The 52,835-nt window shown below is 42.2% G+C and overlaps 4 protein-coding genes across 7 annotated transcripts; 3 read left to right on the top strand and 1 right to left on the bottom strand.

Moving 5' to 3' along the window:
- Positions 1–4,432: 4,432 nt before the first annotated feature.
- On the bottom strand, positions 4,433–7,362 carry LOC141017269 (G-protein coupled receptor 35-like). Its single transcript, XM_073491926.1, has 2 exons — positions 7,327–7,362; positions 4,433–5,337 (listed from the first exon to the last, which is right to left on the bottom strand). Exons 1-2 carry the CDS (start codon positions 7,333–7,335, stop codon positions 4,438–4,440), a joined length of 909 nt encoding a protein of 302 aa, XP_073348027.1. The 5' UTR covers positions 7,336–7,362; the 3' UTR covers positions 4,433–4,437.
- A 13,185-nt stretch (positions 7,363–20,547) lies between these two features.
- On the top strand, positions 20,548–35,647 carry LOC141017290 (nuclear receptor ROR-beta-like). Of its 2 annotated transcripts, none has more exons than XM_073491959.1 (10): positions 20,548–20,985; positions 27,984–28,069; positions 28,178–28,319; positions 28,949–29,479; positions 30,024–30,145; positions 30,272–30,404; positions 30,935–31,042; positions 31,356–31,466; positions 32,889–33,001; positions 33,095–35,647. In XM_073491959.1, the coding sequence occupies exons 1-10, from the start codon at positions 20,979–20,981 to the stop codon at positions 33,254–33,256; spliced, it is 1,515 nt and encodes a 504-aa protein (XP_073348060.1). In that variant the 5' UTR covers positions 20,548–20,978; the 3' UTR covers positions 33,257–35,647. The 2 variants fall into 2 exon arrangements, with proteins under 2 accessions (XP_073348060.1, XP_073348059.1); XM_073491958.1 differs by lacking the exon at positions 20,548–20,985 and adding an exon at positions 21,955–22,035.
- Positions 35,648–37,001: 1,354 nt separating this feature from the next.
- On the top strand, positions 37,002–48,124 carry LOC141017292 (endophilin-A2-like). Of its 3 annotated transcripts, none has more exons than XM_073491962.1 (9): positions 37,002–37,193; positions 41,036–41,104; positions 41,236–41,452; positions 41,670–41,803; positions 42,042–42,200; positions 43,396–43,499; positions 43,900–43,954; positions 44,377–44,405; positions 45,286–45,616. In XM_073491962.1, exons 1-9 carry the CDS (start codon positions 37,149–37,151, stop codon positions 45,521–45,523), a joined length of 1,050 nt encoding a protein of 349 aa, XP_073348063.1. In that variant the 5' UTR covers positions 37,002–37,148; the 3' UTR covers positions 45,524–45,616. The 3 variants fall into 3 exon arrangements, with proteins under 3 accessions (XP_073348063.1, XP_073348061.1, XP_073348062.1); XM_073491960.1 differs by lacking the exon at positions 44,377–44,405 and adding an exon at positions 44,163–44,219 and having other exon boundaries at positions 43,900–44,033; positions 45,339–45,616; XM_073491961.1 differs by lacking the exon at positions 44,377–44,405 and having other exon boundaries at positions 43,900–44,033; positions 45,339–48,124.
- Positions 48,125–48,462: 338 nt separating this feature from the next.
- On the top strand, positions 48,463–52,351 carry stap2a (signal transducing adaptor family member 2a). The gene is made up of 11 exons (XM_073491777.1): positions 48,463–48,570; positions 49,354–49,425; positions 49,511–49,630; positions 49,709–49,765; positions 49,862–50,013; positions 50,105–50,236; positions 50,335–50,404; positions 51,091–51,193; positions 51,292–51,387; positions 51,468–51,596; positions 52,114–52,351. Exons 1-11 carry the CDS (start codon positions 48,463–48,465, stop codon positions 52,167–52,169), a joined length of 1,095 nt encoding a protein of 364 aa, XP_073347878.1. The 3' UTR covers positions 52,170–52,351.
- Positions 52,352–52,835: the final 484 nt, after the last annotated feature.

Below are 52,835 nucleotides of genomic sequence, written 5' to 3'. Positions count from 1 at the left end.
GAAAGAAAAGGAGGGAAGAAGGAGGGAGCGGAGAGGTTGTGGATGGAGACGTAGATGGACATGGCTCTTAGAGGCTACCTTCTCTGCGCAGATTAACTGAGGCTGCAGAGACAGTCGAACACTGCTGCAGGAGTGGGATGCTTCTCCCCTCTTGGATAACATTAACAAGACTGCCACCCATCTGTTCTCAACTATATTACCTGTTGGTCTGATTGCCAACAAGGTACTTGAAGTGAAATTGCAAATTTTGAACAGCATAAAAGTATGTGTCCCTGTAGGTGACTCATCAGACAAGTCGTTCCGACTGTAAACACAAATCTAAAAGATGACGAGGAAACACAAAACCCTTCTCTCTGTCCTCTTTTCCTCTCTCTACGGTGGATGCACACATGTTTCTGTACAGGTGACGGAGGGTATTTAGTATTCTGTGTGTACGAGAAGCGTGTGCCAAATGCCTCTAACCTGTCTCATAGGGATATGGGACCATAACTCACGTCTTCAGAGAGCAGAGTGCAGGACTGAAATGTCAGCATTATTTCTGCCAGCCGCACGCTCTCTATAATGACGGCATCCAAAGCCGTCCATCGCTCTCTATTCGTCTGCCTCCTTACGCTCCATGTGCTCTTTAGTGACCAATAACTCCACGTGGACGTCTGCACCAGAGCACTGGACCGACACTGCAGGACAGATAGAAAGAAGAAATGAATGTTTTACAAAAAGGCACTGCAATATATGATGAACACCTTGTCCTTCACTGTCACCTTAGGGTGTCCCCATACACACACACGTTCATTAATGCTGCATTATAGAACACAGTCTGGTTTTTATTGGGCAAAATTTCCCCCTTAAGCCAACAGTGGGTCAAGGTCCCGCAGACGTGATACAGAACAAAGTGGCAGTTACAGCGGTGATGATTTAAAACTCTGGTTTAACTCATAGCCAGTAGGGCTAATGGAAATGTTCCCAGCAGGCAAATGGGACTATATATTCAGCCCATCAAAGTGTCCGCTGCCGTGAAGCGCTCGGCGTTTAGATCAACACAACATGGTTTTGAGTGTGTTAGCGAGGAGGTGGAAGTGATAAAAAAGACAAGATAAAGAAGACAAGGAAGACCCGGTGAAATGAGGTGCAACAACAACAACAACAACGACAAGTGTGGAAAGTAGTGAGCAGACGACTTGATTTTTTGCTCTCAGTCAGGAGACGACGAATGAATGCTGGTTTGCGCTGACCTTGTAGTGAGCAGCAATATATGGTTTATCTGTACATAGTAAACTTTAATTTAGATAAAAATGATAATGTAAGACAAACACAAAAAAAATGATGTCAGGCACTAGCTTGCAAACAAAAATAAACATTTATCATGCCATTATAACTATCAGTGTATGAAAAATCTGTTTTCATATCAACCTGCTCCGAGACACTAAACATCACCAGTGTCTTTTCTTTTTTAAACATCTGTGTGCCAAAACCAAGTCATGAATGATTTCCTGATGCCTGATGATTACTGAAGCAAAAAAAAAAAACACCAACAACGGAGAGAAAACTTGTTTCAAAGTGCCATGACGACCATTTCAGTCAGCAGTGCGCCTCACACGCTGCGGCGACGGAGAGCTCACTTCTTGCAGTACACTTGTGACGTGTATGCCTTCGACACAACTTGCTGAATGTTCCATTTTTTTTACTTATGTGTCGGCTTGTACTGCTGATTTTTTTTTGTTTCATTTTCAGCTCCCGACAGTGTTTGAGGGTCTGTTTATAAACTCCTTGGACGCAACACGCCATGCTTATATACTGTAAATATGTAAGAATGAATACAGACACTTGGTCATGCCCTTTATGATTATACTGTAATGTATTCACTGATGCCATGACATGAACTGTGTTCTCATATGTAATAATAACGGTTTAAAGGCAGCTCATAAGCAAACCTTCAAATGGACTGCGATGCTACGAGAGGGGACACTGTGGATCATTTTCCGTCCTGATTCTGGACTCTGCGTCTTGTTTTTTGTAGTCTAGTGATCATCCGTCTGTCATTGCCAACCAACTGCCATACTTGAGGATCTTGAAGCTACTCGTCAGCCTCCTGAGTGAATGAATGTACTCATTCTTCTTTTTGTTTTATACTCATTATACTGTGCAGTAATAAGGAAAAGCACAAAGACTTTTCTCTCTTTTTTTTTTGGTTGCATTTTTGAAAAGGAGCTGTTCTGTATCATTTGTGAATAGTGTAAATAGTCATCCTGAAGGTATAGTGTATCAGTTTGGTTTCCGGGGGAGGGAGGGCGATGGTGGGGTGGGATCATTCATGCTCTTCTGAGGCAGGACTGTGTTTGAAATGTGAGGTTTCTTTTTCTTTTCTTTTTTTTTTCTTTTCTCGGTGACGATGCTGTGAATAAGATGTATGTACAGTATTTACGTGACTTTGGCTGACTGCTGAGCTCAGCAGATTCCTGTTATTAGAGTAGAGTCGCAGGCCCCGATCTCAGCCAGAACTGAGCCTTCTCATTTGACTGATGCCTGCTGAGTTTTTTTTTTTTTTTTTTTTTTTTTGCAGTTGCTAAGACACTGCTGTTATAATATCCATCAATCTTTGGAGTACTGCTATTAAATGGCATTATATAATTGACTGCTAATGTTGTCGCGTGTGGTTCTCAATGCACTCATTCACATAAATGCACGTACCCACTCGCATGCACACAGATACACACATTTACAACTCTACGGCGTCGCTGCACTCTGCATAATGGTTATTGCAGTTTATTTTCCGTAAATGAGACATATTTATCATCAGAATGACAGCTTGAAACTTCACAAGCACCCCTCCAGCAGAAAGGCAGCAGATGATCTGTCAAAGTATTCGCCTTTCTCGCCACAAGAGGGAGCTGGACACTGGCATTCATTCATCTGGAGCCTGTGTGAGAGGGCTTGAACTCCCATGGGTGCCCGGGCTATTGACTGGACATCGTCTGTCAGCTCGATACCGACTGTAGTTTGGTCCAGAGGTCTGGTGCAAAGATGAGAATAAACCTTGTGCTCCTGCTTTGATATAATGCTTTGAACATCACACACAGAGCAATAAGGTCAACAAAAGGTTGAGCTAGATGACAGTTATTTATACACACACACACACACACACACACACACACACACACACACACACGCCCATCGACAGCTGCAGAGTCCATACAGCAACTTGATGATTTAGGCCAAGCAACATTATGTAACTTTTTTCTTTTTTACCTTAAAATAACAGCTTCAGAAACATGTTGGTGGTATTTAAGACAGTTGTGTCGCTCGCACAAAATGCCAATTTCTATATAATGTTGCTTAAAATACTGACATATTTATCAATTCTGTAAAATTAAATACCACTATTAATAGATCAGCTGTGAAATTTAACAACTGGGGACTGAGGAGTCACAGGGAACCGTTTTTTACATTAACATCTTATATAAGCTAAAAAAAAATCCAACCAACGTCAAATAATATTCATTGCAAACAATCAGCTACCTCTAGGTGCTGTATCGTAGGCAACTGGACTGGTTTCAGTTTCTTGAAGACGTTTCACCTCTCGTCCAAGAGGCCTCTTCAGTTCTAACTAACTGGAGGGGAGTCGGCTGGCTTTTTAAACTGTGTGGGTGTGTTAACCGGCCTTCATGTGTGAAACGACACATGTGGCCCTAACGACTGGGTCCTTAACGACTCTGTGAGAACACACCCACACAAAGTCAGCCAACTCCTCCAGTTAGAAATGAAGAAGCCTCTTGGATGAGAGGTGAAAAGTCCAGCTGCTCATGATGCAGCACTTAGATTTACCATGACCTGGATGACTGAGAACCTTCATCAACGTCAAGATCTAGCCTACAATTCCCATAATGCAACTGCCTCCTAAATGTCAGACATTCAGTTTGTAATACAGGTTTATGTTAAAAAGCCAGAGTTATTATTATAGTTTTGTATTTTCCATCAGCTTTTATTTTAATTTCACTTTTAGTTTTCATTTCAGTTTAGTTCTCGTTAGTTCCCAGAGTGGGTTTGCACGTTTCAGTTTAGTTAAATAATTAGAAAATGTTTTGTTTTAGTTTAGATTGTATTAGTGTCAGAATACATTTTTAGTTTTTTATTATAACATGGGGGGATTTGTCAGTGGTAAGATTTAGGAGGTTAAGAATAGGCACAATATAAATACACATAAACGGCACTTTTATGACTCAAAGTCATGTCGACACGACATCCCGGTCTCATAAACATATGCACCAAAGCCTCCTAATGCTTGTTATGTTGACAAAATTGACCAAAAGACATTTCCTGTATATTTAAAGTGAGGGAAACCCCTTAACCAGTATCATTTGTTTTATACTGTGTAGGCTAAAATAATGGCACACAAATGCTGTTTTTAGAGACAGAGGAATTTATTGTGCTCCCATTGACTCATGAATAAAAACGTGTCAACAAAAAGTAATAGCTGATAGAATCAAAGCAGCAGTTTGTGGAAGCGATCCATTCAGCCACAAGTAAAAATGTATGTTCATGTAACAGTTTACGATTTTTCTGCCAATCAGGAGAAACAGAGGTGTAATAGTTGACAATGAAGCTAATATGGATCGGTGTGTAGCAGACGATGAACACAATCATGTTTGCTGTGACTATGCTGATGGTTCTTTTAAATTCCACCGACTTGTTATCCGACTTTTTCAGAATACTGATGATCTGACTGGAACAGAACACAATGATCAACAGTGGAACAAGGAAGCCCAGAAGTACCAGAGTTAAGACAAATTCTGATTTAAGAGGGAGATTTTTACATCTTTCATAACAAGTCCAGAGCTTCTCAGGGCTGTTATCAGATCCGAATGTCAAACACATTGTCACAATAAGTCCCCAAAGGACCAAACACACAGCAAAAGCCGTCTCTTTCTTCTTCCTCCATGATCTGGTCTGTATTGGGAACCTTATAGCCAGGTAGCGCTGGACACTGATGGCCACCGTGGTCATGATGCTGCCGTACATGTTGATGTAATGTATCATTATAAGGAAAGTACACAATTTAGACGGTTCCATGCAGATGAAGGCATCAAGGACCCTAAAGGGAATGAAGAGAACGAGGGCAAAATCAGCTATAGCCAGGTTGAACATGTAGACATGGGTGTCTGTCCAGCAGTCCCGTTTAGCAATGAAGGCACGCAGGGCAGCAGCATTGACGAGGAATCCCAGGACAAACAGAAGACCGTAACCAACACCCTGAAGTGGTTCCTTTATGCAAGTAGTGTTGTTGGTGATGGGGACGCAGGTGATGTTGGAGGTGTTGAAGGTGTTGTTACACATGCTTGTCTGTAAGAAGTGGCCATGAGTCAGAGTGAAAATCATCAGCATGTTAGTTTCGACAAAGGAGCAAACACTGAGATGCAACTCCAAACCGCCGAGTTAAAAAACTACACACAAACATATTGTTAGTGGCTATTCAATACAGCATGGAGGATCTTACTTTATTAAAGGACAGGGTCACAATATTGCAAGCCTACCTCAAAGGTCCTATATTATGCTCACTATCAGGTACATAATATTTGGGCTGTCTGCTAGAAAAACATGCTACAATGTTAGAAATAATAATGATAGTGACAAATTCTGAAGCACCTCGATTCACCCTCTGTCTGAACGTCTGTGTTAGTTCCTGTCTCTATAAGGCCCCCCTCCCCAAACTCTGCTCTGATCGGTCAGCGCTCACTAGCCTGAGCAGGCACCTCCCACCATGTTTTCGCACTGGCTCTGCCATTGTGTTTGCGCAACCACGGCCATGCTGGGGGCAGTGACTGCACAACCGGACACCACAACCTTACGGAAGTCCTGGCAGTTAGTTTGAAAATGCAATTTCTGAATAGAGGCTTTCACGGTATTTATAAAGCAACTTTTAGTGGTCTGTGCATCGATATAGTCATAATGACACATCCAATCCCAAATGTCTCTGTTCTAGGATCGATTTTCGTATTAAAAGATCGATATCTAAGCTCAATATTGGGGGAAATGTATTTTAAAATCAACAGGGACACAGCAGAAAGTAAGCAAACTAAATAATGCCCAGTTGACAGGAATTACTTCCCTTTCTGCCTGTCATGAGAAAACTGCAGTTCTATAAATTTGACAGACCTTATTATGCAACAAAATATGATGAAGTTATGCAGTTGGAGAAGAAAGTTGCTGCTAGGGCAAGACAGACTTCAATCAGAGTCGTTTGGGACTGGCAGGTGTTATCCAGGTACAAAGACAGAAAGAGGGCATAGCTAATGCCGACTATTATCACTGCTACTGACGTGGAAAGTGATCCACGTCCGTCTTTGCTTCAGTTTGTGAGCTGATGTTCAAACAACGAGAGTTCCCTGCATTCTTAAAACTACTGGATTTCATTAAGCTTTGGTACAAAGTATTGGTATCAGCGATACCAGCCAATCAGAAAACGATTATGGAAAATGGAAATCTCACTTTCTAAAATATGGTTTCATTAAAATAATGAAAGTTTTCCACTTTCCTCATTACCTGCTCTTAGCATAAGGCTAATTTGAGTGTATCTCAATGTGCAATGTAGAGATACCCACAAGATATCTGAAGAAATACAAGTTTTGACACTATGACTATCTACTAAAGTTAGCATGCTAACCAGCTGCGTGTAGAGAAAAAAGATAGACCAGCCATGTTAAAATAAAGGTGCGCATCATGATGTGGTCTTAGTAGCAGCTTCAGTTGATTATAACGGACAAACTCTCATGTTGTGTCCTTTCCCCAAGTAGGTATCTTCCAAAAGTACAGTCTTTTTGTACAAAAGCCTCCCTTTGTGTATCCCTTTTTCTACAGCTCAGCAAGGAAACACTGGTCAGAACTGTAACTTCATAAAATACCACTTTGATTTTGCTAAGTTAGTCTACCGAGGCCTCCCCGTCTCTTACACTGGAAACCAGTTAGGAAAGATGAATTTACAGCAACCAAAAATGGGTTCAGTGCACAAATGAGCAACGAGTATTGACGAGACCTGACAAAATGTGAACCTGTCCTTTAATTTCAAAAGTCCACTGTAGCTCTGTAATTCTATTAGTACATGTAAAACTGATTTCAAAAGTAGCAGATGTAGTTTTAGTGTTTACTTATCATACAACTGATAATTGCCTCCTTTTATTAAAAAAGTTATGTCTAAAGAAGAGATGAACATGCTGGCTCACCTAAATCTCAGTCTTTCTGTATTCAGAAACAACAGTAAAATAAACCCAGAATGAATCACTTCTTATTTCTTGATAACATCCATAAATATATACAGTTAAAAACACAACTTACCAACATCATGCTGTTCACCTGTGTGTAGATCTTAATTAAGTGTAAATCTTAGACAATAGATTATTGTTTAAGGCAGCAGCAGTGGCGGCAGCAGCAGCAGCAGCACTCGTGTGTCTCCTACAAACAGGTTAGCGTGATAAATTTTCTGCTTTATTTGCATCATTTCCTCTCTTCTTGGTAAATATGTCTGACAGTGTGGCTTAAAAGTTTCACAGCAAGAGGGCCAGAAGAGGAGCAGCACACCACAGACACAGTTCCTCCTCACGGTTTCATTTCAGCCTGAATTGCACATTAACGTGCTTGAGACGCATGTATGCATGCAGATAGGCGTCTAAAAATGTATGCAAAATGTTGAGAACTGAAACTGCAGCTTTGCAGTACTTGTGTAACCATGATGCACAAAGTAAGACATGTTTAAACACTTATAACCTGACAGCCATTAGCTTCCTGTTTGCCATTTTCAGTCACCACATTTTTGAGTCTAAAAATCTGCCACCAAAAACTGGCTTTGTCGATGCCGCTCATGTTCTGTGATCACCACTGTGATAATGTGACCTTGTTTTTTCCTCTTATTATTATTGCACACTATGCTAGAAAACATCGCTTTGCAAAAGACTTTTTGTAGAAGTGTGTTTACGGGTCTTGCGGAGTACTACTGCGGGGTACTACTACTCCCCCCCTAATTTCACACACCTCAATCAACCACGAATATCAGGCAGGGGAGGGGGGGTTGCTGTCATTTACAGAAATGATTTTAAATGTACTCGTATTTTATATAACAGATTTATATCGTTTGAACATCTTGCTTTTATTTTACACTCCGAAGTCCCAGTATTAATTCTAATAATCTACAGACCTTCAAAACCAAACAGTGTTTTTATCCAAGAGTTTGCTGAAATTGTATCCCATTTTATGTCAAAATATGACAAGATTCTTATTCTAGGTGATTTTAACATACATGTCTGCTGCCCTACCCAATCTCTTGTCACAGATTTTATGGAAACTTTTGAATCTTTTAACCTCACTCAGGGAGTACAAGGACCAACACACTCAAAGAGTCACACTCTTGACTTGGTTTTATACTGTGGTCTCAGCCCAGGAAACTTTGAGACAAAGGATATCTGTGTGTCTGATCACAAAGGAATTTTATTCAGTGTGGTTTTATCTCAGGTAGCTATTGAACGCACTACAGCAGCCCGACGTCGGGTTTTTAATTCCATGTCTGCTAGCAAATTTTCTGAGCTTTTTAATTCTGCTTTTTTAACTGCTTTTAAACCAAATTTTGAAAATGGAAGAAAACAGGACATACACAACTGCACATTTTTATGAAATCTGGAAAGAATCTATGAGGACTTCCTTCTTCTCAAATCTCATTTCATCCAATCACTCGAACCCCAAAATTTTATTCCAGGTCATAGACTCCATCATTACTCCCTCCAACAGCCATTTTAGTGGCGCCTCAGATGACACATGTGAGATGTTTTTAGACTTTTTTATCAACAAGGTCAATGATATCAAGCAGAAAATAACTCCTCCAGACCGCATCTTACATGTCAGTAGGGACGTCCACACACACTTTAGTAATTTTACACCTGTTTTTATGCCTCTTTTGTCTGAAATCATGACCAAGATGAAATCAACTACGTGCAGTCTTGATATTATTCCAACAAAATTTCTAAAAGACGTCATTGACATAGTTGGGCCTAGTATTTTATTGATTATTAACAGCTCTCTGGAAAATGGCATTTTTCCTTCCAGTTTTAAACATGCTGTGGTCCAACCTCTTTTAAAGAAAACAAACCTTGATCCGTCTGTTCTTAGTAATTTTAGGCCAATTTCTAGACTCCAGTTTTTATCCAAAGTTTTAGAAAAGGTGGTTTCCTCCTCAGGGTTACCAATGACCTGCTTTTAACAGTTGACAGAGGTGAAAGTGCAATTTTAATTCTTTTAGACCTCAGTGCCGCGTTTGACACTGTAGATCACGCCATTTTAATTGACCACCTCAAAACCTGGGTTGGCATCAAGGACACTGCGCTTAGTTGGTTTTATTCTTACCTTTTAGAGATAACCTTCGCGGTCACCATAGGTAATCATACATCATCTACAGCTCAAATTACCTGTGGTGTACCGCAAGGTTCAGTCTTAGGTCCAATTTTATTTTCTATTTACATGCTTCCACTAGGCCACATCATTCAACAACACAACATCTCTTTTCAATGTTATGCAGACAACACACAGATATACCTTCCGCTGAGACCGCATGACCCAAGAAGCCTAGCTGCTGTCTTAGACTGCCTCAATGATGTCAACTGAGTGACATCACTGGAGGCAGTTTATCAGATTACATGCAGCTTCCTCTGGAGCCACAAAAGGCTTCATACTACTTTTTTTCACATATGCAACAGTACAAGCCCTGTAAGCACACTTTAATGAGTAAAATTGGTGGAGTTACCCTTTAAAAACTCAAATAGTCAAATGTGTGATAAAAATGTTGAAGTCTTTTACAAAGTGATGTCTTCTAGCAGAGTGTTGAAGAGGAAAAAACAAGGTCACATTATCACAAGAGGTGAGAACAGGAGGTCAAGAGCGGCAACGACGAGAGTGGGAGAGGAAATTGCTAAATAAATCTTCGTGTTGTGCAATAGACGTGACTTGACAGCGCAACCCCTTCACTCTACAAACAGCTAGACTGTAAAGAGAAATGGCTCAATGAGTTTGTATTTTTTATTTTTCTTTGATAGCTGAAAGGATTAAACAGCACATTTCAACCAAAAGCAGCCTGACTTGAAGGTAAGGGGAGCTCTTTTGCCTGGAAAACGTGTGTCATTGTGTACACCCTGATTAGGGAAAAATGTTTCTCTCACAAATGATTTTCCATTGTCATACATCAATCGACCGGCAAAAATAGCCTGTAATTTCTCTCCAGCTTGTCGGCAACTGACAGTTCCAATAAAACAGCCACAGGCCTCTGTTTATAAAATCCTCTGTTTACAAAAGAAGTTTCTGGATTCAATGAGGAATCAAGACATCTGCAGGCCTTTCACTACCTTCATGCAGATCAGGCCAGACGTTTATTTGGTCAACATGTCCTCGTCAAATCAGACAGACAGGGGGGGAGAGAAGCCTGGACACATGCCGGCCTGCCTGCCGCACACACTAGCCAGACGCGGCGCAATGATGGCCCGCTTAATGGCCATTTAATTAGAAATGGAGCTGCACAAGGTTTCATAGCACCACTATGTGTCAGTTTGCACCACTCTTGTTGTTATGTTTTGCTTTGTTTTTCCTTACAGTAACTACGTCTCCATGCGCTTGTTTGTCTCCTGAGGTCTGATTCATTTGTTTGTGGCAGAGGGTGTGTGTTGGCCGGAGTGACTAAGCCGCTGAGTGTCACGTGACATGACTGAAATCCTGAACATCGACTGAACACAAAGTCAAAATCACTCCACTTTTGAATACAGTCCGTACTCTGCAAAGTTGATGAGTTTATGCTTCTGACAACATTTGAATGAATCGGGAGAAAATGAGTCAGATGATGCAACATTTCCTGAAATTGCTTTTCCCAACTGATCGTGAACGTTGACCAGATTTGAACGAGATTACACAGATGAGTCATCGGCTGCATCATAATCTTTTATACAGCTCCAGCGCTGTGCTTATATTTGAGTACTCAAGTACAGATAATGATGGGCAAAGGAGTTTGTAGGACACAGGCCTTCAGCCTGGGCAAAAGAGGTCATGGTTGTAAATAAAGAAAAAAACAAAAAACAAGTTGTTTTGAAAATGAAAAGAACATCGAAAAAGTTTTCCTGATTGCAGCTCAAGGCAACAAAGCCTACAATGGTTGTCTGTGTTGTGACCTTATGCGAGTAAAAGAGAAGGACAGCCTTGTTTGAGAGGAAGAAAGAAACTGTTTTGGTGACACAGATTTATCCTTGCTTTTCATGGCTCTCCGATAATCAAGGGGTTACTCAGGAGGTTGTCAGGTGAGCAAAGTGCAGAGATAAGAGGCACATCAGCCTATTCAGTTTGTCACTGACGACGAGGACTTCGGCAAAATGCGGAGCTGAGAGTTCATTCAATTCAACAAGGGAAATAAAAAGATTGACGGAAACAAACTCAGTGAACGACTGAGGGCCTTTTAAAGAGAAAAGGGAGGGGGGGAAGTGGAAATCTGAAAATGTGATCTGGAAAAAGGAAAAAGTTTTGGAGCGGCTGAGCGGAACAGTTGAGAATACACGACACAAAAACAGATGACGGAGCAGAAAGGTTTGCAGTATGAAGGTGCCCTTTTACTTGTTGTTTCATGTAGTTAAATCTATTTTTAGTGGCTACAGTTTGGTTTCGGGGAAAGCTTGGCGTGCCCCCTCAAGCCGAAAGAGCCGGGCCGCTCCGTTAGACTGCGACCTCCGTGCTGAAATGTGGACTATTTGAAGCCCGAGGGGGAAACAATCATGCTATCAGAGGAGAGACTGAGGGTTAGGTTTGGTGTTTAAATGAACAAAGGCCATTATTGTGAGAGTGACCAGGAGATGCAGTGGCTTCATTGTGAGAACTACTTATAACTAAAGGGTAACTCCACCAATTTAATGCATTAAAGTGTCTTTACAGGTCTTGGGGAGTAGCACTACATATGTGAAAAACAGAAGTATGAAGTCTTTTGTGCCTCCAGAGGAAGTTGCATGTAATCTGATAAATTGCCTCCAGGGATGTCACTCAGTGGCTAAGTTGCATTGTGGGTAATGTAGGCGCCAAGTTTTGAAAAGGAGGAACAATAAAGAAATTATTTATTTGTTGTTGTCCATAATGATGCTACTTTTTTCACTCCCTGAGACTTTTAAACACACTTTTATGCCTAAAATTAGTGGACTTACCCTTTGATGCAGTATGTTTACCTGTTAGAGGTATACTATGCAAGATCTTCCTAAAAAAAATAAAAAAATGTATAGCCTCAATCACCATTTGTGGTGGCGTTGGCACCTCTAAAGATGCTGTTTGTAAGAAAAGTAGATTTTTCTTACAAACAGCATCTTTAAACGGTGTCTTGTTTACAAATAGCAAACCACCAATCCTGCATGGTACGCCATTATTCCTAGTTACACAAAACTCCGTTTTCTACAACAAGAACCCTGATCAAGCACGGAAAATTGTTAGACTACATCCAGTTTATTAGGAATTACAAACTGTATTTGTGCAGTTATTGCATTTCTTAGCGACGCTCTGATTTCATTAAAAGCTGCTTTACGCTTCAAAGATGTTACTCTCTGGAAAATAAAGGCAGAAATCCAATATCGCACAGGATATGAAGGGGTTTCATATTTCGGATTGCTGTCTGTTGTTATCATTAATTTGTTTTAAATCCCTTTGGGCTTATCCTGTTTTCACAGAGATATTTCCCAGATCTACCCCAATCTGGTATATCACTGTGGATATATTTGTCTGCAACCCTCGGCCGATCTTGACTCTCGCCTTCCCCCCCTGCCAGTCTCTCCCCTCGCCGCTTGGCTGTCTCTCTTTTCCTGCCTCCCTGCGTTCATTCCTGTCTGTCTGGTACTGTTTGAAAGTGCCCTTTACACGTCAGTAGTGCAGCACAGCGGTGGATGGGTGAGGAAGGGCGTGTGTGCGTGTGTGTGTGTGGTGTTGGTGGAAGGGGGGGGGGGGTTTCCATCGCTCTAACTAGGTCAGTGAAGACACACCCCTCTCTCCCCTCGCCGTGCCCCTGCTCACCCCCCTCCTGTCTCTCCCTTTTCCTCTTCTCCCTCCTGCTGTGACGCAATGCAGACTTTCTGCACAGTCCTCCTGTTTCTCCATTATTACCTCCTGAGTCTGAAACACACCGTACGACAACACAAACTTCCACTTCACGAATGAGAGTCTTCTGCACTTAACATACAGCAAAACCTATCAGCTGCACAAAGCACTTATATAGAAGCCGGTCAAGTTTGATGAACCAGCCGCACCACATGGATCTGATCAGCGGCCAGAGTTTGAATGATTTGATCCAACTTTTTTGTTGTGATGACGGATTGCACAACAGATTGCATAATGTTTGTATGGGTTGTCAATCTGTGATCAGTTGTGACACATGGAGGGTCAGTCAACCGGAGCCATCAGAAAGTGTGTCACTGTTACTGTGCTTTTGCTTTGGAAACACACACTCTTATTTAACAAAAAAAAAAAAAAAAAACTCCTCTATTGTGCTGCTGTGTGCATAAGAGATGACAGAAAACAATCACTGCATTCATCTGCAGCTTTTGAACCCCATAAAAACACTTTACTTGTGTCTCGTCGTGTGTTTGTGCAGCCTGTCGACAATATGGACTGAAAATCATTAAAAATGCACGCCAAAGAGCAAAGTCCAAGTATTACATAAGCCCAGCGTGTTGCTCCACAATCCCAACACTAGATGTCTCTGTTCCCTCTGGCCGTGCTGTGATGACTCATCTGGGCGGTTATATATGAACTGAATTACAAAAATCTCACCCATGCCAGGGTTTCAAATGCAAACAGTGTTTGTCACAGTAAACAACAATGTTGGGTGAGATACGTTGACGCACCGTGCATTGTACGTGTTCAACAGATGGATTTAGAGAGAAAGAGGCCAAAGACTGGGCGGTGGATGTGAAAAAACCTGTTTGGAAACCAGACAAAAGAGTTATTTTTAGCTGATGTCATGTATAATTATGAGCAGATGATGTCAAATGATGATAATTTGAGAAAATTTAAAGGATTAAACGTTAAAAAGAGCTCTTGTTTGAAAATTTAAAAATAGGAATAGAGGATGTAAGGGAAATATAGGAAGGATAAGGAAGATTGTACACAGTAGATCGTGGAGGAAGCACCATGAGGCGAGGCGGAAGCAGGAATAATCACAGTTGAGGAACATGTGAAGGACACCGGAATAACTTTTTCCACCTCGCTGTGCACGCCGGCCTTCTTCACCACCGATAGAAACATCACAGTTTTGTCGGTGTCCATGTGTGATCCCATGTGTGATCCCATGTGTGTGTCCATGTGCATTCACACTCACTCGGGTGTAACTGGGTCAAACTCACATGGCAAAGCACGCCGATTCACACTGGAGATAGACACAGTTGCCGTGGCACATATTTGCATTTGCATCAGATTTATGTGTTCGTGTTGCCATGGACAAAAGCAGTTTTGTTTCTTCCACAAGCCCAGTCACTCATCTGTGATTATGACTAGGGTCTCATGACTGTCTTTTGTGTTTTATAACGTATTAGATGTTCAGTATAGAATGCATCAGCAGCTCAGAGGCTCTCCTTCTATTCAAGTGTCTCTGGGTGTGGATGTTGAGTCTGGAACAAAAGAGAGAGATGAGTGGAGACGGTGAGCGAGATATTTGGATGATTGTGTTTGTCAAGACAAGTCTGGACACACTGTAGAGATTTAAACATTGGTGCAACTGTGTGTGTGTGTGTGTGTGTGTGTGTGTGTGTGTGTGTGTGTGTGTGTGTGTGTGTGTGTGTGTGTGTCAGCATGCCTCTTATACACTCACACAACCACGAGGAAACATTTCCAGGCTGAATTAAGCAACGTGTTGGAGGGATACGTGGAGGTTTAGTGAAGTGGTCTCCTGGTCGGAGGGTTGCTAGTTTGATTCATGTGACTATTTGTACAGAGGAAACAGAGGAGAACAAACCTTCCTCTGTTCAGCGCTCTTGAACCGACGCTGAAGGTTCAGGTGCATTCATAGTAAAATGCCGCGGTTCCACTGTGCAAACAGGAGGAGTCGGTGACAGTAATTGTGTTTGCAGAAAGCAGCTTGGCTGAGATGAATATTTGATACATTATAATTAAAGTGAGGTGGTCTGTAAACACTGATGTGGAGCTGTTCAAGTAGAGGAGTCAAACATGAACTTAAAGGGGCAGTTCAACCCAATGTCAAAAATACATGTTTTAACTCTAACCTGTAGCGATACTTATCCATCTAGGTTGGGTTGGTGAGTTTTGGAGATATCTGCCGTAGAGATGTCTGCTTTCTCTCAAATGTAATAAAACTAGATGGCATTCCAGCTTTTGGCGCCAAAAAATACATTTGAAAAACTTTCCAAAAATCATGACACGGTCACTCAGGATAAATCACAAAGCTCAATGTGAGCAGTTTGATGCCGGAAATGATTTTTTTTTTCTCCATCGAACTATGCCCACCAATCATATTTCAATGCAGAAGGAAGCGTGCATCTACTCATGGATACGAGGTTTGGCTTGTGACAGCGCAGGATTGAACAATAAACAAATAAATCCACCCGAAAATGAAAATTCAGTTGTTATATACTGTCCCCCATGTTGATGGAAAGTCAGATAAAGTTTCAAAGTCCACAAAACTTTCCTGGAGCTTCACAGCAAAACTGCATTGCATTGATATGGAAAGAGAAAGAGTTTTTCAAATGTACTTTTTGTACAGAAATGTACAGAATCACAGGTAAGAGATAAAATGTAATTTTTTCTTTGTTTTGGGGTGAAACGTCCCTCACAAGGCCCAGAAAATAACACTAAACCTTGATGATTAAATAAGCTAATAAGTTTTAAAACATATTTAGTTGTTATTTATTAACAATTAAACTCAGCTAATCTCCTACATCAGGTTTGTGCAGGTGTGGTTTTGATTGACAGCAACCAAACAATCCACCAACTGTCATCAGATCTTAATCAAATGCTGGACTAAGGTTAAAAATATACATGAAAACAATATATTATTAATATGTTATGATGTCAAAATGATCAGCATTTGAAAAAGCTCCTCCTGTATAAGCTGCATCCAGTTTTTACTGTTGCTCGACCTCCCATACAGGTGTTGATGATCTCTGATGTTGTGTGATAAATGACATAAGACCTGTATCTAGACACTTCACAATAGCTCATTCTCAGCAGTGTAATTGAGTGTAAGGCAGGCCAAGGACACTGCAGTAATATATGTCTGTGCTCCTCCTGTAATGCCTGTGAGATGGGGGAGTGTGCGGCCGGCTGAGATGAATCTGCACCTAATGACCTGTGATTGAACTCATTCTGCTGCCTTTATCAAACTCCAGAGTTGTAAAATGAAACTGATAAGGAGCAACCGAGGGGCGAAAAAAGAAACATATGTGCTCGAGTGAGGAGCGGTAACAGGAGCCGGGAAGATAAATAGAAACGGGTGAATGAAAAATAGGAACGTTGAAGAAGGAGATGGGACGAGAATGTAAAGTGGAGTCGAGCAGAGGAGTTGACTGTGACTATCTGACACAGTGACCCAGTGACGCAGCAAAGCTCACAGCTCACAGATTACGGTGGGAGGGGAGGGGAGGGAGAGAGGGATTAGCCGTAACTCCAGAGAGGAGAAAACAGGGAGATTAACTGAATGAGGGAGCGAGGGATTACAGGAGCCAGAAATAATCCCAGCAAAACTGAGTCCAGTACATGTGTGTGTGCGCGCTTGTTGCCTCTTCGTGGTTTGCGACTTACAAATTAGTCCAAATTAGGAAGTGAAGGACACGGCGTGGTGAATGTTATCTACAGTACATGTAGCTCAAATTACCCCAGTTCCCTCATGCATGCATGCGAGCGATTTACAATACTGCGTGTGTGAGAAGATGGACTGGAATGTAAGGAGTCGGTGCTGCGAAGGCAGAGAGATTGGCCACGGGGCCCCACTGAAACCATGTGCAGCCAATCAGTTACAGTTGGTCCCTCATCCCTACAAAGACTCTTTGATGTGAGCGAGGCCTTTAAATTCAACCCTGGGGAGTCACAAGGCTGCACTGGCTTTGATCTGAGTCAGGAGAAACCTTCTGCTTTTCCTTCTGCACAACAACAAAACGTCGGCTTGTCTGACGTTGAAAGCGCTGGCGATGGTGACAGCAACAAGCATCACTCTTAACCTACTTTGGGTGCACCTCCCATCTTATATTTTCTGTTATCTCTTCTTTTAATTTCGCCCTTCAAAAATTCCCTCTTGTGCTGTGTGTTTTATCTCCCAGAGCCTAAAATACCCCTGGCAGGTGTGAGCTGTAAATACATAATGATGCCTCGCTGCTGACAGATCGCTCTTGCCCATCACAGCCTCCACAGGGCTGTCACTTTAAAACGACAGACTTGCTTAGCCTTGAAACGGCTCAAGGCAAAGTGGACATGGGCTGTTTCACCTGTCTGTGCTTGTTGTCGCACAATATCCGTCCATTTATGTATGATTCTTCCCCCATCTGCTCGATCATCCTGTTATGCTGCCATTGCTGGCAACCTCCCAAAATCCTCTCCAGCTTCTCCCGGCACTAAGCTCTCCTCCTTCTTCTTCTCCCTTCTCCTTCCTCACCTCTATCATCAGGCAACAAAATGTCTGCCACATACGAGCCAATGCCGAAGCCCTCCTCCTCCTCCTCCTCCCACTCCCTCTCTCTTTCTCTCTTTCTCCCTTCCTCTGCTGTCTAACCATAGAGCTGCACAGCGGTTACGTAAGACCGGAGGTCAAAGTGTCACTGCCGTTGTCAGGGGAGACATAGAACAGAGGGGCTTTAGAGGAGATTGTGCACAAGGGGGGGAGAGAGACGGAGGGAAAAACAGCACACATACAAACGGCTGGGAGGAAAGATTGTGCAGAAAAGGCGAGAAAAATAAGGATTTGAACATGTGTGCATGAATAAAAACATCAAGACGCTGGAGCACATTTCACCTGGGCTGTGACGAGGAAGCGTATAAATATACAAAAAAAAAAAAGATGAGCTGTTATGAAAAACAAGGAAGAGGGAAAGGGGTTCGGGAAAGAAAAAAACAGAAGAATGTGAGCGCCTGTGTCTCTGCGTGGGTGAGAGGCAGAAAAGGAATCTGTGATTGGTGCTCTGTGCCCGACTGCTCCACTAACCTAGTTTGAGTAATCTCTGCCTTCATGCTGTTTCATAACACTCCTGCCAGAGCATTGCATCATAAGGCCACCCGCTACAGCAACCCCCCCCCACCACCACCACCACCACCACAGCACCCACCCACCTCTTCATCACAGTCACACACGTTACATCAGAATCAAACAGCACAAACTGTCCGAAGAAAATGATTCAGACGAGCACAAAAAAAAACCCAACACATTTGTTGCCGTCGTGCATGAATATCACATGAGATACAAATAAGTCAAATGCATGAGACGTTCGCAGGCGTGTTCATGTGACATGTTCATGCGTATCCAGCGCAGAAATACGAAGTAGAAACAGGAACCAGACTGCTGTGAATCACGAAATGTTTGACGAGGTCACTGGGTGTAAACTCAGAGTTGCTCCACAGAGGACAAATTGAATGGCGGTGAGCAATCATTGGGAGAGAAGCCAGGGATTCTTTTTTTTGTTTTGTTTTTATGATACTCAATGAACACAGCTTAGCAACAAAGCTCATTTCAAAACAACAGCTCAGATGAATACACTCATGAGTACTCATACTCATCTAAGTCCACAAAATGAGTCTCGAAGTCGCTGCACGCAGCAACTCCAGACTGTGCGTCTAATCACATCCTTCTTTCTTATTACTTTTGGAACAGAAGTGTTAATTTTCATATATATCACAAGCGTTATTAAAGGTGGCAGCTGAATATAAAGTGAAACAGTGGCATTCTACAGTTAAGAAACACAGTCTTACCTCCACCAAGGAGGTTAGGTTTGTGTCTGTTGGTTGGTTTGTCAGCCGGTTTACACAAAAACTACTGAACGGATTTCAAAGAAACTTGGATGGAGGACGGGTCTCAGGCCCGAATAGACCCCAATGACTTCTGGTGCAGATCTGGATAAAAGCGACAGATCCAGGAAGTTCTCCTCATGTTGCGAGATACGATACAATACGATATGATGTACTTTATCGTCCCCTCAGGACCTCGTGTTGCTGCATTGGACAGTTTTCAAACAACGACTGACATTTAATTACAACATACTTACATTGTATGTGCGTGCAATAAAAGAAAAACAAACCACATATTGCACCTGGGAACATGACGCACTGTAGAGCAGTATTGCACAAAACAACATATTGCATTGTACAGTAGCATTGCACAAGTATTGCATTAGAGAAACAGCTAATTGTTGACACTGACAAAAGATCGATGCTATTTAATTGTTCTATAGAGGTTATTTGGCCATTTTGTTGAAAGTAACTAAAAAGGAGTGTAATATAGTTATTTATTACTCTATGCAAACAGTAATACTGCAACGTAATATATTTCTTTAAAATGAAGGTAACTAGTAATATGTAATATATTGCATTTTGAAAGTAACTTGCCCAACACTGGCTCTTAATGCATGGATCTTGATGAACAAAATCAGCTGTATTTGGGTGGCTGAACAGGTGAATTTGCTTAACAAATAGGATTAATTGATAGTTTATTGTCATAAAGGTGTAAAGAAACAGGAAAATAGTCACAAATAATAAGCTGGAATCAGAGAATTTGGACTTTTTTCTCTTAAAAAGTTAATGTGGATCGATGCAGCTCATTTCTCCTCTCTGGATTCTGCTACTTTTTCTGCAACACTTTTCAGGCTTTTATTGGAAGCAGATGTTCACATTACATCTGCGCGACATGGCCTTAAAAAACCACATCTCAATACTTTTCGGCTATGTTTTGAAATCCCTCCAGAAGCTCTTCATAAATGCTTGGACTGGGTGAGAAAAAATCAAATATCGTGACATTTGCTACCAAATACCTCGATATGGATATTGTAAACAATATTGATGGCTATCGGTATTTTCACAACATATTAGAATAGTTAGATTTATGATAAAAGATCAGTGTTAATGACTGGGAAAAGCATTTAAAAAGGAAAAAGACAACACTTTTACTTTAACAGGATGTGCAGATATCCAAAATCTCAGATGACTGACCAGCCCTTGTTACATAATGTCGTGTCGGCTCTCTGGCAGAAGTGGGAACTTGTTTGAAAGCTTCTGGCTGTGTATCATTTAACAACACCTAATTAGACAGGTATGAATCACACACTGTTACTGTAACTGCTGTAAATGATATGAAATCAGGCAGGAAGCGGAGGGTTTGGGTCTAATTATCTTCTTATTATCTCCTGGAAATGATGATGAGCTTAACAATAACGTCTCCCTGCAGGAAGAAAAACGAGCGCTGCTAAATTACTCTCTCAGCCACCTTAAAACTCGCTCCCGACTGCGCGCCCCCGCGAGTGCTGCGAGAGGAGCTGACGGCAGTGAGATCATGGGAGAGTCCACGCTCGGAGAAAGTAGGTTAGCAGGGTAGACTGAGAGGAAAGCAAACGGAGAGTCAGAGCAGAGGGGGGGTTGCCGAACACCTCTCGTTCACCGTGGGACTATTCTGTCAGAAAAAAAAAAAAAAGTTCAGCCGAACCTTTTCTCCGAGACGATGCGATCCAAAGCGACTTTCTTCACTCTTTTATTTCGCTTGGACTTGATCGAGCGATAGAGGAGAGGAGTTTCGGGTAGTTTTTTCTTTCTCCCGTCTTGAAAGTTGGTCGTGCTTTTTTTTTTTTTTTACGAGAGCTGTCTGCAGCCGGGACGAAGTTAATATTTACAGATCTGGCTCACTGCGCTTCTTTTTATTATCATTATTATTATTATTCTCCTTCATCCTGTCACCTACATTAAACCACATGTAGCCGAGTTTCTTATCGTCCAGCCTTCACAAAGAAAACATCAAAATGAGAGGTAAGTTGATTTTTTTTTTTAAATGTCACAATAAATGCGGGTTTGAACTTGGTTTGAAGGATCACACTGTGTGTGGGGGGGTTTCGGTACGACCACATGTGTGCGCACGGGGGTCGGACCTGTTTTCCTCCCAGTGCGCACTAATCCCTCATGACTGGATTATCCGTGCACAGATCCAGAGGCTGCATGCTCCATTCTGAAGTTCAGCAATGCAATGATCAGAAAAAAGCTCCTCAAACACGAGAATGTGCTTAACCAGATAAATGATGCTTTTTTTTGTTTAATCACCGCTCAGGTCTTGTTTATGTTGGACTCGGTCCTCAGTTGGACACATGCGTGGTTACGCAGTATGGTTCGTAACTGTGCCAAATGGGTCTGTTTTCTCAAAGAAATGTGAGTCATTTGTATCAGCAGGGAGTCCTTCTGTAAATTTTGTCTGGGGATCCATGTTAAGAGTTATGCAATGAGGAGAGGGAGGGGCCATGAGAGGAGGCTGTTGTTAACCAAAACCAGAATTATGTAATCGAGATTATCAGGTTTCGGATCAGGTGAATCCAGAACTGCAATGTTGGACCTTTTTTTAAATACATTTCCTTCAAAGAACAGATAGTTTATGATTATATTTTTCTGGCATTTGTTGTAAAATTATAAAAAAATTTAATTTCCGCTTTTTTGAAAAATAAAGCAGTCCTGCTGATTCTTGCAAACTTTTAGTCACAGTAGCTATTTTTTCACTTTGCAGAATGAATTGGCGTAGTTGTGATGTTGTTGTGATGTGATGGCTGTGCCAGCATGGCCGACAGTGTGAGAGGAAGAGGGGCCTGGCTGTTCCACTGACCTGGTTATGTCACCCAACATTATACAGCGCACGCAGCGGAGGGAGGAGGGGCGGCTGTGGGAAGCGCCAGCCGCCGGGCCGTGCAGCGCCATGTGCGGTTACAGGCGCGCAGTGTCGCCCGGCCTTCAACGTGTCTCTCCCTGACACAGGCTGACCTTGAACTTGGGGGCTGTGGGAAGGAGGAGGGGGGCAGATGATTATTAACATGGAAGGTTTGTTTTAAACAGCAACATAACATCTGAATGTTTCAATCAAAATAGGCCAGTGATTAAATTAAAAAAAAATGTTTATTAGCATTTTCATGCAGATCACACTTTAAATCATCCTGTCTAAACAAGAATAATGACCTAATGTTTGGCTCTGTTCTAATGTTGCATTTCTGTGTTTTTATCTCTGAGCTTCAAATCTTTTCTTGTGCAGGACAGGAGATAAGGCTGCAAGGGGTTTTTTGAGGGGGAGGAAAGAGATGATTTTTTTGCACTCAAAAGGGTGAGGGAGGGAGGGAGGGAGGCGAGGGGAGGGGAGGAAGAAGCAGAGGGGGCCTCTGGTGGAGGGAGGTTCCACTTCTGGCAGGATATCCAAATGTAAACAAACTGCGGCCCACTCTTAGCTCACTGCGCTGCCTCCAAATGTAGGTTAGTCGCCCAACCTGCCGCTCCCTCGCTGGTAAAGCATGTCAGCAGTTTTATTCCAGTTCCAACATGCATCTGCATTAGAAATCGTCTTACTCTTAAAAATTGTTTAGTCACTGCAGCAAGCTCTGGCACGGTGACAGTCTTTTTTAGGGGGCTGGTCGTGTTGTCTGGAGCTCCGACACTTCCTCATGCATGTGTGCAGAATGTATTTATCGCAGTGAAATACTTGTAAGATTCATGACAGCCAGCAGAAGAGGCCTATGGAAATTCTTCGCTCTGTTGTAATCCCCCCTCTGTGGGCCCCTAGCTTAGCCTCCACTGGTATTTGCATCTTTTAAAATAGAGCCTCTTGATTTGAATGCAGCAACAGCCACACAGCCTGATTGTGCGTATACATGCATTTTGATTTTAGTCTCATCTGTTTCGTTGAGAGTAAAGTGCTGATATTCTGTGAGAGCTAGAGAACGGGGATGCGTGCTACAAGGTGATAAGTGGCGTGAAAAACATGTTTTCGTGTCAGTGAACGTATCTGGGTTTCCTTGGGTTTATCTCTGCAGGCCTTGAGGCTTTTGCGAGCTCCTCGTCTCACAGAAACATAGTAACGTGGAGAACACTCCCGCACTCTAACGCGATTTGAAAAGAGGAAGGACGACCACGGTGGGTTATTGTGATACAGCTCAGTGCTGTGCAGTAAGCCTACACCCGGCAGTGTGAAGCATGACACAACAGTCACTTCAGCTTGATCCCAATATGTATAGAGCTCAGGTATAAGGCCCTCCACCTTCTATTGTGCGTGTCTCCTCATTCTGTCAGTCGTATGAAGAGGTCAGGGAAAGAATCAGCAGCTCCTATACAGCCTTTAGTCAATCTGTGGCTCAAGGGCATCTGGCAGTGTGCATATTATGGAAATTTGCATAATGAGAAAACAAGAACATTGTGTGCGCGCATGAAAAGAGGTTGTTACATTATGAAATCGAGAAGTGATCGGTGTGAGCATGTCTGCACGTACTCCGAGCATGTGGAGGGTCAAAATACAGCTTTTATTTTTTTCTTTATCAAATTACTGACACACTGACACACTGAACAAAAGGCTAATTCAGTAGGTGTGTAAAACGATCAGATAACATTGTTACACACACAAACTGATAAACGACTTTCAAAGTGTCAGTTCCCAGTTTTATTTTGTGCAAAGGCTTGGGTGTGCCATGCTAATATGCAAACACCAGTCTGTGTTTGCCTTTTTGCACAAGTTCAATCCGTGTATCATTCGTTCATTCGTTTTTCAAAATAAAACCAAAAATAAGAAAACGAAAAAACAATTCCTTTTCTCAGTATTCGTTTCCTAAACTAAAATGAAAAAACGGATAACGACTCGTTTTTTTCAGTTTTCGATTTTATGCTCAAATGAATAATGGAAAAAACGGATAACGAGCGTTTCCCGTTTCATGTTTTATCCCATTTTGATCTGAAAAAAGTTCAATGAGCCGGAAGCGGAAGTGACCGTCTCTGTCTCTGTACTGCGAGGGCGCGCAAAACAAAAATAATGGCAGGACTTGAGGATCATGCAGATATAATTGGACAGCTTTTTGAGGATGGTAAAACGCATGCCGAGATTTCTACCACGCTCTGGTAACGTCAGAGAATTGACTGGCTCTGCTAACGTTAGCTTTGCTCCAGGCCACTTCCGGGTGACGGTAATTTCCGGTGTAGGTACCAAATGCTTGCAACATGAAACGGGAAACGCTCGTTATCCGTTTTTTCCATTATTCATTTGAGCATAAAATCGAAAACTGAAAAAAACGAGTCGTTATCCGTTTTTCATTTTAGTTTAGGAAACGAATACTGAGAAAAGGAATTGTTTTTTCGTTTTCTTATTTTTGGTTTTATTTTGAAAAACGAATGAACGAATGATACACGGATTAAGTTCCCCTTATTTGTTGCATTTTTGTGTGACTTGGTTAATGTGTTGTGCACGCAGCCTTCATGCATCATGTTAGCAAAGAGGCAGGATTGGTATTGATGTTCTCAGAATGCTGTCTCTCCCTGGAGAGCGAAAGGTCAGATGTCTGAGACCTGTGTTTTAGCACAGGTCAACACTGATATTCAGGATTAAAGGTTAAACATTGCTTTAACAGTGTGGCGACTGCTGCTGTCTCTCCATCAGCTTTCTTAGACAGTTCAATCTGTCATATCGGTTAAGTAAGCTTTTTTTTCCTCTGAGTGGCTTCACCTAATAACTGTGTGGTGTTGGAGAAGAAATAATGATTATTCAGTCAATCAGTAGGTAGATAGGAAGGAAATGATTCAGCAACTATTGTTCAAGTCACTTTTGTGTTTTTGGACAGTTAGTCCAAAGTTGGAATATGTCAGCTTTAGCTCCAGAACATTATAAAGGGCATTTTTCGCCGTTTTGTGAACGAATAATTGATTAATCCAGAAAATAATGGATACGATTGGATGAATCCATCTGTAAATCTTTCTGTACCATCTGTTTGTCGTTCAACTTCCCGTCATTTACCAGCTTACGGACAAAACAGTCTCATTACATAAGATAACATTAAGGAGATGTTAGGGCGACAACTAAAGACTACGTTCGTGATCAATTTATCAGCTAGTCAAAAAAGAACTTGTAAAAAGTGTTCATTACATTTTCCCAGAGCCCAAAATAATGTCCTCAAATAGCTTTTTTTATCCAACCAACAGTCAAAAACCCAAAGACTCTTCACTTATTGTCATAAATGACAAAGAACAACAGAAAATCCTCACATTTAAGAAGCAGGAACCAGCAAATGTTTGACATTTTTGCTTGAAAAGTGTCAAAATTGTCAGCGATTCATTTTCTTTTGACTGACATATCTATTGGATATTGGAGATGGATATTTCCCTGTGTCTGGGTTGTGCCCATATATCTGCAGAGAGTCAGAGGAGAGGAGTGAGAAGGCATGTATGTGTGTGGTTGTAGCAACAGGGGTGGGTGGCTGGGCATCTGGGTAATTCTGGCTCTCAGCACAGGACGAGAATAGAAACAGGTTGAAGCAGAGGCTCAATGTCAAACACCGGGGAGAGGGGTGCCTGCTGAATGGCTGACATTCAAGTTCACAGTTAGTCTGCGTTGTTTGGACTGTAGCCAGGTACAGTATGGGCTGTTACAGTTAAAAATCAAATATGGTTTCTCATTAATAAAACAGCGCAGAGATCGATAATTGTGTAGAAATCAGTCCATACAGAAGCAGAGTTCAGTGAAGTCTGTGTTGGGCATGAACTGATCTGACTTTGTTTTGTTTTTTGAGGCCCGCTGCCTCTGTAGGTTAATTTCAGTGTTATGTCACTAGCCAGTTTTACTGATGCAAGCTACGAGCCTTTAGGGAAATGTTTCAGAGGGAAGTGTGAGCATTGTTCAGCTCCACCTTAAAACTGGTCTGCGGAGAGCAGGGAGCGCGCACGCCTCCCTCCTCCCTCTCCCCCTGCAGTGGGAAAGTGTGTCAGTAGGACAGAATGTCCACATGGGCTGACAGGCTACAGCGTTCGAGCGAAGGATGACTCAGCCAATACCGAGGAGGCTGCGAACGCCGCTCAGCCAGTGGGAGAGACGGAGTCTGAGGAGGGCGGGTTGTTGGTGTTGCTAGAGTGAGCCTGCTGAATGAGTGTTGTGAGGAATGCTCACAGACGAGAGTTATATAACTGCGAGCCGAGGGAGGGGTGGAGGGGGAACCTGAGAGAAAGAGAGGAAGGGAAGGAGGGAGGGAGAAGGAGGAGGGAGATATTTTTCCATTGCATGCCTGCAGCTGCCCTGATCAGTTGGAGTATTTTAGTCAACTGTTTTAGAGAAGAGACAGCCGACTGTGTCATTACAGGGGAAAAGAAGTGGAAAGTTGTGTTTTCCAGTACCTAAGAGTGCAACAATCCCTCCTCAATCACACAGTCGACCTAAGTAGTTTTCCATACACCGTCCGCACAAGCAGTTCACAAGATTTTTGTACAAAAGATTGTATAGACAGCAAAGTATCTAATGATATAGCTGCTGTATGTTGTTTATCTCCACGGTCAAGAAAGAAGGAGTCTCTTTGTGGCTGAGGCATGTGATTCCCTATCTGTTTGTGTACTCTGTTCCCTCATGGGGGCCACACGCAGGGTGCAGACACACAGTTCAAGGCAACTTATCTTCTCCTCTATAGTATGTGCTTACTGTAGGACAGTTTCTCTTATTGTAATAGGTTTTTATCTTTCATTATTAGGTGCAAAGTACAGGACGTGTCTGATTCAGTTTCGTGTTAATGATTTCTTAATAATAATAATAAACAATGATATATTGCTTTTGAGTCAAACAAAACAAAGGGAAGTGCAGCGGTTATAAAGAATCATAAAAGATAGAAGATATGAGATCAATAAAAGACAAAACATGGAAGTAATAAGTTGTTTTTTGTGGGTATTAAAGACTTCAAAATCTGAATCTCAAGGGCTCCCGAGAAAGGCAGGGAAGGACAGTGTGAGGTGTAATATAAGATCACAATGAAACAGAAAAAGCCTCACAGCTGCATTTCGTATCAGCTGGAGGCAGGAGATGGCCTTCTTCTAAAAGAGCTCAGAGTAGACAGCGGTCTCACTGTGAGGAGATAAAAAGGCATGAGCGACCTTTTCAAGGTCTACAGAAGATACAAAAGACCTAATTCTGGCCGAGAAAATAACATGATAACACAACACGAATGACCAGCGAAGGGGAGAGAAAGAAATCATGCCTGCCCTGAAATATGGCTGCGTTGTACTATAGTGATGGAGAAGCTTTTGTGTCATTAAGCAGGAAGACATTGGCATTTTGTAAGGTTGAAGTGGAACCAACTGTTTAGCTGTATATCATTAGCACATCATTGGAAATTACTAATAAGCTCACACACAATATGCTCAAAGAGCTACGCATGAATGGAGTTGTATAACATACTACTTGGTGACAGCAGAAGAGACAGAGGCCGAGGAGAAAGGTGCTTTTCCAAATACAACATGAAAAACTTCACTGTAAATCTCAAAATCTAACCAAGTTTGTTTGTTTAACTTCTATCAAGACACAATTATCTAGAAAGTAGCATTTCACTGAGATATAGGAAACTTATTTTTAGACAATTCTCACTTGTTTTTTTGCCTGTTTTCTTTCTTTGTCACCCTTTTTAACTTATATTCATTTCCCCCAGTGTTGAACTAGTGAGATAGTGTAGAGCTGTACAGAGCACAGACGTCTTTACAGTGTCTTGGACTTTGTTTTCAGTCGGTGTAAAAGCATTCTACACTGGTGCTGAGTTTATGGCAAAGTTTGTTATGATTGGATGGATGTTTAATGTTATTTTAGGTTGTGTAAGTGTTTAGATAACAGTTTTTGGCAACAGTCTCTAGTATGACTCAAAAAGGGGTCAAACAAGCCAAAGATGTAACTGCTGCACTTCACTAAGCCGATCGAGCTCACCCTCTATGTAAATTCGATTATGCAGCGGCAATATTCTGACCTCTCTCGTCTTTTTTTTTCTTGTGTCTTGCAGCTCAGATCGAGGTCATCCCCTGTAAGATCTGCGGGGACAAGTCCTCAGGAATCCACTATGGAGTCATCACCTGCGAAGGCTGCAAGGTGAGGAGGAAAAACACAGAGTAAAACCAGGCGTTCTGAACTTAACTCCAACCAAACTGTTCAAATGTGCGTGTTGTTGACAGTGTTTGTTTGTGTGTTTGTGTCTAGGGTTTCTTCCGTCGCAGCCAGCAAAACAATGCTATGTACTCATGTTCCCGCCAGAGGAACTGTCTGATCGACCGAACCAACCGGAACCGCTGCCAGCACTGCCGCCTACAGAAGTGTCTGGCCCTGGGCATGAGCAGAGATGGTAAACACACAAAGAACACACTGTGCTATCTTTACACACTACCTTTAACCATGAAATTCAGCAGTAAATTTATCACAACTGACTTTTATTAAACTTAAATCTGTCACGCAAAAAGGGAAAAGGTCAGTAGATGTGTTTCTCTGGTGAATCCCAGTGCGTCTGTTCCTTTAATTTAAAGCTGATACCAGGAGAATTTGAAACCCCTCAGCTGTAAGGTTTCACATCAGCTGTCACCCTCTTCATCAGGGTGCAAGGAGAAAACAAATACAGTAAACAGACTTAAGAGGGGACGAGCTGTCATCGAGCAGACTGGATATAGGGACTGGAACATACAGTTCTTATGGATAAGGTGGAAGAAGTGGGCCAGAAATATCTTACAATTAGGTTTAGATTACAGCTTTGGAGAACAAGTGTGAAAATGATTGTTTCAGTAAAAATCTCTGCAATAGGGGGAAAAAATGAATCAAAATGTTTATATTTTCCTCTTACCTGTAGTGCTTTTTATCCATCTAGATTGTTTTGTATTTTTAATGTTGAGGTGAACTGTCCCTTTAAGTATTCACAATTCTTTGTAAGATGTCTGTGAATTGTTTTATTTGTCGCCTAATCATGAAATTTTCTTTCTGCAGCCGTCAAGTTCGGTCGCATGTCCAAGAAGCAGCGCGACAGCCTCTACGCTGAGGTCCAAAAACACCAAAAGTCCCAGGAGTGTGTGGGCTCCGGAGGAGGTGGCTCCACCACCCTGTCCTTACCCAAGGAAGACGGCATTTGTGGCGGTGGCGGGGAGGACATGGAGGAAGGTTTGAGCCGGTCCTACAGCACCGGGGGCTCCAGCTCCACCCTCAGCGACCTGGACGACATCGCGGCGCTGCCTGACCTGTTTGACCTGCCACTGACCCCCGAGGAGGCCAGCGAGTACTGCAGCCTGGATCTGCTCGGCGGAGGAGGAGCCAGCGCCGGCAACACCTCCAACTCGTCGTCCTCTTCTTCCACTTCCTCATCCTTGTCCAATCAGAATTCCCCGCAGCAGACTGCACTAGACGGGGTGGACGGCAACGGGATCCAGCTCCTGCATACACACTCTCACACACATCCGCTGCTGGGACACATACATGCACTGCTGGACCAACTGCCTGATGACTGCTCAATAACAGACCTCGGTGAGAACTGATGATCATAATTAACAAATGATTTCTTTGCTCATTTACTCATTAGCTACGCAAACACTGAGTGGAAACTATCGATTCAAAGACGGGCTTGAAAACAGGGACAAAGAAAGGCATGATGGTGTAGTGGTATTTATAGAGGTGAGGAAGCACAGGCATTTTTTAGAGAAGTGTCTATAGAGACCTGGAGGAAGAATAAATTTGTATTTTATTTTACGGTTGGAGGCTTTGAATGGGACTCTGGGGACGTTTTAAGGAAACAATGAGTAAATATTGTGACTGGAGGATATTATGAGTGCAGGAAGTGTCCTCACGTCTGCAAAGATCAGATAAGTAGATAAGCCACTGGCACTCAGTTTTGTCGAGGGCAGAAGTGGCAAACGTAGCAGCGGAGTGCTTCAAAGCATCTGGTTATTCAAGGTCACGCTGTCATAATGTGGACACATAAACAACATCACTGTTGCACTCTGCTACACTCTCTCTGTGTCAACCTAAGCGACAGAAACACTCATGTTTATATGCTTATTTGTTTTTACAGAGCGCATCACTCAGAGTATTGTCAAGTCTCACTTGGAGACGTGTCAGTACAGCGCTGAAGACATGAAGAGATTCACCTGGATTCAATACACACCTGAGGAAACACGCACTTTTCAAAACAAGGTACGTACTAGATCAGAATAACAGGTCAGCATCATAAAATCAGACCTCAAAAGAATGTGCTGAATTATGCTGAAGTGATGTCAGTGGATTTATTAATGTAACATGTTGTCTGTTTCACTCTTTCAGTCAGCTGAGTGGATGTGGCAGCAGTGCGCACACCACATCACCAATGCCATTCAGTACGTGGTGGAGTTTGCCAAACGCATTGCTGGCTTCATGGACCTTTGCCAGAATGATCAGATTATACTGCTGAAAGCAGGTCAGTGCCCAGTCTAAAAATACACACCTCTCAAATATTTCATGCACAGTGTGAAACCCTTCTAAAGTAAACAGAACCTGAAACTTGCTAACTTTAGTTCCTTCCTGTTTTTTTTGTCTCCAACTCTCTATCTTTGCCTTATTTACTCTCCGTTGATGTGTTTGAATAAATGGCACACCCCTGGTTCGAACATAACAAAATCTGTTATCCATCCCACAAATATATATCCATATCTGCATAAATATATGTATATATGTGACATAAAACGCATTTATTCGACTATGCATTTACTTTATGTAAATCTTTTGAACTTTACAAAAAAATCTTTGTGGATATTCATGCTATCCTGTTGATTTTTAAAATGTTCAAAAATGTCTTATATATGCTGTGCGCCAATCTGGGTCAAAATTATTTACATTTTTGTTGTGTTGTTTTGTGCATGTTGGAGTATCTTTGCCCCCCTCTGTCCACCCCTCTCCCTTCCTCTTCTTTCCCCATTTCTATGCCTCTATCTGTGGCTACCCTTTCAGGCTGCCTGGAAGTCCTGCTGATACGTATGTGCCGAGCCTTCAACGTCAACAACAGCACCATTTTCTTCAATGGAAAGTTTGCCCCGGCTCACTTCTTCAAAGCACTTGGTGAGGATGAGACGAGAATGTAGTTGAGAAGTAATTGAAAGTCTGCCGCTGGATGTTGATTTCCCTTTTCTGAAGCATGGTCTTGCCTCTCAAACACATCGTAACAGTGCTAACACAGCAGTAAACATTTGCCACGTTGTGTCAAGTAAAAAGATATATTATGTCAGTCAGTACAACTTTATTTCTCTGTGAAAGACTGAGATCCTATGACAGTCACTTTACTTTAGGAATATTAAAGTCTTCAAGCTACTATTTTTTAGTAGTAGTTAATAACTAATAATTAGTAATTGATCCATTTCCTGTGTGTTTACAGGTTGTGACGACCTGGTCAGTGCAGTGTTTGACCTGGGAAAAGGACTCTGCCGCCTGCAGCTGTCTGACGAAGAGATGGCTCTGTTCAGCGCTGCCGTCCTTCTATCTCCTGGTGATTATTTTGTTTTTCCTCCTCTTTCTATTTGTCTTTCTCGCTCACATATGCATACATAACCAAAACAAGTTCAAGTTCAGATATAGCAGTCTTTTCAATGCTGTTCTGTCCTTGGTAAAGAAAGCCACACTGATACAAGAGTAACTGTAGGATGTCCATTTTCAATATACTCATGCAACACAACGCATTATTTTGAAGATGTCTCACATATGTATTTTTTTAGTATTTTATTGGAGCTTATTTAGCTAACATGTAAAACATGTAATTATAAATGTGGTCATTATTCCCCATTTGGCTACGTATCAACTGTTGGCTTACATTTAGTGGTTAGTACATGACATCATTGCTTAAATGATGCTGAACATGTTTAGTTAAAAGCAGCCTGCCATTCCTCTCACCTTCTGTTTAAACTCACTGAGAGAGATCCGAAAGTATACAATCGTAGAAATACATCAGGCTGAATCTCGGGGAAATGACGTATAAATGATGAGTGAGACTTTCCATTTTATTGAACAGTGTGGGCGTAAAAAAAAAAAAAACAGCATCTTGGATTTGAATATTCACCTAGACATTTGAATAACCCTAAAGCTATTTTTTTTTAAAATACAAGGCTTCCTTCATTATATTCTGGACAGGTGTTTGCTTCAGAGTCGAGTGAACATTTTTATACTTTCGTACAAATTAAATTAGTATATAAGAGAAAATAATTAGGAGACAGAAACTCAATCAAACAAAAAATTAAAAATGAAATAACAACTGCCTGTTGGCCTTTTTCATGTCTTTGTCACGTGCTTCATGGCTGTCACAAGCAATATGTTAAAGAGATGTCAGCTAATGTTATCTTTATACCCATTATATTTTCTAATTTCAAAGGTTCTTTTAGTCAAAAATATACTTTAGGGTTTACTCAACCTCTTCCAGCAATGGGATCAGTATAAGACACATGAAAAATGTGTGTCGTGGTTGCTAATGCTGCAATGAGTTGCAAGTTGAGAGTCGATATTTCCGAGCCTGTAGTCCCAATTTAGGATCTAAATGCATTCAAGTGCATCTGCTTGGGAAAAACATGGACGCCTGCAGCAAACGGATGTTTGTATTGCAATTCTCTGAACTTCACAAGCAGCTGATTGAACAGATTAGCACACTGAAAGAGATGAGAGGTGAAGGCTCACGCTGCATGCTGGCAAAGATTTCTATCAACCGCAAAATAAATAAAAATGGCAACTACAAAGATGTTAAAGCACATTTCACAATATAAACACTGCAGGAAGTAAAAGATGATGGAAAGGTGAAAGGTAGTTCACTGTGTGTGCTGTGATACTGCTGTGTTGCCATGTGTGTTGATGTTGGCTCACCTTAGAGCTATTTAAGGAGAAACAAGACTGTGTGTTAAGAGGTGATGTTTTTCTATCCTGACAGATCGACCCTGGCTAACAGAAGGCCAAAAGGTTCAGAAACTGCAGGAGAAAGTCTACCTGGCTCTGCAGCACAGTCTACATAAGAGCGGCGCTTCTGATGAGAAACTGGACAAGGTAAAGACAAGCCGCCAGGACTCTTCATAAACAAATACACGCATAAAGATTCACATGCATAACCTTACCTTTCAACATCTTCTGTCCCTGCAGATGGTGTCCAAGCTGCCCACAATGAAGTCTATCTGTAACCTCCACATCGACAAGCTTGAGTTTTTCCGTCTGGTCCACCCAGAGACCGCCTACAGTTTCCCACCACTGTACCGGGAAGTGTTTGGCAGCGAGATGTCTCTGCCGGACTCCAGCGACAGCTAGACGGATAGACAGACGAAAATGAGAGACATGAAGAGAGTGTATAAAGAGGTAGGGAAGCAAAAGGAGAGACAGAGTAGGATAGAGATGTTGAAGTTCAACAACCAGCAGTTAAAGAGACAATCCAGGACTTTAAATACTCGTCTCCCATGATCCCAAAGTAGTCCTCCACTTTCCCAGCAGGCAAAAGCACCTTACACTACAGACCACACATGCTCATGGTCCTCTGCACATTGTAGCATCAACAACAAGCGATTGGGCGCCGTAAGAATAACACAGCGGCCCACTAAGCACAGGACGGCTCTGAGCTCTAACACTTGTTGAACATCCGATCCACTGTGGATCGCCCAACCAGTTATGAATGTACCTCATCGATAAGCACCAGTGCACAAGTCAGAACCTTACAGTGAATGTAAAACCCTGCCACCAGGCAGAAGTTTAGACGTAGTATTTGAATGATCAACAGGTCTCACTATTAATACAGTTCTCGGTCAACATTTCTCTCTACATTAATACATCTCAGTATGATACGCATGGGTACTCATACAGACAATATCTGTGTACTGACCATCACTTAGGGACCAAGATCATGACTCATATTCTCCGATAAATGAAAAGATTCACACAGACTCACATCTTAGGCTTAATCAGCTGAGAATCAGTCTCACGCACATGTAGACAGTGTTCGGTGCTGCCTCTTTGCAGGCTCTTGTAATGCAATGAGAAACCTCAGTCCCACACACCCCTTTCCTTGTAAATGCCACTTAGAGACAGGACAAGATGAAATTATCTTTAATTTATATACACATTTATAAACAAATATTTTAAATAAGAATGTAAATAGATGAATATATAAGTATATGGAGAGAGTTAGAATGTGTGTGAGAGAGAGAGAAAGAGAGCGAGGGAGAGAAGAGTGGATAGTAAGATGTGGAGAGAGGGCGGAGAAAAAAGATGGATACTTCGACGAAGGCGGATCTTTTTCTGGACTATTTCCTCTCTTGACAGTACTCTCAGGTTTCCGTGGCAACAAGCCCCTCTTGCTCCCTGACGGCACGACCGAACCCAGCTGGGTTAGGTGCGGTCATCACGCAAGCGACGGGGTTGGACACTTGTTGCAGATGCAACACAGCAGGGGAGGCAGCGTACCCAAACAAAGGCGAGGTGACATTGCCTTTGTCCTGCATTTAAACTGAAAGCGTTCAGACTGTGCTGCTGCTGCCTTCCCCCTCCCCGCCTAAAGAGACAAGAGGACACTAAAGAGAAGAGAAATCAAGGCAAAAGATGACTTCATGAACTGTAAAATATAAGGGGATACACATACAGGGTCCCCCACCTGTTTCTAACCAGCAGTCAGTAAAGTAGGTGTGGTATATTTGTCTTTCACTCATAATGTTTCAGTTGGCCGGAACGACGACGATCCATAATATGTATCATAAACCCTCCTCGCTGGTTGGAGCAACTGTATTATTTTGTACATTTGCTGTTCCTCTCCTTTAGCCCTGAACCCAACACTTGTCTGAGGCACTTATACTTTCCTCTTTCTCACTGGGCACTAGTCTAAGGCCACACAGAGCTACCAGCTGCCCCCCTGAGTTGGGCCTCAATGCCAGTAAGACGTCATAGTTTTCAATCCGTTTTATTATCTTTGTTTTGTTTCTCGCTCGCATCTTTCATGTGCATACATAACCTGCTTTCTGAAGGTTGTTATAGCATTGAGGGGATGATGATGAAATGATGATGACGATGTCTTACCTGGGGTGCTGTGAAGTTTCTGAGCAGAGTCCGAGGATCTGCCGCCTGCCGCTCAGGGAGCTAGCTGTGATCTCTTGTCCCTTTATTTCCAGTGTCGTCTTTTAGCCTTGTGCTCCTCACACACCTTTGCACCTAAGATGAGACCCATAACAATAATCACTGTGGACGTAAGTTCTATTTTTGTGAATGTTACTCACAAAGTGTCAAAGCCCTTCCTGTTTGTCCTAATATTGTAACATTTAAAATTTTACGAGACATAGGAATTTTAAAAAAAAAACATAAATAAATCACTTAGAGTTCAAGATGAATTTCATTATTGGGGTTTAATGTTTCTTTTGCTGTGATTTTCATTTATTTGTCAGTCTTTTATCCACCTTTTTTCTTTACGTGTCTCCACTTCTGTCTTGTAAAGTCAGTGATCTATTTTTTTTTTTTTTTATTGAAGAAAGATTAGGAAAAGTACAAACACAAAAGAATAGTTTGTCTCCCTTCTCTTTCCCTGTATGACAAAATGTACAAGAGGTATATTACTAGTCCAAGAGTAACTGAGTCACACAGCGCGATATACATTGTTGTCCGATGGGATACATTATATGTGGTTTTAAGAATGTAATAAATGGTTTCTTTTTCTTTTGAGAAGTTTCATTGAGTCTTATTTAAACTTGAAGTTGGTTTTCGTGTCCTTATGAATGAATGAATGAATATTTTATCCCTCGTGAATTATTCAGATACATTAACTTACAGCAAATCATCATCTAGGAGCACAAACCATCAGCATCTGAACACATCCACCTCAAAAGACCTCCCCCAAGTAAAGATAGTACAGATATACAAACACAGGCATATTGGTGACTGATTAGTCTCTAAAAATCACAAATCATTGATATTATAAGCTTACAAATATAAAAGGCCAATTACCACTCTAATGTTTTGAATCGCAGACTAGCATTTGTGTTGTGTGCTTACTGTATCCCTTCCATGCAATTAACCTAGAACTGCAACGGATAGTCTATTAAATCAATTGACGGAAAAATAATAATTTGGTAACAATTTTGAATGACTTATTATCTCATCAGTCAAAACACCTAACCAATCCCTGTTTGCAGCTTCTCCAATATAAATCTGTATAACTTTTAAATTTGAGTGTGAAAAGTTCCTTCTTCATCTTGAAACAACAAGTATCACCCAAAGGTCTACTGGCGGGGCTTCTTGCCCAAGAGATGGATCTTGCTTGGACCGAGGAGCTTGTGTTGAGACTTCACCTTTGGCTATCTTGTGTGTGGCCTGCCCTCCTCCAGGTCACCGTGGTGGAGAGGAGGTCGTGTGGCCCGGGCACCACGTCCTCCTGGATCCACACACCTTACATATATTATATAATTTGTATCAGATCAGTATCATGCAACTTGTAAACTGTGATTGTGTTGTTCTGGTCTGTACATGCGACATCTACTGCATGTCTGTCCGTCCTGGGAGAGGCTCTTCCTGTGGGTTTCTTCCATCTTTTTCATTTTCCCCTTTAAAAGTTGTTTTTTTCCCCAATATGGCAAGTTTTTCCTCGCTCGAATCGAGGATCTAAGGACAGAGGGTGTCGTTGCACAGATCGTAAAGCCCACTGAGGCAATGTGATTGTGATTTTGGGCTACACAAATAAAATTGATGTGATTTGATTTGATGAAATCAATCAGTAGTTTATCATAGTAAACCAAATAATTGGTTATAAGCCAAAATGAGGCAGCAGCAGTTGTGTTTAATGGAGGTTAATGGATTTTTTTTTTGTGTGTGTGTGTGTGTGTCAGCTAAAGTCAAAGTCAGCAATTTATTCATTGTGACATTTTGCTGAGAAAGAAGGATGTTTGGATGCATGAATAATGTGTGTGTGTGTGTGTGTGTGTGTCTGTGTGTGTGTCTGTGTGTGTGTGTGTCTGTGTGTGTGCTCTGACCCACTTTATCCAGCAGGATGGAGCCTCCCACATGAAGCTGAGTCCAGGAAACTGTGGTTGCCTAGCAAGTTTCACATCTACGGTGAAAAGTTTGTAGACGTGTTTGTCCGGCTTGCTGTAAAGTGCAAAAACCCACAACAACTACTTCCCAGCTATTTTTCCCCCCATCGAGGTCCAGGTGGTAACGCTGACGGTGCAAGATGTCCGTCGCAGGATTAAAGAAGCAGTTTTACAAAGCGAGTCAGGTAAGTGTTTTTCTTCTCTGTCGCGTTAGCCGGTTAGCTTAGCTGAGCTAACTTAGCTAAGTCTACCGATACTTTTTTATTTACGCTAGCTTCGTGCTAGCTCAGTGGGAAAACTTTTACGGGTAATGATTTAAAAAAAAAACGCGCGGTCTAGGTTAAATACTAACGTTGTGTGAAGTGTTTAACTTGTTTTTTAAATAAAGTATACGACCAAAGTTAGCTGTGCTGTCATTAAAGTCACCGACTGTCAAATGTGTTGCAGGTAACGTCAACCTAATGTCAAATTAGCTAAATGCTAATTAGCAGGTTAACGTAACTTTGTTAACTAGCGTTAGCTTGGCTGCTGGAGCACTAACTTTCCTTTAGGTTAATTAAGTTAATTAAGTAGATGGGAGGTTACTGTGGCTTGTTAAGTTTTGTGTCTACGTGGAGTGTGAGAGCCTTTGAGTTGTCACTAAATTGACATTGATGTACACGATCGACGCTAATTTGTCGACACAGAAACGAGGCATTGACAGGATGAGTTTCTGGTGTGAAGGAGATACTGGATGTATGTTATTATGGGCGGTGTTTGGTTTCGTTGTGTTTGTTGGCACGATAAACAGCAGGTAGATGCATTGCTCAAGGCTCATAACCCCCGTGCTAAAGTGGTGTTTGTCTTTGTTATCTGTAAGATGATGGATTACACAACATAACACAACACACGACACATGTTTGTGCCCATGAGTCATAAAAATAGTCATTTCTCAGCTTTAAATATCAACTATGAGCATCTCCATTAAAGAAAAGTCATCTTATATAAAGGATCCATAATGTGAAACAGGTGCTGAGATTGTGATTTTACCTCAACAACCTCTCACAAAATGCCCACAGCGCTATCTGACTGGTAAATTGTCACAATTGATACCCTATAAACACAACAACAACAAAATCTGAATCTGAAAAGTAACTAGTAACAAATAACTGTAGTGGAGAGGAGAAAGAAAAGGAGCAGAAAATGGAAATACTCAAGTAAAGTACCTCAAAAATTGCACTTAAGAACAATACTTGAGTAAATTGTAGTTTATTAAGTTTATTTCATCACTGGTTGTTTGAAGTTTTGACACAAAGAGCTTCATTTTTACTGAATCTGTCCCAATTATCAGTTTTCAGTCTCCTTGATTTCTGATAATTGGTATTGGGACTGAAAATGCCGTATCGCTTAAACCCAAGAAGCATTAATGGACAAACTTAAACCACAAATTTAAGCTGAAACCAGATTGATCTGGAAGTTTTGAGAGGCATGTCAATTATTCAAACAAATGCAAGTGTTTATTTAGCAAAGGATTGTTTTGTGATTCAAAAATTCAGATAGCATTCATTTGTCTTAAAGGTTAAACCCCCTCAGCACAAACATGAAGCTCAACAAGACATGGCCTGCAAAACCTGTGGTCTGAGTTTTGTTGACACCTGTCTCACTTCTTGCTTTGGCAAATGGGTGTGTATAGGAATCCTAGTAATGTGAATACTCTGCCCAAACCACCTTGTTCAGTAAACCAGTATATTAAGTCAGAACATTGACAATACATCAATTGTAACAAACCAAAAGTCTTATATTCTGTAAGCTTTTGCTAAACTTGAGCAGTGCAGGTGGATTTCTAACACCGCAGTATAGTGGTACGGGCCAACAACCACTGAGAAAGCCTAAACTATTGGGACGTACTGTATAGCGAGTAAAATATATGTCCTTTATTTAACATCCTCTATAATACCAGCAAGTGTTACATCATGACATTCAGGCTTTGAAAAGGCGTGGAGGAGGGTAATCACTGTTGTATGTTGCCTTCCAAGGTCCACATCATACTGTCATAAAATACACTTGATTAAATCAATGATTGAACATTAACCGGGGAAGTGATTGTCATTGATCATCTCGTAACAATGCAATGATCTAGGATTGAAACTAATGATTATTTTCATTGTCAATGAATCTATTGATTATTTTCTTGATGTATCGTTTAGTTGTTTAGTCTTTGAAATGTCAGATAATGTTAAAAATGACTGATCAGGTTCTCCCAAAGCCCAAGATGACTTCCTGAAATGTCTTGCTTTGTCTACAGCCCAAAAACATTCAGGTTACTGTCATAAGGAAGAATATTGACTTTTAACTTTTTATTAAAAAATACTCCTACTAAAGTGAAGATAAGACTTTATTGATCCATCACTGGGGAAATTCACTTGTTACAGCAGCTCAAGAGTTGGAGCACAGGGGGGAAAACAATGATTACTTGCTGATTTGGATTCTGATCTGGGGAGACTGGAGGCCAGTTTAACCCCTTGGGCTCTCCGTTGTGCTCGTTTTGCCGATGCTGAGCAGTTCTTGCGGTGTGGTTGGTCTGTAACAGTGTTTAGCTGGCTGGTAGGTGTCCAGTAATATCCACACGTATGCCAGGACCCAAGGTTTCACAGAAGAACAGAGCATTGTAACAAGATCACCAACCCTAACTTCACCTGTCAGTGGTTTCAATGTTGCCACTGATAAGGCTGATATTGTGCACATGGTGTTTGTTATTGTGGACCCACTGTTTCATTTTAGTCCACATTTTGTTCCACATTGACCAAAACAACTCAATCCAAGACCCCCAACTCCACCTCCACAAAGAATCCGAAACTTGTGTTAAATCTTTCAATCTTTTTAAGTAACAAAATGTAAAGATAATGTGAAGCTAAATATCATATAAGTACAACTAAAACTCAAGTTTTTCTGGATAGATTACATGCCGTAGTCAGACTGGGATGGGCAGGTCATAGAGGACAAAAATCTGGTGATGCCAGATGGAGCGCTGGAAGAGTGTTGGTGTTTTGATTTCACACATCTACTTGCCACAACTTCACATCTGGTACCAAGAGATTCATTAATTGTGATTTGAAATGGTTTGTGTATTCAACTTTGTAATTCTAAACATGTGGGGCAGAGTTGTTTCCCAGTAACCAGTTGGCAGTCTGTGCTTCAGGCCTGTTCAGAGACACCAAATGTTTCCCACAGAGTAACTTTGCCAGTCCTGTGTATTACATAAATTAGCGAGATTGATTGATCCATCTGGTCATAGAGTTATGTGCAGTGTGGTGCAGACAGCTGCACTGAGTTACGCACACAGACACACAATGAGTCTCTGTTTGGCCTGCCAGCCAACTGCACAGGACTTTAGAGTTTGTTACTGTGGATGAGAAATGGTGAATGTATGTGCCGTGTGTGAGGATATGAAAAAGTGAGCGAGAGCAAGATGAAGTTAGCATGTGTATTTAGTAAAAGTATCCATGCAGTGGCTCTACTGTAGGAAACTGCAATGAATGTGCTGACCTGATGGAAAAAAGGAAAGCCCTCGGTATAATTCCTGATGGAATAGAGACTCTCAGCAGAGAGGAAAGTCCAGTTTTAACTCCTTCACGCAGACTTGAGGAGGTTCCTCCACTAACGGAAAACATTGGCACGTCTTGGAATTTGAAAATTGTTTTAACAAGGCCCGGGGAAAACAGAACAGTGTGGTTGTGAGCGTCTGATTCAAGCTTATTTGACAACAGGTTCTGTTGTTGAGCAAAGCCTCTGATCCCCTATCAGCTCCAGAAATTTCGCTCTGTAGTTGACCTCCGTCTGGAGGTGAAGTGGAGAGCGCTTAACAAAAATATTCACAATATTATCGATACATGTTTTATCATTACACAGGACTCAGTCCTTTATTTTCTCTCAAGATCATGTGTACATTTTCTCTGAGCGAAAAATCTTATAAGCAATCATCCATGAGAGACCAGGGAATACACGGACTAAGGTCGGCTTCATTGCTGGGATTACTCTGTGTTCACAGATGGTGAGTGAGAAGGTTGGAGGAGCAGAGGGAACCAAACTAGATGAAGACTTCAAGGACCTTGAGAGGGTAACATACATACATTTTAAGAAAAAATCTATACAGAAAATGTGGAACATCAATATGTCCTTTTGGTTTACTGAAAGGATACACACAGGTACATGTATCATTTTGTGTTTCTCTCTGACCTGTACCGCCAGAGAGCAGATGTTACCAGCAAAGCAGTGGTGGAAATCATCAATAAAACATCAGAGTACCTCCAACCCAACCCGGCAACGAGAGCCAAGCTTTCCATGCTCAACACAGTGTCCAAAATCCGTGGGCAGGGGAATAGTCCGGGCTACCCCCAGCCTGAGGGCCTGCTGGGAGAGTGCATGGTTAAGTATGGACACGATATGGGCGCTGCCAACAACTTTGGTAAGAACAGCATTGAACAGTTAAAGAATGAGATACTGGGTGGAAGAGATGTATGCTTGGAGACCATGAAAAGAGCAAAATATACAGTAATAGGCGAGTGTGTGTGATTGTATTTGGGCGCCGGTGAATCTGCTTTTATTTTTTTTATATTTTAACCCTCCTCACAATTTCCCACACTCCCCAATGCTGCTTTTTTGAATGTGCTTGTACTCTTCAGGTGCAGCTCTACTAGACTTCGGGGAGACAATGAAGATGATGGCAGAGGTCAAGGACTCTCTGGATATTGATGTGAAGCAGAACTTTCTCGACCCGCTGCAGGCAGTCGCTGACAAGGACATCAAAGACATTCAGGTACAATCAGAGAGGTAGAATGCTTCTGCATGTACAGGCCAGGCATTGACTAATGAGCTCTGCTTTCTGTGAGTCAGTGTCAATAGAATAAGAAGTATTTAAAGTCCAGATGCATGGTAGTGCAATTTCAGGCAAATTGTTTCAATCTCAAAACAATCACAAATAAGTAAAATGACGTATTTGTGTAATATCATCTGAAACATCATCCTCCTAATCCTAACTCTTTTCATCCCCTCAGCACCACCTGAAGAAGCTGGAGGGTCGCCGTCTGGACTACGATTATAAAAAGAAACGTCAAGGCAAAATCCCAGACGAAGAGATCAGGCAGTCCCTGGAGAAGTTCCACGAGTCTTTAGAGATGGCAGAAGGCTCCATGCACAACCTGCTGGAGACAGACGTGAGTAGCCTGTAGACTAAACTTGATTCACTTTGCGTTGCAGATGGCACGCTAAACTCTGCTGGTCTTGTTTTGTTAATAAAACGCGTTTATAACGACGTGTCAGTTCCAATTTTACCTCCCGTTGATTGACAACTGCTGTGTTACCTTGTGTGGGAACAGAACCTTGAATTCGATCGAGAGTTATAGTGTTATTTTTCTGTTTCATTCAAATATGTAGTTGTCTTTTATTTCTCAGAATCCATCTTGTTGGACTGCTGTAAGAATGAAACCATGCACAAATCCTGTTGGCAGTGAAGTAGGCTGAGTGATGTCAGCATGTTCAAAGTCAACGATGATATAATTGACTATAATAGGCTCAAAGTAATAAATAAGCAATCTGATTCAGTCAGTGCCAGTGGAAATACAGCATCGCCTGATTATGTGTGCACACAAGGTAGACGTTTTATAATCCTGTCTAGTTTTCTTTATGGAGCCAAGATGTATCAGTACTTTAGTACTTGCAGATTTTGGGGAAGATGTGAAAATGTCATGCTTGTCAGGACATGTTTTCTGTGCCTAGTGCCTAGGCTGTGAGATGCAAGTCCAGCAACATAAGTTTTCAGTATAGTGACAAGGGAAATAGTTTTAATACAATCTGATACAATTTTGTGATTTAATTAAAGCAAATGTAGCCAAAGCAGATAGAGCTGAATTAATGGTCTATTAATGCAACAAACTAGTCAGACCCAGACAAACATCTGACCACAGTTAAACACCATTAAAGCTGTATGAAGCATCGTAGCTAAACAAACTAAAAGAATCTTGTTAATCAGCCTTAGAAAAACTGATAATATCGTTTCTGGCTTGTATATCTGTTTCTGCATGCATTGGAAATGCATTTTGCTTGCTGTTCACAGCTTCTCAGCTAGTAAGCCCCATGTTGCTTCTTCAAGAACAGTATGTCTTTTTTTTTTCTTTCCACAGTGACTTGCGGTAGCGTGAGCTTGTCAAACCCGTTCTGTTTGGTATTTACCGTTTTTGTAGCTGCCATATGTAATGCGTCAGAGCTGTTTGAGTTAAGTCATTGTGACAAACAATACTGATGTAATGGTGAGAGACAGAAATGCAAACGGTTAACTCATAAAGAATGCTCTGAAGGGCCTCTGCTGTTTGATCTCATTCTAAAATAATTTTTGTTTGTATGTGTGCGTAGGTGGAGCAGGTGAGTCAGCTGTCTTCTTTTGTGGAGTCTCTGGTGCAGTACCACAGACAGGCCTCGCAGATCCTGGAGGATCTTTCTGAAAAACTGAAACTAAGGTCAGTGCTGTGACTATTTGTGGAAGATGGCATGCCTTTTGTGTGTTAAGGCTGTGTCCTCTCATTCTGGTTCATGACGATGGATGATTCAGCTGCACCATTGTTTTCCCATCTGATTACGAGTAGGGAACGTCAAGGCAAAGCTAACGATGAGATCAAATCACTTATTTTTGCAACAAAATGGACTTTGATAAGTATCTTTGGTTTTGAAGGCACAGATGATATTGTAATCTGTTTTTTCCTTTTTATTTCTTTTTTTATAATTTACTTATAGCTGTAGTTATTTGATTATAGCGCCCCCCCCCCCATGTCTTTCTTCAGCCTGCCTGTGTTTGTATTGGTAAATCCCTTACTTGTGAACTCGGAGAGGTGACATTTTCTGTTCTGAATTTGTGTGCAGGGTAGCTGAAGCTCAGTCTCGTCCGAGGCGTGAATTCACACCCAAACCCAGGCCGGTTTATGACATTGGAGATGTAGAAAACTCAAACGGAGGATACTCGCCAGCTGCAACGAACCCTCCAGCTTACTCTGCCGGTAAACTCTCATATGTATATTTTGCGATAGCTGTGTGAGTGTGTGCAAGGCCTACTCCCAAGAAGGCATGTGTGCTAGTCAATCTCATTCTCAAGACTGATGTGTTTTTCCTTGTGCGACATCACCCAGCCCCAGTACAATATCCAGCTCCATCCTTCCAAAGAACCTCCATCAAGAGCAGACGGCGTGAGTGAGACGGATGAAGATAACGTGTCACTTACACAGAACTAGAAAGTTTCACTACTTTCACTCACTCTGTCGCACATCTGTGCAGCAGAGAGGTGCATGCATGTCCGTGTGATGGTAAAGTATTTGACTAACACTGTTAAATGGTGTCTGTCAGGTTCCCAGAACAAGACGGGGCTTGTCAGGGTGTGAGTTTAACTCTGTCTGATGAAGGCTGCAGATATATAGAATTGTCAGCAAAGCAGTGACTGTGGAGTTTTAATCAAAGTTGTCAACCAGGGGCCTCATTACTTAAAACTGTCCTAACTACTTGTCCTATCATAAGTTTCAAAAGGCTAATACCATTGCTAACCACCAGCAGGCTAACATCAATTTTAGTTTCTCAAACAGGCTATCATCATCGATGTTAGCTTCTGTAACAGGCTACATTGATGTTAGCTTCTCCAGCAGTAATTTCTTTCCTAATTACAGTTAGAAAACATGTTTCTGTATTACCAAGAAGTCTAAATGTCTTCCTGGACTGAGAGGAGATAGGATTTCATGCTTAGGAGGTGTCTGTAGTGAAGCCCCAGACCGTAAGTTTTAACACACTTAATACTTAATGAAACTGCAGTCATGGTTTTCTGAATTGTATGTATCTCACAGCCAGTAATGTGCATCGACTGATGAATCTTCTGAACCTCAAGAAAAAAAATCATTCCCTGCCACATAATCCATTTTACAGATGTATTATTATTCAACTCTTGAGTCAAACACAAGAGAAATTCAATATGAAAATTCTCAAGCCTTAAACCTGACCATGATCATCATAGTTGGAATAAAAACAGCTTCATTATGTAAAATGTCAGCACATTGATTTTGATCTTGAACTTCAGAAAGAGCTTCCCTTACCACACTGATGACTAATTTAAACAACGTGTCCTGTTTATTGACTTTCCTTTTACGGTCTAGTCCAGAGTCGTGTCGGAAAACATGCTGGTGACGCACTTTCTCTGATGATGTTCTTTCAAAATGTACTAATCTTGTCAGAGGGAAACTGTCCAGTAATCTTTTTACAAAATGACAGTATTTGTTCTTCCTCCCTCCTCCATCTCTCCACTGTTTTGTGTCTTCTTACAGCTGAGCCTTGCTGTAAAGCCCTCTATGACTTTGAGCCAGAGAACGAAGGCGAGCTGGGCTTCCACGAGGGCGACATCATCACCTTGGTTAGTCGAATCGATGAAAACTGGCTCGAGGGAAGCATTCGAGGCAGATCAGGATATTTCCCCAACAACTATGTTGAAGAGGTGGTGCCTCTGCCATGAAAACAGCCAGGAAATAGAGGGGCAGCAAGATGGAGAGGAAGAACATGGGGGATGATGGAGGATTATCTCTCAATAATCGCAAGATATCTTTTCTTTATTGTAATTAAAGGGTAAACATCTCAAGACAGGGACCTACTTTTTGTATCTAGTAGTTATGTGAGTAAAGAGCTTTTTTTTAATTGTCAGATTATGTCAAGGTTTAATGGATTTTTGGTTTAATGGACCCGGGGGAAGTTTAATCAGAAAAATGACAGCTTAATATTTGGGTGCATTTACCATATTGTGAGTCCTCACATTCATTCTCTATGCACCTGTGCACTTTGTACACTACACCTCCATCACCGGGACTGATGAAGAAAGACCAAGAGAGCGTGTCATCTGTAATGACATGTCCAGCAGTATGCTCAAACACTAAGAAGTGCAACTACTTCATTCGTAACCTATTTTATACTCACAAGAGGACATTTCTTGTTCTATGTACTGTTCATATTGGTACTGCACACATGCATGTATACACATGCTTGCCTGTAAGAACTCTTCTACACTCCCAGTTTTACTCCTGTGCCTTCAGTTTTCAGTACTGTTGTCCTCATGGACTAGAGTCAACATGGAGGAAGGGCTGCCTTTCATCAATGTTTGATACTATCCTCCACTGCCATCTGGTGGTACTTGAGATCATTCTGAGTCATTAATTTAAGTGGTACTCTCATGAGGTCTCTTTTATCTCTTAACAAAATCCCTGTTGTGTGGCTCGTCTTATGTTTTAGTGTAGAAACTGTGAGGCAGTTTAACTGATATTAGCTACGTTTATTCAAGAGAAAAAAGTTGTTTAATAGTTGTTTTCTAAAGAGCTACAGTCGCCCATAAATATGCTTAATATTCTAATCTTTATCACACTTAATTGTTAGGAAATTGTCAATGGTTTGATTTACTTACAGCACTTTCTCATTGCACTCCACTCTCTTAGTGCTGATGCCAAAGAAAGGCTGCACAAATTCCCAGATTGGACAAGCCTGCTGTTTGACATTAAGACTAAACGTTTTCCAATGCTATGAAACGAAGTATTTTAGAGATTATATGCAAACATCTGGTTTTTGCCTTTTTATTTGCTTCATACTTTAAAGATGAAAAGCAGACGTTCGTTCCCATCTCTGTGTAACCCACAACAATGTAACATGATTCACCCCCCCACCCCAAACATTTTGCAGCACCACACCAAAGCCATAAGCTTACATCCTTTCGGCTCCTCTATTTTCTCAGGCTCTATTGATATTGCTGGCAGTGTCACTCACAATGTTTTGTGGGCTTTTAGCCGACTGTTTGTCAATGAATTTTCAGCCTGTGATTTGTTGTCTCCACACAGCAGTGGGGTGAGCTTGGTTTTTGTCCTCTAACCTCTCCAATTTGGAGCATGGAAATTAATCTGATGTGCGACTGGGTGTGTTTGTACCTGCCTCAGTTTTCAAGCTGAAACTGTGCACCAGACCTGACAGAAAATGCAACCTCCAAACTATTGTGTACAGAATTTACTAATAATGAGGAAGGCCTGTGCACAATAGCTGGTTTCAGTTTCAATTAAGCCTATTACAATCTGACTATGAACTGTGAGGGCTGGTGCTGCTCACTCAAATGCCAACTTTCTCCTCTTGTCATGATCCCCTTGTTAGACCGCCCCGCGCCCCACTCATCCCTCCCGTATCTGTTTAAACTGGGAGTGGAACAGACAGGTCTTTTGAGCAGGGAAGGGCGCGCAGCAGTGGATTATGCCCTCCCTCCCCCCACTGGTCTTTATTCACCACCTGCCCCTGTACCCCTACCCCCTTTCTCATTATCTGCCCCTTCCCAGTCCCATGGTGCCTCTGGAGCTCAGTCTCCTGGTCTATCCCCTGGAATAATCTCCTCATTGTTATCGTAGTATGTGCCTCTTAAATGGTGTTTTGCATGTTATTCACGTTATGTATTAGGGCCAGGGGCTATGGCCGTGCTGGGTAATAACTGGATGGTTCAGGTGTGGGTTTACATGCCTCATTACACTAAATCAAAGTTTGAGAGGGGGGGGTAAAGCAGGGTCAGGGGTTCAGGTTGAGCTATTATGCAGCATGTATAATATTGATGATGAATAATGTTGTGGAACAAAAGGGCTAAGATCAATTTTTGTGAGCTGCTGCTGCTGTCACAGCTGAAACAGTTGTCCGAACGCTGCGGCTGACATTTATTACTACACTACGTTCTGTGATGGCTCCTTAAGCATCCATACCTATATGTGTCTACACTTTGCAATAATGATGAATGAAGTATTATCAGACTTTAAAGCTTTATTTTATTGTGACCAATGTTAATGGATTTTCTGTGTTAAAATGTAATCGCTTTGCATGTGTCTTCGCTGCAGCTTCTGTGTCTTCTGCAATGCCTTATTTTTTTTGTAACTGTGACACCGCGGGGAGACTAAAAGTGGGATTATCCTGGATTATCTTTAGGATATATGGATTACCTCTATACCAAGTGTAATCATATGCGTACTGTGTATTTTATATTTTTGTTACTGTGTAAAGGGGATGCTGTTTGTTTCTCTTCTTCAAAATAAATATTGAATAATTTGGCTCCCAGTGTGTCTTTACAACTGAATTGGTGTTTTTTTAGGAAATGCACACTGATGCAGAAAATATCATAGGATTATCTTCTTTTTTTTCTTTTTTTTAATTTACACTAGATCTCATTTAAATCCATGTAATTACATTCTCACACATTCTCTATATTTTGAACATTCAATTTTAAAATCACCACATCCACACGCGTCTGCATGATCCCCCAGACACAGCCGGCTACACCAGCCAGCTGTTGGATGATTGCCACGGCGCTATCTCATCGGGGAAGGCGTGTCACTCCCCGAATTACTCAGCGCCCCTTTGTCCTCGGTCTGTGCCCAGCCAGCGACACTCATGGCGGCTGCACCCGTCAGGCAGCGCTCCGGGTCGGTGGGACCCCGGGCGCAGCTCCCGCCCTGCTACTACGAAGGATACCTGGAGAAGCGAGGGCCGAAAGAAAAGGTAGGCTCGGCCGGTGCGGATCAAGTGCCATGTTGTTTCTGATGCATGCTGTGGTCAGTAGCTGTGTGTGTGTATATATATATATATGTGTGTGTGTGTGCGTGCACCGGCTGATCTCCCCATTCCCAGAGAGCTGTCAACTTCCTTATTGTGTTAGCATGGGCGAGGCGAGCCTGTCCACTGCTGCTGGATTGCTTCACAGATGTGTTGTGTTGTGTTGGTAAAAGTGTGGTCTGATAAGGGAGGCATGCAACAATTTATGAACGAATCGCGACGTGTGAAGCGTGGAAACCTGACTGCTGTCAAAACACTGTCATTTAAATCACATCACAGGGAGGATTAAAGCGGCCGTGCTCCTTATCTAAGACATCTGTGTGACATACATGCAGCATTTTACATCACTGACTCAGAAATACTTGTTCTGACAGTCTGATTAATGAACTGCATCCCCCTCCCAATATCTCCAATATAAAGTTGCATACAGTAAAATTGGGAATATCCCTCAATAGTTGTGTTGCATTGTTGTTTTAATGTATATATAAGGTGACAAAGACCGGTACTGACCCTCCCCCAGGCTCAACCCTCCCTCATTAGGCTCATTTTAATGCAATATAGACGTGTAATGTGAGCCCGGCTCAGGTGCAGGGGATTGCACTGATCCATGGCCGCAGACTGACAGCAGCTGTGGCCCACCATCTATCCATCTCTTGGGACAGCAAATGTGGAAGTCATAAAAAAAGGCAAATAGCCATTAGACAGATGTGTGTTTTGTGTGCGTGACAGGCATCCAGGCGGCTGTGGACCTGTCTGTGCGGGAATTCATTGTATTTCTTCAATAACGCCAAGGATGCCCATGTAAGTTCAAGACCAAGTAGGCCTACTTTTTTATTTTTTTTGTTGTGCGTCACAGTGCGTTGAAACATGCGTGTGTGTGTTACAGTACGTGGAGAAGCTGGACCTCGGTGGGTTTGTATCCCTGAAGGACGACTGCAGCCGGGACAGAAACCTGGAGGCAGCCAGACTCATCCTGCGCATGAAGGATGGAGAGACCAAGCTCACAGTAATGCCCCCCAACACACACACACAAAATTAAAATTAAAACTTCATGCATGATTTAAAGGGCTGTTGTCTTTTCCAGGCGCCTAACTTGGAATCAAGGGAGCTGTGGAAAGGGTTCCTCTACTCTGTTGTAGATGTAAATATTCATCTTTTGCACACATGCATCCCCTTTACCAATCTGTCTCTCTCTTATGTTGTCTTGTAAATATTCTTGTCTCTTGTGTCATCACAGCTGAATGTCCCGTCCTGTCTCACACTGCTGCCGGGCCAGCTCCAGATGCTGAAGGAGGTGGTGGACAAAGAGAGGTCCAGGAGGAGAACTCGCACTCCCACGCGTGCTCCTCCCTCGCCCCTCTCTGTGCCTTTAGTGGGAGAGATCCCACCGTGAGTCCCCCTCATATGCGTGTTAGTTAGAGGATGCACTGTAGCACCTTGAGTGTGTGTGCATGACTAATAGTGTGTGTGTGTCATGCAGGTGTTTTCGCCCGGTGTCTCGAACAGAGGCTGAAGTCCTCTTGGAGAGGCACCCAGACTGTGGCAACATGTTGCTCCGTCCCGGCAGAGACGGGTGCTCACTGGCTGTCACAACTCGGCAGGACCTCAACGGGTAAACACCTGCCGAACATCTGCACAGGACAGCTGCAGATCTCACAGTCAGACACAACATTCACCGCAAGCTGTTTCTGTTCCTCTCTCTTGCTCCAGGTCGGTGTTCAGACATTACCGTGTGACTCAGAGGGACCAAGGTGGTTACGTCATTGATGTAGAAAATCCCGTAAGTGTGTAATACTTGCAGAACAATTCTTATTATAGATTATTTACAGACAGACAGACAGACCCTCTGTCTGAAACGCTCTGTTTTAGTTCCTGTCTCTTTAAGGCCCCTCCTCCTGAATACCCAATCTGCTCTGATTGGTCAGCTCGCACATGCCTGATCCAGTGGCGCTAACAACAACAGAGCAGCTGTGCAAAATCAAGTCTCATCTGCCAAACTAGCTGAAAATTGTGTAAATGTGTGACTCACTGATGTAGTGTGATGTCACAAAGTCACAGAACTAAAGGGGGGGACTACTGACGAGGCGTTTCAGGGGCAGTGTTTGACTTTGTCCTTTTTAACTTCCAAGATCTTTTTACATGCAAAATAACCTTTATAACACACTGAAGGAAAGGAAAAAAAACAAAAAAGCATAATCAGTCTCCTTTAGTAGTAGTGGTGCGAATACAAAACCGGCATATTGGATGGATGCATCCTGGTCATGGGCTTAAATATTAAGAAATATAGAAAACACAGATTTGTTAAGTTGGAGATCAAATATTTGATGCTGTCAGATAAAAATTTTCAGGATTTGTTGAGACATGGCAACAACTCAGCCCTCAGAGGATTGTGTAAACATTATTTAAAGAGGAAATATAGAACATGAACAGCTTTCGGCATATGATAAAGCAGGTTTCCTTTTCCAGATCCCCTGTGCTGACCTTCACGAGGTCATCGACGCTCTGGTAGAGAAGACAGCAGGAACTCTGCAGCCTTTCCTCCTGGAGGAGCCGTACGAGGAGAATATCAGTGAGGCGACCATGCAGCACAAACATACTTTCAGGATCCTTTTGTTGTCTTGTTATGCTTTTTTTTGCAGTGAGGCTGAACTCTCTTTGTGTCATCAGCATACGTTTCGGCCAACGATGAGAACGGAGAGAGGATCCTCCACACTGCCCCCTCCAGCCCCCTGCCAAAGGCCCCCGCCCTGCCTCCAAAACAAGGTTTGTCTTGGCCGCACAAACCACATGCAGACGGCAGCAAACAGACCGTGTTAATGATCCCTGCTTTCGTTCTGGTGCAGATCGTTGGCCCAGCAGCCCCCTGTCCAGGTCTCCCGCCCCTGACCGCCGTATCCTGACTTCACCAGTGCCGGCCTCGCCCACCAACCCGATGAGACGACTCATCCTCTCTCCCTCACCTCTCGCACAGAGTGAGTAGACAGTTAATCATGATTTATTACCAGTTATGGTTCAACTCAGTGGGTGCGTCCCAATACTCACACAGGCAGTCTTTGCGATTAGTCAGCACAAGGGCCCGATAAGCAGGTGAAGAGCTCACTGGGACACTCTAGATTAATAAGGACATGGCTTCACTTCACTCCCGCAAATTAAAAATACTATACATGGCACAATCAAGCACAGATGATTTGTTGGAATAAAGACATCAAATTAACCATCGGATGACAGTAAAAAAACAATCTCCATAGACCTGAATAATAACACTGAATCCAACATCCAACTTAAACTTCTTCATTTCTGCGACAGCTGGAATGATGTCAACGACTGTGACAAATTGTGGGATTCACTTGGCTCTGAAGTGCGCATCAAGTGGTGTTTTGACTTGTCTACTACCTGCTCACACGTGAACACACACTCAAGCTCAAGGCGGTAGGCGTTGTTAATTGAGATAGACCTTGACCCAGTGAGTTTTCTTCTGTCTCCCCGCAGCACTCAACGAGGAGCTCAAAGTGAAGCTGGAGAAGAGACGAGCCAGTCAGGAGTGACCTGCCCATGAAGGAGCGACGTCCTGTCACAGCATACTCGATCTTCAGTGCCAAACCCCTTCTCACCGCAGCTATGTATTCATCCTGTGCCTTCTAGGTGGAAGACAAGGGACTACAAATACAGCCACTTTCTCAAAGGGAGATACAAAATGCTCTGAGTCTGATTCTTTTTGGTCTTTGCTACATGGCTGATGATAAAAGACTGGCTGGTAAACACTGGATTTGGGTCATAAAACCACATTAAATGCTGCCTGCCTTGGTTGGGGTAACACTCCACCAGTGCTTTGTCCAGTTGCATAATGCTGTTTACAAACTGACTGAGCAAAAATATAGAGACACAACAAATCATTTTCCTTCAGCATAAAGTACACAAAAACACTGAATCAATATGACAGATCTTTCTGGAGAAGCGCTGACACGTGCCGGACCACCAGCTGAGCCTGATGTTTACCGTCTGAGGCCCCTGAGCTGCTGACGACACCGCTGCAACACTGGAGACTAAGAACAAACAAACACAGACTCGCAAGATTAACACTGGAACAACAAACTCTGACCTGAGACCTCAGATACTTTATCAGCTCTGAACGTGAAATAAGCTCAACATGAGCTTGAACAAGAATCATCTGAAACTGAAAACTGCACAATCTCTGCCTGCTGCTCCTGAGT

Source organism: Pagrus major, chromosome 21 (genome assembly GCF_040436345.1).
Source record: "Pagrus major chromosome 21, Pma_NU_1.0".
Taxonomy (NCBI): domain Eukaryota; kingdom Metazoa; phylum Chordata; class Actinopteri; order Spariformes; family Sparidae; genus Pagrus; species Pagrus major.
The sequence above is the reverse complement of the archived record's forward strand: the minus strand, read 5'-3'. Positions and strand labels throughout refer to the sequence as shown.

Bases quoted from the DNA above. Each gene is read 5' to 3' on its own strand.
- LOC141017290 (XM_073491958.1), top strand. The intron at 28,070-28,177 runs GTGAGGAGGAAA...GTTTGTGTCTAG, and splicing joins TCACCTGCGAAGGCTGCAAG to GGTTTCTTCCGTCGCAGCCA. The intron at 30,405-30,934 runs GTCAGTGCCCAG...CTACCCTTTCAG, and splicing joins GATTATACTGCTGAAAGCAG to GCTGCCTGGAAGTCCTGCTG.
- stap2a (XM_073491777.1), top strand. From the start codon at position 48,463: ATGGCGGCTGCACCCGTCAGGCAGCGCTCCGGGTCGGTGGGACCCCGG. The intron at 49,766-49,861 runs GTAAATATTCAT...GTGTCATCACAG, and splicing joins TCCTCTACTCTGTTGTAGAT to CTGAATGTCCCGTCCTGTCT. The intron at 51,194-51,291 runs GTGAGGCGACCA...TTGTGTCATCAG, and splicing joins GCCGTACGAGGAGAATATCA to CATACGTTTCGGCCAACGAT.
- LOC141017292 (XM_073491960.1), top strand. From the start codon at position 37,149: ATGTCCGTCGCAGGATTAAAGAAGCAGTTTTACAAAGCGAGTCAG. The intron at 44,034-44,162 runs GTAAACTCTCAT...GACATCACCCAG, and splicing joins CCCTCCAGCTTACTCTGCCG to CCCCAGTACAATATCCAGCT. The intron at 44,220-45,338 runs GTGAGTGAGACG...GTCTTCTTACAG, and splicing joins CTCCATCAAGAGCAGACGGC to CTGAGCCTTGCTGTAAAGCC.